The following is a 72,089-nucleotide window of genomic DNA, read 5'->3' on the forward strand; positions in this document are numbered from 1 at the left end:
GTCCCTTTAGATGTGACTTTATACTCTTTACATAAATAAAAAAATCTCAGGGTGGTAGTTGTTTTAAGTCTTGCAACCCTCAGTCGCGCAAAGCATTTGCAGTCACCACTGAACATGCGAAACATTTGGAGCATTGGATATGCGACCAGTTGTCACTACGGAACCTCTCAGAGGATCACCATTACCTGAGCAGTGGTTCCGTTCATAGCAGCCTTGGACCCAATAAGAACCGAAATGAATATCAGGGCGAAATTAGGAGTTGTAATAGCTGGTTCTCCCATACAGAGCCTAGCTCGAGAACAACAAAGGCAGGTCAAAGATTCCTAGCTTACTCAAAGCAAATAATTTTAAAATTAATTATATACTTTATACCTTCATATAATATATGCATATTGTATCGTATGACACCATCTACATACTTGTACATATTTGTTTAATCAGGATAATACTTATCCTTGGTGCTTTAAATTTTATTATTAATCTGCGAATAATGATTATTACAAACAAAAATCATAAAAAAATATAGTTTGATAACTACATACTAAGCTGAAATAAATAAAATTAAAAATTGAAACTTTGATACAGAATTTTACATGCATATTATGAATACTAAAAGAATTTTATTTTAGTGTTGCAAACACTGCCTTATATTCAATTAGTTCATAATATACCGAAATATTTTCTAAATAAACCTATAATTTGTTTTAGTAACATGATAATAGTTACCCACTTTAGTACTGTTATCTATCCGATTAAGGTAATTTTTTATGGCAATAGATACATTAGGAAACAGGAAACGTAAATAACTTCGTTGGTAGATAATTAAAATAAAAACTGTCTTAACTAGCTATACCTAATAACTATTGGATAATACTTGACAAAAAGTGCAAAATTACAACATCTCATAAAAAACACCAACCATAATTATTACTTTAGTCAGCATACACTAAAGCTGGCACTTTAACCAATCTACCACCAACTAGATGATTAATCCTTTGCAGGGTTTTGGTCAATTAAAACTACGCTGTACTACAAGTTTTTGCGTGAATTTGAGGTACAGTTAATAGGTTTTGAAGTTTGTTACTGCAAAGTAGTGCGTTTTTCATGAAATACTTGGAAATATTTATTTCCTGCTCAGATTAATTAGTTTCAGTTGAACGCCTTGGTTGCCAAATTAATTAAATTATTATAAGGACAAAGAAATAAATTTCATTCTATGCATTGTTCCTGAGAATTTATCACAAAATATTTATAATGATATAAATAACTCAGTGAATGAACTGTTAGTAAACTGAGAGAATAACTAAACAGAAGCGTAAACAAAAAACAAAAAGAAAAACTAATTCCTTAGTGATGTTCAATACTCTTCAATTTCGTTTAAATTGTCCAGCCTTCAACAATTTAGATACTTTCTATGAATTACAATAAGATAATCATATTCTTAATTTGATTAAGTAAATATAAGTAATCATAATATTTATGTTCGTAATTATTTAAAGTGTTACAAAATCACTTCAGTTTTCTCCAGACGCACAACAGACCGGCAGAAAATATTTGTACATGCCTGTTATCGAATATAATCTTGCATATTAAGGTGAAAGGAAAGTTGTGTCTACAATGAAGAGGTTTTGTTTTTCATGTCATTGAGCTAAAGAGTACATAGTACAGATTGTTCCAAGTTTAATCTATTAAAAATCAAAAAACTAGCGATACTTCTATAAACTGTCTATACAGGGTGATTCAGAACTTATCCAAAAAAAAAATTCTGGATGTACAGGGGACCCTTACAAATACAATTTTGTAAAGAAAAAATCAAAAAGGTCAGTTCGAAATTGATTTAAAAATACACTTCTGCACGGCACTGGAAACTGGTCCACTGTAAAACCTGACCTCGCAAAATGCGACCGGTATGGCGGCGTGATAAAAACGGACACAAACTTTCGCAAGGAAAGAAATATGTAAATATAATTTTATCGCACCTATTTTATATCGGCAAATTCAAATGCTTTTGCCTTTATTAATTATTAATAAAATTAATTTGTGTTTTTAAATAATGAAATCATTTGACATACCCGATGCTGCAACAGCAATTGTTCAAAATTTTGGGTTCGTCTTACTTACTTTCTACGAACTAACACAAATAATGTCTTGCTTCACCATAACACAATTACTTCACCGTAATACAAATGTTGTCTTGCTTCACCATAAATTAAAACGATATCCATCAACTCTGAGTTGCTATACACGCAAGCCATTTTTGACACTAACTACTAAAAAACTGATGTAAATAACACAGATAACAGGTAAAAACTAGCGCAACGACGGATTTCAGTATTAGGAGTCACATGGCTCTCCACGCGTATTGCGAATGACGCTAGAGACTACAGTTGTCCAGCTATGTAGTGGTTTAATGAGCTATAACTTCAATAATTTTTTTCTCAGAAACTATAAGGATTTTACAATTTTTTTTTTTACAATATTGACTCCATTTCTCATGCCGCATCTATTCCCAAATTTTTTTGGATAAGTTGTGAATCACCCTGTATAAACTTATTTCGAAATTCCAACCGTTACGGAGATACAGGGTGTCAAGTACCTACTCAAAAAAATTTTGTTTACTGTAAATATCCTCTGAAATAATAGAGGCATTTGAACTAAAATTGTGGTGTAATTTAGGTCAAGAATTGTATATAATTCTTGATATTAGGTCAAGTTTTTATGCTATACTGTAATATCAAGACTCTTGCGCAACTAGTGGCGGAAAAGCTCGGAAAATTCAGTGGAGTAGAAATTTACTCCTTACTACTTCTTTTTTTAAAATTTTACGCCGGTGTTTTTTTTATGTCTAACATTGTATTTGTAGATAAGAACACTTTTAGAATTATTTATTTTTTATTCAATTGTTTAGTCAATTTAGTTAAGGTAAAGAAATGAAACTCAAAAATTACCTACTTGCTTTTAGAATAAAATGGAGGAGAATTTTTTTCTTTGAAATTCAATTGGAAATCAAATAAACTTATCGAGTTACAAAATTTACTCAACTGTATTATTACAGATGACATTTAACATCCTGTTATCTCGAAAACGGTTGAGATTTTGAAATGAATTTATTAAGCAAAATACAATTAGAATTAGATATAATATACAGGGTGTCCCACCACGAAATTCATAGATGGTTGTCTGGTTAACCGCCCGAAGGATTTTTTTGAAGTTGTGGTGGAGTGATACGGGCCGTGGAGAATACCAAGTTAAAATACTTTCGAGGTCATCGTCGATGACAGTCGTCATGTTGATTGTTACTTACCTGTCACGGACAACCTAAAATGTGTGAAACAAATGGAAACATCATTTTAGGAAAAATGAAATGTTTATTCGTAAATAAAATGAAAACGAGTGGGTTTAGGTATAGGGAAACTTCAATAAAGTTACACTCAATTTTAGTGCAGAATGCGAATATATTAAAAAAATTGGGGGTTTTCATTTAAAAATTTCGAGTTTTCCACATTTTCTGAACTTCATATTTGATCATATTTTTTGACCGCCTTGTAGAAAAACTGGAAAATGTTCTTGTCAAATCCGATAAATTATATCTTCCTCTACAAAATGTCTAATTCGCACCAAAAAATAAACCTGTGTTTCCGGGAAAACTTTTGTCTGGCAGTCTGTATCTGTCAATTTTTGCCTAAAAATCAAAATATCTTGGAAACGGTCAATCCAAAGTATGGAGTGTTCTTTCTAAAAATGTAATAATATTCAGGGAGTTCAATTTAAAATAAGAAAGCTGGGATCGACTTCCGGTATAATAGGAAATACGATAACCTTGAAAATATTTTAACTTAGTAGGCCACACGGCTTATACTTTGCTGCAAAAATATTAGAAAAATTGTCGATGTAAATAAGGAAAAGTAAAGAGCTCACGAGCGAACTTTATGGAACTCCAATGTCTTATTTCTAACATAGTTGATTTAACATAATTATTCACCTATAGCTTATTGAAATTTGTTAATTAAATAAGGTGACGAAAAACATACAGTTTGTACTGAGAAACCATTAAAATGTAATTTATTTAATATCTTCAAGAACTTCATATTTTTTGTAGACTGATATCTCTTTGAAAGGCTTACATTATTATATTATTAACATTTATACTTTCTTTCCAAGGTCATCGATCAATAGAAAATATTTTAGTTTTTATACAACTTTTTATGGAATTAATTAATATTAAAATATGGAATCTCCTCTGTTACTTAGGTATACTTGTATTTTGCAAATTATCACTTTTTGTTTACGTTTTATTAAAACATACTGAGAATAAAAATATTCTACATTTTTTATATTACAATGTTTATTTAAATATATCTAATTTTATATTTGTCAAAGTAAAAAATATTGGCCAGAACAAACTTATGAACGGATTTAATGAACTGACCAGATGAGGACAAATAAATGTAGAAATGTTACACAAAAAAAACTACAAAAAAAATTTATGACTAGAAATAGTGTACAAATAGAAATTAAAATTTAATATATTAATTAAACAACTAGAAAATATGTTTGTGTTTGTTAACTTAATTAAATCGAATTAGATACGTGTCAAATTATAAAATTCAAATTGTTTTAATGACATGTTTAAAAGGACTACAAGAACATAAATTATATTGTATTTGCCTGGCAAATATAATATGTCCCATTACAGTTATTGCAATGTATTTTATACACAAAGTTTGTTTTATTTTCTTTACGAATTAATGGTTTTATATTTGTAAAATATTTTTCTGTTAAATAATGTTTCCCAAAATATCATTTTTTCCAGACTTTCATTATTTTTGTTATTCTGTATTTTTTCTTTAATAATAGGGGCAATAAATTGGTGTTAAATAATAATTGTTACCATTAAGAAAATGTTTCATCTTTTAAATATTTATTACTCTTTTTTTGGGATTAATATTAAATTATTAATATTACTTTCTTTAAAATTAGAGAATGAAGAACCTTTTGTACAAATATTTTCTGTCTAAAAGGTTTAAATATTAAAAAAATTAAAAGTTTGAGTTTTTATATTAAATATTCAGAATTAAATTTTTAAATTATTAAGCTTTTTGTTCTAAGGATTAATGATACGTAATTCCCTTAGCAGCTCTGTTGGCAGGACTGTATTGCATTGTGCCAAATTTAATATTCTTTGTAAAACGGAGGAAAATTCTCAGAATAGATGTTTGTTTTGCGAAAGTAGAACGTTTAAAGAAATTTGTTGTTCTTATACTTAAGTTTTTCAAAATGTGTTAAAATCTATCATAGTAAATTTCTTTATTTTTCTTAATTTTAAACTCGTATTACTTAAAACAATATAATGATGTAATAATCATATAGATGGCGCTGAAATAAGGGATAATATTAGACATTATGCGTCTTTTGTCTTTGGTTTTCAAGGTAGATGGCGTTATTATTGTAACTGAATTTTTTCAATATCTTCAGAAGTAAATAACATTATATTAAAATTTTGAAAGCGTATGTTATATGACCTCTCATAACCAATGCCCAACAAACAATACAAAATGTTTACTGCTTTCTATTTAATAAAAATAATCTTAAAAACTAGGAATATATAATTCTTTTTTATTTTTTAATATTCTGTTATCGCTACAATTTTTATAAGTTGTTCTGAATCACCTTGTATAGTACTTTTATTTATAATAATTTTAATGCAATAAAGTCAAAAACCTGCACCAGCAAAATCATGTTATATTTGGGAATTTCACCAACGTATTCATAGTTCACATGAATTCATAAATATGCATAAGGAAAGTGAAATATCGTACAAAAACGACAGTATAAATATTTTCTGAGAAATGGGATATCTAGATTAATTTATGAAGTTGTGAATTATTTTTCGAACAGCGTTATTAGCTATAATTTATTGTTCTAATTGAATATGACTTTAAATCAAAACCGGACTTAATAAAATCGAGACATTTTAAACGAAAGTAGAGAAAACAGACTGTACCTGCAATATCAAATCGAGACAATATTTACTGACTAATCAACAGCAGGTTATAAGAAAGTTTTCAGATGAGTTTAAGTAATTAAGGTATATTCTCCTATATGAGATAGAACCATTAAATTTCTGAACAATTGGAAAATCTGATTACTTTTGTTCAGTTATATACATAAATTCAATTCAAATTTTCACATTATGTGATAAATTTCGTATTTGTTTTTAAAAAATTATGTAGGCAAAATTGTCTAAAATATATAAATATGTAGTTGCAATGTTAGGATTTGGATTTGTAGGTAATAAAAAGCGACACTCCAAAAGAAATGAGTAGATGTGGCGGATGTTGTCCATGTTGCTATAAATTCGAAAACGAGCAAGAAACAACTGGCAGCTGAATCTGGTTTTGGGCGAAACAAAATTCGCAAAATTTTGAAACATCATAATTTCCAACCAATAAAAATTCACCTCGCACAGGAACCTCATGAAGATGACTTTGACCACCGCCTATAATTTTGTGACATAATAAGAACGAGCTATTAACAACATTGATTTTATTTTTATTATCTGCTTCTCAAATGAGTGTTCTTTTTCTGTTATTGACACTGTCAATCGTCATAATTATCGTTATTGGTCCCATTCTAACCCAATGTTATTTTATAACGCTAATTTCTAATTTGGCCAAAGCTTTTGAAACTATAATCCACTCCTCTATATACAATCATGTAAGTAATATCATTAGCCCATGTCAACATGGGTTTTATGAAGGGCAGATCTACCAATACTGACCTACTCTCAATAACACAATATATATCAGAAACCCTTGATAATCAAGGTCAAGTAGATGTCATTTATAATGATATGATGAAAGCCTTTGATCGTCTGCACCATAAGATTCTTATAGACAAACTTGATCACGTAGGTGTTTCTGGTAAGTTGTGTCAACTATTTAAGTCTTACCCTCACGGCAGACTTCAATTTGTACAATGTCAAGGATTTAGCTCATCTCAATTTATAGCACTATCTGGGGTTCCTCAGGGATCAATCTTGGGTCCTTTGTTATTTAACATTTATATAAACGATATATCTTCCTGTCTCGATGTTAAGTACCTACTATATGCTGATGACATGAAAATCTACCGGTCAGTATCTAACGTTGATCATGGTGAACTGTTGCAGAATAATTTAGAACGAATTAATGACTGGTGCAAGTTGAATCATCTCAATTTAAACATTAAAAAATGCAACGTTCTGTCATTTTCTCGCAAGCAGAGCACATTGGTCTTTCCTTATAACTTGGATGGCATCCTTCTTTCAAGACCCCTAACATTCAGTGATCTAGGAGTTACCTTTGATCCTAGACTCTCATTTACCGCTCATATAAGTGCAATCGTTACGAAAGCCAGCAAGAATATGGGTTTTATTATACGCAATTCGAGAGAATTCCAATCGGTGGATGCATTACTTTGCCTGTACTATGCTTTTGTTCGCTCCAAACTGGAATACTGTTCTTCTGTTTGGTATCCTAAATATGGCAATCAGAAGTATATGATTGAATATGTACAGAGAAAGTTCTTGAAACACGTATATTTTAAGCTGCATGGATTTTATCCACCTATAGGTTATCCCCATGATATGTTATTGGCAGAGTACAAAGTTAACAGCCTAGATTCCCGTAGACTCTGTATTGCTATAATTATATTGTTTAAGATCGTTAATAATTTGATGGACTGTCCTGAAATCCTGAACAGACTAGAATTCAATGTACCTCGCTTGAACTCTCGGCATCGTGACACCTTTAGATTGCCTTTTCCGAAAACGCATATGTTATCATCATCTCCATTGTATCGGATGTGCATGAGTTATACGTCGCTCCAAGGTTCAATAGACTTGTTTTTTTCATCTGTTTCCAAAATCAAGACTATAATATTGGGATCTTAGTATTCCTTTTTCTTGTTTTAATTTGTGCTATTTATGTGTTTTAAATCTTTTACTTAACTTAACTTGTTTAGTTTGTCCATTTGCTTGCTTTTTACGATTGTTTTTGTTTTATTATCTTAACTTTATATATGTAAATACTATGTGTGTAATTAGCCTGCCCAGTAATTGGTATTTAGCTGTTGGGCAGATGTATCTTAAAATAAATAAAATAAATAAATAAATAAATAAATAAATAAGAGTCATACACAACATCCAGGCAATCTCACCGGGGAGATGTACCTGGATTTGTTGGAGAACAACATTTATCCAGCGTCGACAAACATTATCGTAAATAATGAGAATTAACTCGAAGACCAGTTGATATTCCAACAGTATGTAGTTCCCCCACACCAGGCCTTGCCTGTTGAGCAGTATCTTGATCGTATGTTTGCGAATCAGTGGATTAGGAGAAGAGGTGTCATAGAATGGCCAGCACAAACACCGGATTTATCTGCTTTGGCCTTTTTCTTGGGGGTTACTTAAAGTCCAAAATTTATTTCACTCCACTTTCACTACTCTTTAAGATCTACGCCAACGCATTGTCAACGAATGCCGCCAAGTTACTCCAGAAATGTTACAAAATGTGCGTGCACGCTTTTTACAAAACTTATGTTACTAATGGAGGCTGGAGATCATCAATTTGAACACTTAATTGTGTAAAAATTTGCAAATAAATTTGTAAAAAGTAGATTTTTTATTAACAATCTGTACCTCCTAAATTAATCGGTCAAACTCAAAAAATAAAACACGGTTGTGTAGAGAATTAGGATACCTTTCAAACGATGTATCACTTAACCCTCCTTTCCTAAAATTTTTGGGTGGCGTTACCCCCCTCCCTAAGGGGGTAGAGTCTATAACAAGAAGTTTATGTGAAAAGATGTCCCCCTACGATCAAAAACCGACCTGTCTCGGCATTTTTCAGAAAAATAATTTCCCTAAGAGTTAAAAAGTCTATTTCGTTTTCGCTGGGACACCCTGTATGTTTCTCTTTATTCGCTTCACTTTATATTCCCTTTTCGCGGCTCGTGCTTAAAGTACGATGGTTTTCGCTAGTTACAGAATTACCTTGCACCTCCTTAACCTTAGCTGGGCATCTATGACCTGCCCTTGTTGTTCTCGGACTAGACTTTATGGAGGCGAATTCGCCATCAGAACCCCTAGGCCCGCACTGGCATTCATTTTGATTATTGTCGGTTCTAAAGCTAGACGGCCGGAACCGCTCCTCAGGCCTTTGTGACTGCACTCAGCCGGGACAAAGCAAGTGCAAAGTCAGCACTGCAGATGCCGGCAGCAAAGAACGAAAACATTTAGAAGCATTGGATGCGACCAGTGACACAAGCCATTACGGAACGTCCCAGAGGATCACCATTGTCAGAAGAGTGGTTCCATCTACAAGAACCGAAATGAACATTAGGGCTGGCCTAAGGCTTCTGCTAGCGCGTCCGCCCCCACAGAACCTAGCCCGAGAACAAGAAAGCCAGATCAAAAATTCATAGGCTAAGAAAGTATAAGATAATTCTGTAATTGGAGTCGAAGAACATAGCCCCACTTTGTTTTTTATATAGTGCCAGTTATTTTAACCACTTATTTTTTTATGGGCGCTAAGACTTCACAGACGCCATTACTTCTCATCGAAAATGTTGTTCAGAAATGAGTTCGTAAAACTGTATTTTATGAAGTATTTATGTACAATCCTCTGTTATATATAAAACAGTATAGTGCAATATGTAGCAAAAAAGTAACTCATTTTGGTGCTATATTGGATGTTAAAAAGTTATTATTTTTAAAAAGATTTTAGAAAAACATATTATTAGAAAATGTACCAATGCATTCCTGATAGTTCTTGCTTAATTTTCAAATATTTCAAGTATTTCCAGAGAGCCAACGAATAATTTGTTTAAATAAATACAATGCATACACTAGTAATGAAAAATTAACTATAAGTACTGCGTATATTTTTTTCTTTCATTGGTTATGTGCTAAACGTACATATAAAGATTAATTTTATGGAAGATATATTTTACGACAAACACCTGTCTATGGCCACTTAATCAATTTTGAAAATATGGAATATGGCTGCCATGGGAGGGATGTGTGAAGATGTTATAAATATATCTTCAGATTCACCCGGTTGCAGTTTGTGAAAGTAGTTGTGTCGGTTGCGTGAATGTTTTGTAGAAGGAACTTGAACTTGAAATAATGTGGATGCGCCAGGTTGGTGAAATTTATTATTTACGTTTTACGTTCACATAATTCAGCACGGTCTTAGTTCTAAAAGTATTTCAATTCAAAAATCATTTATTTTCTTTGAGACAGAACAATAGTAGAAATGTTATTACTGAAAGAGAAAATAAATATCAGTATGTAGGTACTTTCAAGACATTCGTAGTTTCCTTTAATAAGCTAATATTAAGTATTCTTATCTATGGTATATACAAAAATGAGGTAGTAATTTTTAATACCCAATTAATTAATTTGTTTTTATTTTAAGTTGTTAATAATAGGCGGTACATTTCACGGTATACAGTGTCAAAGATTTAATAACCACTTTTCTTTTTAATTTCATAAGAAATGCTGATGCGATTTTTTTCAAATCTACCATGCCTATAATTTCGAGAGTGGACATAGTAATTTTCTTTTCCCATTTTTTCCTAAGCTTCTTCAAATTTGGCAAAATATTATAAGTCTTACAGAAATGTATGTTACTAGAATGTGCCGGTTTCGACATCTACTTACATCATTACTTTTTGCAGTTGCCACCCCTTCGTAGATCGAGGTATCAACTGTAATACATCGTTTAAAAGCTCTTTTGATACTGACTGAATTCGTAAAGAAAAATAAAAAAATCATTATGCGAAAAAGGAATATTTTTTTTTTAATTTTTACATTTAAAATTGTTTATATAAGATGCTCAAATTGTGCACCCAGTTGTTCTTGGAAAACATGGAGCCGTCTACGAAACAACTTCACATTTGCAAAAACCTCTGGAGTTAAATTGCGACATTTGTTTACAATACGTTGTCTCAAATCTTCAAGATTTTCGGATTGACTTGCAAAAACCACTGATTTGAGATGTTCCCAGAGAAAAAAGTCATTTGGACTCAAATCAGGAGACCAAGCTGGCCGTTCTATAGCCCCACGCCTACTTATCCTGGAAAATTCTGATCCAAATAAGCCCGAATTCGTCGCTCAAAATGGAGTGGAGCTTCATCTTGTTGGAACGCCACAAGATTTTCATCCAGCTGATCATCATTCTCCAGAATTTCTGTGATCATGGCATCAATATGATCTTCCAACAAACGTAAATAGCTGGCTCCAGTCAAAGTGGCATCTAAAAATAATGGACCAACTATTTGATTACCTAACACTCCTGCCCAGACGTTCAGTTTTTCTGGATACTGAGTGTGCGAGTCCCTAACACAATGAGGGTTTTTACCCGACCAATAACGAATATTATGTCTATTCATTGTACTATTGAGAAAAAACGGACACTCATCACTGAAGCAGATATTGTAAAGTATATTTCGGTTTTCTGTAATTCTGTTAGACATGATATAACAAAATTCTATTCTTTGATCCGGATCATCCTCNCATAGTAATTTTCTTTTCCCATTTTTTCCTAAGCTTCTTCAAATTTGGCAAAATATTATAAGTCTTACAGAAATGTATGTTACTAGAATGTGCCGTTTTCGGGATAAGTGATAAAATAAATGTAGGTATACCATGTTTATGACTTTCCTCAATGTGTTTTGCAATTTGGAATAAACCAAATCATTTCATTATCTTTGAACACCCTGTTCTTCAAAAACGAAGTGTTTCCGGACACATATTTATAGCAACTTTTTTGTTAATTGTCACGTTATTGAAGTGTTAAATCATTTTAATTACATCTTGTACAAAAAAACTAAAATATTACATACTGAACGCACAGGGGGGGGGTATCAGGATACAATCGTACCATTATACAGAGTGTTCCATGTAAAATTTTCCACCTGAACATTTCGTTCAATATGAAGTTTTGAAAAAATTTCAAAAACACGTCGATTTTTAATTTGAGGAAGACATCGACTTAAATCACTACTTATTTTGCAGTTGCCACCCCTTCCTGGATCGAGGCATCAACTTTGAAATTTCAAATGGCACTACAGGGCGTGTGATACATCGTTTGAAAGCTCTTTTGATACTAACTTTGAATCCGTAAATAAACAAATCACTATGCCTTTTTAAGAAAAAAAAAAGAAATTAAATTTTTGGAATTTTGTATTTTTACGTTTAAAATTGTTTATAATAGATACTCAAATTATGCATCCAGTTGTTCTTGGCAAGTATGGAGCCTGCAACTCCTTACATTTGCAAAAACTTATGGAGTTAAATTCCGACATTCGTTTACAATGCGTTGTCTTAAATCTTCAAGATTTTCGGATTGACTTGCAAAAAATCACTGATTTGAGATGTACCCAGAGAAAAAAGTCGTTTGGACTCAAATCGGGAGACCAAGCTGGCCGTTCTATAGCCCCACGCCTACCTATCCATTGTCCTGGAAAATTCTTATCCAAATAAGCTCGAACTCATCGCTCAAAATGGAGTGGAGTTCCATCTTGTTGGAACGTCACAAGATTTTCATCCAGCTGATCATCATTCTCCAGAATTTCTGTGATCATGGGTATCAATATGATCTTCCAACAAACGTAAATAGCTGGCTCCAGTCAATGTGGCATCTAAAAAGAATGAACCAACTATGTGATTACCTAACACTTCTGCCTAGACGTTCAGCTTTTCTGGATACTGAGTGTGCGATTCCCTAACACAATGAGGGTTTTCACCCGACCAATAACGAATATTATGCCTATTCACTGTACCATTGAGAAAAAACGTACACTCATCACTGAAGCAGATATTGTAAAGTATATTTCGGTTTTCTGTAATTCTGTTAGACATGATATAACAAAATTCTATTCTTCGATCCGGATCATCCTCGTTCAAACAATGCACAAGATGTATTTTATACGGATGCAATTTATGTTTGTGCAAAATTCAATGAACGTTGGACTTAGGGATCCCTGTGGTACGTTCTAATATCGCACGGATTGGTGTGGATTCATTGTCAGTTCGCCTAAAATACCTACTTCCATTAATTCGTTAGGACGATTGGTTTTCTTCAGATTTGCTAAAAATCCAGTTTCTCGAAATTTCTTAACAATCTGGTTCAGATATGTGTCACTTGTTTGGCGATCAGGAAGCAACTCATTGAAAATTCGAGCAGTTTCTCTACATTCATTTTGTTTTCCATAAAGAAAAATTATTTCAAATATTTCGGCTAACGAATAAACCATAATGAAAAATTGATAAATTTAAAAGTTACACTTTGATTGTAAGCAGAATATGAGATTTGATACAATTGAAAATGGTTTCAACAATAACACATTTCCGATAAAATTATATCAAACAAAAAAGTAAAATGGAATGGAATGCAGTGAAATTCACAAAAAATTATGAACTTCAACCTTCTTTACGTTTCGTTCATCATTGTTTTTATCATATGAAACCTTTTTGCAGTTTAATAATTAATGTTTTGATGAAAATCTTTTCAGTGGTTAACACATGCTATAAATTAAAATAAAATAATTTTAAATGTAAAAAATTTAATTTCAATGTTTTTGTCTTGAAAACGAATAACGATTTTTTTATTTTTTACGGATTCAAAACCAGTATCAAAAGTGCTTTCAAAAGAAGTATCATACCACCCTGTAGGGCCATTTGAAATTGCAAACTGCAAAATAAGTAATGATGTCCCCCTCAAATTAAAAATCTTGGAGTAGACGATCCAATTTGTAAAGAATGTGTTGTTTTTTATTAAGTTTAATAATTTCATGCAGCTGTGGCTTAAGCAAATTCGGCGAAAAATATATTTTTTACTTATTAACCAATCTACCATATCTGTTTTTTTTTTTTGAGGTGCAGGTAGGTGCTTTTTGTACTTGTACTGTACATTACTAAGTAAGCTCTCTGTAAGCCCCTTCTCATAATTTTGCGAGTTCATGTCGTCATGGTAGTCTCCAGATTTAGTCCTAAATTTAAAAATCAACAGACAGTTACGGATAAAACCCATTTCACCGGCGTGAACAATAACTAATCGCTTTTAGATATGGTTGATAGCAAACCGTTACTGGTATTGTCTGTCCAAGTATTGGAACTAGTTTGGTCAGCGTGAATGTAAGTTTCACCTAAAAAGAGACAATAATTGGTGTACCTTGGCTCCTATAATACCTAATTTTGTCCAGATAGTACATCCTTATAGCGCGAATATCAGTCTTTTCTGTTAGCACCTGACGATTATTCTTAGTTTTCCTCCACCTGAATCCAAGTTTTTTAATAATGGTGTACAGGGAGGTACGTTTTCCCGAAAACTTCTATTCCGTATTTAAATTTTCTTGAAATTATGTCAGAGTAACTCAATATCATTCCGTTTTGTGACAATTATGTCATGTTTCTAATATCCATTTGCACTTATTATGGTATGTTGGTTGTTATGCATATTTTCTCGCGTTTTTTAGGAAAACTAAATTTTACTTCACTATCACCATTGTTTAGATCTTGTAAATCAACATTTTCACTTAAGATTCTCCCTGTAGTGAAAAGGCACTCATTTAGCAGCCACAACACGGCTTTTTAATTGTATTTTAATTTCATTTGGAAATATTCTCTTAAAATAATTATTACGTTACGTTACGTTAAATACGATACTCTTCAATTGGGAATTAAATTCCTTTCTTTTATTTGTCACCTCCATTGATTTATTTTAATAAGAAATTACAATGAAAATACACAGGACCATAAACTTACGAAGAAACACGCCTTCATAACTGCAAAACACTGTAAGCTGCTACGGTGAACGCTACGCCGTCGATGTCTTTCTACCTCGGCTGTTGAATGCGGTTAATTCCAAGAAAGTGACGCTGGGGTTTTCTTGGAAGTCTATATCAACAAATATCGTACGAACTGTATTTTGTTACATTATTTGTTGATAAGCTTGAGCAAATTTATTTTGTCCACGAGTTTCAGATGGTAATTTGCTCATATATTTAAATATATAATATAAAACCTTCTTTAAATACCTATACTTACCAGACTTAAAGAAAATTTTTGCACAGGAGGTAGCTGTCCTATTCCTAAGGTCTTCTCACTTTGTCACTCTTACTGCGGACTCGCTTCTTGATCTCAAAATAATAATTCGGCCACATGTATTAATAAAATTTGGAAGCAAGTTTTACCGGTACAATTAAATAATTTTATAATTTATTTTATTTTAAAATGCCAAGAAAACCGAAAGAAAACCAATAGAACCTTGCAAACTACGTCTGCTTAGGATAGTTTACAAAATTTGTAAGGTAGTAGTAGCAAATTTTTCGGGAGTTTGCCATGTATCTTCAATCTACCGCGACGAAACAAAGAGAATCCTTTGATGAAAACAGTTACCATGAAACAAATACTCGGTACGAGAATATTTTGAAAATTACCAGAATTAGAACAGGCCAGTTAAATATTTGAATATATGATTTGGGAAGATAACCATATCTCAGCAAGGTGTCTTACATACTCGTAACGTTCTAAAATGATTTTATACTTTCCTCGAACACTCTGAAGCCTTAATGATCATAAAATAAAAAGTATTCATTAAATTGTGTTTTGAATATATTTGTATACACTTTGTTTTTTGCTTATTTTATTAAAACGTCAATTTGCTTCAATGACTTTCCACTGAATTCGAACAAATTCAGTATAATAATTAATGTTTATATATGACACCGATACCTAATGTTGATAAAATCTTAAAAGATTGAAATATCAAATAGAATTTTACTGCAAACTTCTACGTTTGCTTTTTTATAAATTGCTACAGTACGTAACAATAAATCTAATCCAATAATCAAAAATGTTTTAGAGTCACTAAACTTAAGAGGAAGCATTCTAGTGTTTATCGTTTGACTTTGAGAAATGTTTATTTTGCAAAATAAACCAATTGACATATTTCTTACCTAAAATTAAGTCAAAAAATTTATTTTAAGCAAAATGTATCATGTTTAATCAATATTTTATTGTAAGAATTAATAGATACCTATGTTATGTATTGGTGTAGGTACACATAGTCTGTAGATACATAATAATAATAAATGTCTTTATTTCCATAAAAATATGTGTAACAGGTACATTCAAATTAGGATTTTATCTAACATGAACCCCAATAGAGAATTTTATGCAGCGGCCATCAAGTTCTATATTGACAAAATTCTATAATTTTTATACGGTGTGCGATTTCTTTCCGAAAAAAAGCAAAGAATGTACATCAAACAGACAAAATCCTTAAGATTTTTCTGTAATATAGAGCACACATTACATAGGAACGCCCTATTGTATTCAGTTCAATAGAACAGAGAAAAATAAATTGGTCATCCACACCGCTTCATGGTTAATAAGTATATTAATGTCAATCAGGAATAGACAAATAGGGAACAACCATATAAATTTCTACAGAAAGGACAGTTACATTGATGGTTTGCTACTTGCAATTCAAGACCAGGTCCTAGCCACAAATGCCTATAAAAAACATATTTTAGGAAACAATATAATCACAAATGCTGAATGTAGAAAGTGCCATTTATTTTCAGAAACACACGAAAAAACAAATAATGTCGGGATGCAAACTATTAGCAAGTGTTGAGTTTACAAATACAATACAATACAATAGCATTACAATATTTCCTGTAAGTATAAAGAAGCAGATCCGTATTATACATACACACCACAAACAATATTGGGGAAGAAATATTATAAATTATATTGGGACCTGACTATACGCTCTGACAAAATTATCGCACATAATAGACCTGATATTACATTTCAGGATAAAACGGAAAATATCGCTTACATAATTGATATAGTGGTACCATCTGACTAAAATATAATTAAAAAATAGTCACTTGAAAGAAAAATATCAAGAAATAGATTACTTCAGTTTCAGGTATCACCCTTCATTCGTTCAATAATTCAAAATTCAAAAATGGTTTATTCTTATAAAAGACATATAACAATGTATAAGGGAAGTCAAACATTAAAGCTAAAACAAACAGCACATATGTATATACATAAATATTCACACACATATATAAACCAATAATATATATAAATACATACACACATAAATGCATAAATTAAAACAATGTAAATATAATAATACAGCAGACATTTATTTCAAGAAATTTGCGATACTGTAAAGACACTGTTCAGTCAAACAAAATTTAAGATCGTATTTAATTTTTTTTCATTATAAATAGCTTTTATGTGACTTGGGAACTGATAAAAAATGTTGGCTACAATACGACTTGGAGCATTACAGGTAATATTTACTCTGGAGGAAGGAAGATGCAAGTCATCCCTAGTCCTAGTATTTTTATTATGGATATCAGAATTGGTAAACAATGAACAGGCAGATCTCATAAATATATAGGTCATACAAGGTACGAAGTTTAAATTTTCTACAAATATTTACACATGAATGTGTGCTAGAGACATCAGCAATGCAAGGCAGTATTGTTTTCTGGGCTACAAAAACGTCTCGTGAAAGAGTAGAATCACCCCAGAAAAGAATGCCATATCTTAGTCGACTTTCAACTTGTGCATAATATAATTTAACTAAATGATCACGGTCGAGTACACGTTTAATAGAGTAAAAAAAGATAACAAAAAGAAGCCAGTTTATATGAAAAGAATTCACAATGTGCTTTCCAGCTTAAACATGAGTCCCCTAAAAACTTACAACTGGAATTATTTTGTACAAGAAATTCAGTGTTATCATTAACAATCAGTTTGAAACTATCAATGTGTTTTTGTGTTGTATGGAATCTATTGAATTGTATTTTGTCAGAGTTAAAATAAAATGATATAAACAATTAAACCAATTAATTAATTTCGAAATAATGAGTTCACATTTTTACTTTATATTAATGCATGATTTATCAGATACTAACAGAGACGTATCATCGGCGTAAAGAGTAAAGTGAGCTTCATCACTGAGGCTAGTAATTAACATATAATAGAAAAAGTATAGGGCTCAAAACCGAGCGTTGAGGCTCTTCCGTATTTATATCCACAGTATTTGACTTGTACGTATGTATCGTGTTCTCACTCTGAGGATTATTATTAATACTCACTATTGACTTACACGTTTCAGAAATGATATCACCCAATTCAGAGACTTAACCATTATCCCGTTATTATATAAAATACACATTAATTTGTCATGATCGACACAGTCGAAGGCCCTGCTGAGATCACAGAAAATACCAACAGGGCACTCACCATCATTTGAAATAAACTGAATCAGCTGATTAATAAAACTGTGAATCGCTGTAGTAGTAGACTTGTTGCAGCGAAAGCCGCAAAACATGACAAACATTGCTAAGATCTAAAAAATAATAAAACTTAATTTTGGACGCATATTTAAAAAATCTGAAAGTTATTTTTTCTTAAGATGTTTTAAAGTACTTGTAAACAAACAAACATTTTTCTATGCCTTGGTACTTAGGACTTATTGTTGAAGGAACTTTTTAGAGCATGTCATTTGTTAATAGCTCATTGTTTATTAAATAATTACTTCGTATGTTCACGCTTATACGTTTTGTTATACGTAATGTTCTTAATCATGATAACAGTTGAATTGTATTACTTTTACTTCACCCAGTTTTCACTTTTCAGATGTTAAATCACTTAAGTAGTCAATTCTTTGTTAAGATTTGTTGAACAAGTTTCCTCTGATTTAAAATAATAGCACAGTTATTATGAAACAAAGAAAATGTATATAATTATAATACTTGATCTAATTAATTCATTTGAAGTATCATGGTTAATGTTTAACGAGTTTTTCTATTAATAGGTTCACCTTGAAAAGGTTAGGAATCATATCAATTAAACTAATATTATCTAGAACCAACAAAAATCTATCCATTTAAAGGATTTAATTCATTTGATTTCTACCTACATAAAAACAGAAAAAATAAATAATTTTACCTAATAGATTAATGATTGTAGGATTGTTTGCAACATAAGGACAGCTTTTTTGCACCACTATGTTTTGGAACTAAAATATTTACTGTTCAAAAGTTATACAGAACTTTCATAAATGATTGCAAGTCACCTAACCAGTAATTTTTTTGAAACAGTAATTTTATTCACGATGGTAAATACATTTCGCTAAAATTGAAATAATATGATCAACACAACACAATTCTGTTTCATCGGTTGTGATTGGTGTAATTTTTCACGAGATTCTATTCAACCAATCACATACAAACACTTTAGTTTAAATGTCCCAAATTTTTACATTGATATATCTGTTCCCTCAAAACTATTTTTATCACAAAGAGAGTATTATCCCACAAATTCAAACAAACATCCACAATGTTTTTGTGTCAACTCTTTCAAACATTTTAAGCAAAACTATTTCACTAAAAAAATTAACATTTTTCAGGTGTTATGGTTCCTTACAATAGCAACATTTTCTGATTGTTATCCACTAACGATACATAAATATGCCCCAGCTCACGATGAATACGTAAGTATTGTTATGTGTTTAAAGTTATAAATGAGTTGAATGAATGAAAGTTTTTAAAAAAGTATTGATAAAGTCTCATTAGCTGTTTAGTAAGGTAATATTTAATATTCTCTCGATTTCAAAAGGAAAAAGACATACAATAAGTAATAAACATCGTTTAATGAACGATATAATAGTTTGTATTTTATATTATATTACTAACTAAAAGCCATAATTTTCTTTAGATGGTTATTTAATCATCCATAATACAGTCTAACAAGTTTATGTCATATAAATGTTTTTTGTATATTATACACTGTATTCTATATAACAGAATATTACTTACACTTTCTCATCAAAGAAAATGTTATAAAAAAAATAATTTAATGGTATAATAAACAATTCAGAAAGTTAACACATGCCATTATGAAAAGAGAAATTCTTATCCTGATGTCTCTTGAAATTTGTCGAGATTTTGTTAAAAATTATTGCCATATGTCAGACGGATGAGAAATTTTATTTATAAAGGTCCCATAGCGTCACTTTTTTTCACATAAACTGTACTGTGAAATCTGGCACACGATGTCCCCTAATATGTAACCACCTGTATTATCAATCAGTGCGAACTTCTCCACACTTTTTAAATTAATTATGAAATGTGAAACAGTGATTTCAAGTACAATTTATTTTTGTTAGACAAAAATTGTGTAGTCTGAAAAATTAGATGATGATAAAAACAATTCTCTGGAATTGAGATTTGGCGATCCCGGTGGTCATTCCTTTTTTAAATTAAATAAATATATGTCAGAAGCAAATTTACTTTTTAAACTTTTCCGTCCAAATTCCAAACTATCCATCTGATACCTTTCTTTTACACGGCGTAATCTAACGAAGAAAAGTTACCTGCCTACTAGTTTAGTCAACTTGAACTAGCACGCTGAAAGATACTATCTATGTATATCTGAACATTGATTTACTGGGAGCCGTATTTTTGGAAAAAATGAACGGCCCACTGCTGGTAGGTAATTGAAATTATTGTTGGCAGGCAAACTAATAGCCGGTCGCATATATTTTAGATACATACGTGCGAAAGTTATTGATTTCTTAGACGAGAAAGTAGCTGCAGCTAGTCAGGCAAGTTGTACCGCACCTAACGTCCCGTTTTGATAGTTTTTTTTAATGTTTGTTGGCAGAAAAGATAATGATATAATAACCTAGATATATTTATCTGCTTTAAGTGGCAATTTTTTGCATTCTATCAGAAAATACTTAATTAACATTATTGACCTAATACCGAATATTATGAGATATACTTTTAGTTAATTAAAAGTTTTCAAAACTTATAGAAAATATGTACAAATAATGACTGAGTAAATTTCTCATATGTCCTTTCTTAATATATGCAAATATAATACATTATACAATAATATGTATCAAAAAGATGAATAAGTTGTAGAAAACTTTTACTTTAATGGGGAAAAAAACATTACATACTGGATTTTGTTAGTTTTCTATAATTTTCTCAGCATCAGAAGGAACAAAATTTTTTATTTGAAATTCCGAACTCTTTCCTATACCTGTCGGACTGCTCCGAAATGACCATCTGCATCACGTGGATACATGCAGTAAGGGTACAGCCTAATGACTTACTTTTTGATTCCTAACTTTTCTAATACTCCACACATGTCGTTAATACTAACATATGTCGTTAGAGGGAATTTGTGTTCAATTACAAGCATTTTCAAACGAAAGTACATTGGTATAGTGCATATCTTAAAAATTTAAAGACTTTTTTCCAATAATTTTCATTCTATTCACTCCTTTCGACCATATCTTTAAAATAACATTTCCAGGATTACTCGATATTAACACTGACAAAGGATTGCCCTTTTTTTGTCAAAAATTTAACTTTTTATTTCAAATGCTCGCCGATCACAAATTATTGTTTTCAAAATCCCCTAAGCAAATCTCTAGTCATGTAGATGAATAGAATTATTTTATTTTTCCCATATTCAAATTTGCGTCAGTTATACTGCGTACCGCAGAGTGGCTTAAATTAAACATGTCTCGCGATAATGGCTCCATTTTGTATTATTTAAGAATGCATTTTCTTTGAACTTTTAAAGACATAGTTAATAACATCCTTGAATATTATTATCCTCTTGCTTTTCCTTCCATTAAAAAACAATCCCAAAAGAATGCTTTATTTTAGCATTTTAACACACAATTTTGGACCCTAAAACATAATCATAATATACTTAATTAGGGCTGTTAGTAATTGAATAATGTTTCATGTTCAGTAATTTCCAATACCTCTTAGATTTTTAAACTGAAAGAGAAACTTAATAAATCAAACTTATAAAAAAATATTCATCAATGTAAATGGATGAAATTTGAACTAGGGTGACCACCCACCCAAAAACAATTTTACAGGACTCTCGTGGTCCTTAGTGAGCCACATTGTATATATTAGAATGAAATAATAACTTTTATTTTCTCTTTGGTTCCTTTATGTGACTACTGCCTGCTTATTTTTTATTTTAACTGAGTAATTTTGATTATAAAGTATTGCACCAATTATTGCCATACTAAACAATTTTGTGTACTTCTCAAAAAATCTAGCTTTATGTTAGCACGAACAATAATTAGCTCAATTAATTAATCACAACAACTCAAAATTCCCTTTTAACAACTTGTTTTAAGAGAACAAAGATGACAAGAAAAACTAATTACACTGACATTAGTTAAAAATGGTATCAATTATTGCTAAAATTGGCATAATCGTATTTACATTGTGTAAACTGTGAAGCAAATAGATAATATTTATAGATCACTATAATTAGAAGATAGAGATATTTCTTTGATATCATAAGAAAATTTTTATTCATTACTATTTTTAGATGGAACGTTATGTGACTGTCCTGATACACTTCCTATGTAATGAAATCGAAACAGTAATGAAAAATGTTTATAAATCAGTGACTTTAGACCGTCCATGACTTACTTTAATCTTTCTGATGGCAAACCATCAACTTCTTCTTCCTATAAGTTATTTTATTATAAAACTATATTATTATTATTTACTATACTTCATCCTATCAGAGATAGCGAAGCTAGTAAAATCAATAGGATTATTATAGGATATGATAGCTAGAGTTAGATATGAGGGGTGTATTTCCGAAATTATTTGAATATTTAATTCTGAATTACTCTAGAAAATTGATGATGTAGGTATGTAATTAGGACGGTTAGGTTATCAGTCCTTATAGTTATATTAGTATCAAATTCTTCCATTTCTGATTTATTGCCAACAGATCTATTGGCATTAATATTTTATTAAATATGTTTTTTATTGAGTATAGAGAGTGTAATGTATGGAATTGGAAAATTCAAGCCACTAGCTATTAAAAATGGTGATCTGCCAATAGATGTTTAATGTACCTATTTATTTTATACATATTTTAAAATTGATCTTATTGTATTGGTATTAGACAGTCTCAATGCCAAACATTTTTTAATGTACGACAAATAATTCACGGAGTTATTCCAGTTTAAAATGTAAAAATTTTAAAATACCATTTTCTGAATCGGAAAGTACTGTTTTCCTATTATTAATATGGTTTATACTCAAACAAGCAGTTTTCTGCGATACGCTCCAAAAAATACCGATAATAAATACAATATAAAAACAGTAAACTTGTTGGCACATTGGCACATTTTAAATTTATGTAGACAACAAATTGTTCAATAAATATTACAAAATCGTGGAATATAATAAAAATGAGACATTGTTTAATCTAGGTATTACAAATGTACACTTCATGTACAATTTCAAAAATCTATAAATAGATTACCCATAAAGTTAATTTCATTTTAACTTGATGTTTTCCAGAAATTTCCGATTTATTTGACTGTTTTACATACATAGGTAATTTGGTGCAGTGACATATTAACTGAAATTTTAATCTTTGACGTTGACAGCTCGAAAATATTGACCAAACTGTAGATACTCTACTAATTTTCAATTTATCCGAAAAATATGATAAAAATGAAACATTTTCTTGATATTCGATAATTTTCTTGCACCGATTACAGGCATTTTGGAGAGCATGTGTAATGAAACTTTTGTGATCCACGATATTAACCTGTGTTTTCAAAATCTGATAATGAATCTGATAAATCTATTTAAGTCGATAATAATAATAATTAATAACATGAAATGTGAAGTAAAAATTATCAAAACTTATTTATATATAAATAACAAAATTAAAACTTGCTATTGAAATTTTATGAAAATATAGTTAAAAATGTATTTGTTTTTTATACAGGGCAAGTCAGAAAGAATGGGTCAACAATAAGCTGGAGATACTAGACACCAAAATATTATGTTTGAGCTCATCATGCCTTATACGAATATCGCTGGTTTAAGAAATACAGTGTTTAAGGTTTAAATTTTATTTTGAAATTTCTCAATAATTGGGAAAGTTTTAATAGCATGACTCTGAAAATTGGTACTATTGGGTTTTTTGATGTGAGAATTATGAATTTGAAGCTCATTTTGACGTTGCTCCGAGAGGGCGCTAGTTTCGCCGTATTATTTAGGTAAATCAAAACATATATTTTTTTATCTGTTGACCTATGCTTAAGAAAAGTTAAAAATCTAAAAGAACGTTCAATTCTACATAAAAAATATACTCTTGTTTAGGTCGCCTAACTTTATCGGTTTCTAAGTTATTTGCATTTAAAAGTATCAATGTATGTATTTTGTGGTGATTTTTTATTCTCAATTATTGATAATAGTAATAATAACAAACCTTAAATAAAATGCTGGAAGTGTCCACCACCTACCTCAATACATTTTACTATACACTCTCTTAAATGTCTGAATATTAAACAAAATGTCCCTATTATTTTTAAATGCATTCGCGGCTACTTGTATTTTCTGCCGCAACTTCTGAACAGAATTAATTTCTTACCGATACACCATATCCTTCAAGTTTGACCATACTGAGAAGTCCAGAGGGTTTAAGTCTGGACTTCTCGGTGGCCAACAAAATTTACTTCTACGGCCCATCCACCGATGAGAAAAATGTTCATTTAAATACTGGCGTACTGGCAAGGCAAAATGTGGTGGCGCACCGTCGTGCATAAACCACATACTCTCTCTTGAAGCGAGTGGTACATCATCTAGAAGCTCGTTTAAATTATGTTGAAGAAAATTTAAATAATAAGGTCCAGTTAGATTGGGTGATAATTCAAAAGGTCCTATGAAAAAAACATAAATTAAACCCCAACAAATATTCACCTTAAACTCACGTTGAAAATGTTTTTCTTTTACAGCATGCGGATTTTCGGAATCTCACAAATTCTTCCATTGAAAACTCCCCGTCTATTAAATGTCGTCTCATCGGTAAATAGAATCCTATTGAGGAAATCTGGGTTTTCCATTTGCATATTTTGTACAAACTGGGCAAATTGTAGGCGAGCTGGTAAATCTTGAGGCAATAACTGCTGAACCGGAGTATAATGATATGGATGGAGCATTTCTTTTTTCAAAATTCTACAAATGGACGATTGGCTTACCCCCGTTGCCGCACTTAACCGACGAGTACTCATACCGGAATTTTCCGGAACACGAATTAAAATTTCCTCTTCTTCATCTACTGTGATCGATTTTGGAGTACCATGAGTTTTTGGTCGAAAAGATCCAGATTCGTCTAAGCGGTTGTAAAGATATCTAAATAGTTTATAATTAGGTTGCAATCTATTTGGGTACATGTGTACATCTTCGGGCTGCCGCATGTCCATTAAAATTAGTTTGGGCAAAAACACAAATCATATCACGCATCTCACTGTTTGAAAAATTATTATGTCGTGGCATTTTTTGAGCACTAGCTAACAATTTTGCACGAATAATAAATCATACGCATGCAAAATACGCTAATATTTATTGATATGAAAATTTGACACAAGCCTACTTAGAAAAGAAATAGCAATATTAACGCCTGAAAGAAAATCACCAGAAAATACATTGAAACTTTTAAATGCAAATAACTCAGAAAACGATAAAGTTAGGTGACCTAAATGAAAGTACACTTCTTATGTAGAATTGAACGTTCTTTTAGATTTTTAACTTTTCTTAAGTACAGGTTAACAGATAAAAATATGTTTTGATTTACCTAAATAATACGGCGAAACTAACGTCCCCTCTAGGAGCAACGTCAAAATAAGCTTCAAATTCATAATTCTCACACCAAAAAACCCAATAGTACCAATTTTCAGAGTCATGCTATTAAAACTTTCCCAATTATTGAGAAATTTCAAAATAAAATTTAAACTTTAAACACCCTGTATTTCTTAAACCAGCGATATTCGTATAAGGCATGTTGAGCTCAAACATAATATTTTGGTGTCTAGTATCTCCAGTTTACTGTTGACCCATTCTTTCTGACTCACCCTGTATAAATTTGTACCTATCTACCAAAATACGTAAAACAACAGTAGACAAAAGAATGACAGTTACCGCAATATTCAATGCTTTTGTTAATTATTCCAGATATAATAAATTAAAATATTGTCTACGGACAGTCAAATTTTTTTTTTATAGATAAGGGCAATTTTTCCTGAAATTTATTTAATTAATTAAATTGTAAAACATTAAATATTCGTGAAACTAAAGCGTTTTAATTTTCAGAAACCGACTGACTACAGCTTTAGCTACGGAGTGAAAGACCTTCACACTGGTGACATCAAACATCAATGGGAGAAGAAGGAAGGAGACAAAGTAAAAGGTCAATATTCGGTAGTTGAGCCAGATGGTTCCGTGAGGACGGTATACTACTCTGCAGATGATAAGTCCGGCTTCAATGCTGTTGTAAAGCATAGCGGTCCATTTCATCATCCAGCAGCAGATTTCAGTAAAAAACCCTCTAGCCATAATGAGATATTACTGAAACACAACAGTGAAACACAATATGAAACAGAGGAAGCAAAAGAACCTGAATATGAGTACGTTTATCCAAAGCAATACGCTGAAGAATATGAGCAGGCAGATAACACGGAATACGGACAAACAGATAACACTGCAGGTGATATAACATATGGTACTCAGCAAGAAGAAGAGCACGATTCGGTGAGTGGAAAACCAAATTATGTTTATGTGCCACAAGAAGAACTAGCTGAAGAATCACAACGGTCCACAGTTAGGTCAACATTCAAACACCAACATGTATATGGAAGTGAACAAGACGTTATGAGGCCACAGGTTAATGTTAAAGGGGAATATGAGAATGCAAAGTCCGTACCACAGTTACCAGTTGATATAAATTTTATAAAAAAGAACCCTTTAGAACAAGTTATTCCAGTTGATGTAAGTGTGGTCAATCCAATAGAAGTAGACCTAAGCGGTAAAAATACCGAAAAAAATAAATATGAATCTAGGTATCAGCCTCAAAGATTTTCAAATCACAAATATCCCAGCAAAGAAACTCAACCATCATATGAACTGACTCAGCAGGAGCTGAACAAATATTTAGAGAATTATTACAAATCCAATAAAGAAAATGAACCAGTGATGGAAAGTGGTTTCCATCCCTTAAGGTCTACTACAAAGACTACAGTGAATCAATCAGCCACTCCACAGACCTACAAGTCGAATAAGAAGCCTGCCACCACTCCTGGTTTGAAACATTATTCCACCAACAAATTTGCTCAGAATATTAATAGTTACTCCTTAAGGGGGTCAAAGTTTCATCAGTTTAATACACAAAAGGCACCTCCAAGACCGCCTTATCAGTATGTTTATCCCCTTTACCAAGATTCGAGGGGGGAGAGGCATAAGCCTGAGGTTTCGAGGTTGTACAGATCAGCACCAATAAATAATGGCTATGTTAGATATGCCAAGCACATTAATTTTGGGCAATAAATATTTTAATGACCTCAAATGAGAATATTAGAGATTTTAGAAAATGTGAGATCGGTTTACAGACATATTTTATATTTTTAATTCTTAAAAAAGTAATGAGAAGCATGTCTTATTTAAGCAATGATCATATGCACCTAAATACAGGTTGTTGCAAAACATGTGTCAGAAAACATTGGCGGTTTAAAATATGCTTTCAAAATACTAATTTTCCCAGAGTAGTAAAAATTGAAGGCAACAGAATGCAATCCTAAAATCAAAAGGAGCTTATAAAGATAATATGTGTACAAAATTTGAGTTCTGTATCTCAAACGGTTTCTGAAATATCGTCAAAAACTGAAAAAATTATATTTTCTTTGACACCCTATATCTCGAAAACGGTGCGTTTGCGGACCCACGTTAATAAAAACTTTTTTTCTTAGAATGTTCTTACCAATATATTTTTTGGAACACCCTGTATATAGTAAAATTTAACAATTTAATCTGAGATATTTGTCTAATTACCACTACTTATATCATTTATCATTTTTTATTGTCTTACTACAATCAACGATTTTTATAATAAATAGATTGTTGGATATGATTTTGACATAATTTAAAATTGTAAAAGTAAATAATTTTATTATTGATAAATTGATCTATTTAAAATTGACTCGTTAACTCCTAATTTTATAAAATATGTTTTATAAATTATATTTTCACTGTTCGACATTATTTTTGAAATATAATATTATGTAATATTCTGTATTTTATAGGATGTAGTCTAAGTATTATTTATTTTTATCATATAAAACAGAAATATTTGTACAATGAGGAACTGTCTATTTTAAGTTAATAAAACCAAATATGGAGTGCAATATTATTTTAGTATTTAATTTTTTTATATAAAATAATTAATATCAGACTATTAGATGTTTTAATAAAATATATACCATTTACATTCATATTTTATTAAAACTATGAACAGGACAATATTAAATACATGTAAAATTTTTCTGTATCTTGCATATAAAATCTATAAATTATTTATATTTTATGAATCGTACTAGACCAGACTAGACTAACGCAGTATAATCTTAATTTACTGAGATTCAAGAAAAGGAAACAGTGTATTTATAATACTTATTATATGATTTAATACAATTTAGAACATTGGGCCAATTTGCAGGGGGACCGCAGAAAAGGTTTTTGAGTTTTGAAATAAACCGAGAACTATATGAAAAAGGATACAAATTAGTTTTAAAATTTGCTTCAAATAGACCAATATTCTTAATTCTAAATAAAATAGAGAAATCTAAACCATATAAAGTATGGTAAATTTTTTGTATGTATGTAAAAACATTTGAAGGATTAATCTAAAATTCTTACATTTCGCTTAATGAATCATTTTCGACGTTTTTACGACGGTCCAGTACTAAAAAAAAATACAAAAAAAATAATAATTAATTGAGTTAATTAAAAAATACACATTTCTAATATATAGCTTTGAACATTTTCAAAATTTCATTACCATCTCTTGATGATAATTATAACATAATCTCTAGATTTATGTAGAGCAACTTGGAGAAATGAAACATCTGTCATGGAACCGTTTACCAATTATCTAGGATTAAAATCGTAGCATACCATTTAATAACGTAAAAGAATTAATTAGACTGGTCTAGTAGTCTGGTATATTGATAAATGGATAAGAGCTCCTAAAGACAGTCAGTTATATAATATCTACGTAAACGCCCTTCCATGGGAGAGACAAAACAATCACGCTAGAGTAATTCAATAGTCGGGTAACCGTGTAGTTACTTATTCATTGATATTTTATTTACTAACGTATAGCGTTAAGGCCAGTTTATTTAAATGTGTGTCCTATTATGTCTCCCAGAATTAAATTAAATACTCTGTTATCCTAGAAAATCATTAATAAAATAGGTACAGGGCGTCTTAAACTCGGTAGTATGGGCCTACTGTGAGGATGCAAAAAATTTAAATAAAATTAGGGACACGTGGTGTTAAATGGGATGAAGGAAGCTGCATTTTCAATCGAAAGTATTATCTTTGGAATTTGACAGAAGCGACTAATATCCAAATTTTTTTCCTGCTAAAAGGCTCTCTTTTTTCTAATAAGCTTTTATTAGAGAAATTTTTCTGTATTACTTACCGTTTAAAAGTTATAAGCAATATCGTCCTAAAGAGTCTCAAAAAAATACCACCTAAAAATCATATTAGCGGTGTAAGGATCAAGTTGTTATGGAAAATAATTGAAGCCAAACATATAACTTTTGTGCTTACAAATGTTTTCTCATTCAGAAAAGTTGATATGAGTTGCTAATTTACGGCTAGACAAAAAAATTCAAGAAAAGCTGTAGAATTATATCGAGAAAGGTATCCAGAGCGCCTCATTCCTGATCATAGAACCTTTACAAGATTGGAGGCGACCTTGCGACAAAATGAAGAAGCATTTTCTGTTCGGAAAAATGTTAATACAGATAGACTGTTACAGTATTTCCAACAAAATTCCCGAAATTCTATACGGCAGGCTAGCCGGGAATTGAATTTGGATAAATCAGCTGTTCATCGAATTTTAAAGACAAATAAGTACCATGACTACAAAATTCACAATTTGGAGTATGTGCCTGAACGTCGCATTGAAAACAGGTTAATTTTATAGCTCAAATTGTCGTAAATGTATAAACTGTTGATTAGAATCATTTTTGGCACGTTCTTTGGACGGACGAAAGTCGGTTTGTCAGTAAAGGTTTGCCAAACAGGCGCAACGAACACTACTGGTCCATTGAAAATCCCCACATTGTAAATCCAGTCCAGAACCAAGGCTATTTTAGAGTAAATGTATGGTGCGGCATCATCGTTGTCATTTAATTGGATCTTATTTTTATAAACATTTATATTGAACAGCGTGAGTTACCTACAGGAAGAACTTCCTGCACTTCTGGAGAAAGTACCTTCGCAGCTAAGAAGAAAGCTATGGTTTCAGCAGCAATATTTAGGTAACACTTTCCGGGAAAAATGGATTGAGCTTAATGGACCTATTTAGTGGTCCGGTACGTCACCAGATCTAACACCCCTCGATTTTTTAAGGGTAGTTTTAAAAAAATAAGGTTTACAAAACGGTTAAACGGCGAAATGTTAATAAACGCAGCTTACAAAGAAGTCAGACGAAGATTGGATATGTGGTATTGAAATGAGACGAGGATATGTAGAGAATAAATTGTAATATGAATGAATATGAAAGCGTTTGCCTCATGTTTTAAGTTTAGTTACTGCTATCATCGCCTTTTGTTTTAACTGTATTAAAGAATTATCTAGTTTAATCCATTTATTTATTCTTAATGACACTTATTCACCTTAAACAACGAATATTCAATTATTTTCCAACGACTACTTGATCCTTCCACCACTAATGTGATTTTTAGGTGGTATTTCTTTTGAGACTCTTTAGGACGATATTGCTTATGACTTTTAAACGGGAAGTAATACAGACAAATTTCTAATAAAAGTTTACAGGAAAAAAATGTGGGTATGTTTGTCGTTTCTGTCAAATCACAAAAATAATACATTCGATTAAAAATGGAGTTTACCCATTTAATACCACATGTCCCAAATTTTAATTAAATTTTCCCACAGTAGGCCCATACCATCGAGTTTGAGGCACCCTGTACATATGAACTGTGAGATTTTGAATGAGACCCTAATTTCTGCGAGATTGGTGATAAAATAGCTTTTTAAATGAGATAATCTTAACAAAACAATGAGGGTACTGATGTCCCAGGAATTAATTGGGAATGAATGTTTCTAGAAAAAATAGATAAGTGGACTTATGGTAGACATCTCTTAATTGTAATTTTATTTAAATCTCTCCATCTTAACAATACTTTTGAAACTAGTCACCCAGTACAGTTTATTCGAAAAATGGTAAGAGTGTAGAGTCTTTTTACTGATAGCAAATACTTCTCACACCGATAAACTTTTATAGTAAAACATGTAAACATCTAATTTCTAAGTGACAAAATAGAAAATAATACACTTGACAGTTTATTTATGTATAACTTGTAGAAGTAAATCATTTTTCCGTTGTCCTTTGATTATAATTTTAGAACATAATTTTCATGTCTTTGCATATTGATATAAATATTTTTTGAAATAAAAGATGTAGATATAATCGCACTATACTAAAGCAAAACGGAATCAAAAGTATACAGAACATTGTCAACAACAACATTGTTAACGTTCCAACAAAAAGTTTAACATTTAATAGTAGTCATTAGTAAACTATAAAATTATTAAAAAAACAAATGGAATAACGGTAACAGTTTTTTTTGCACTTAGTGTATGTTTAATAATAGTTACTACTGTACTAAATATATATCCAAATATGTAACCATAGCTTTCCAGTCATCATTTGCCTATTACATATTTATTTTCTGTGTTGTTGATTTAAGAAGTTGCAGATTTAATAAAGCTTTGTATATAGGATTTTCCAAAGTCAGCGTTCAATAATTTAACAGCGGATTCTGGAATTAAAAATAATAGAAAAAGTTTATCAATGTATATCAATATCAATCAAAAGTGTATCAATATAGGCAAAATATCATCACTTAAGGGCCTTAAAGATGAGTCTCTGAAAGTTACTTATCATCATTTACAAATGCCACATGACACAATTTATTCTAATTGAATGACAGTAAATCATAAAAAACGTGACCATTACGAAATATTGTAAGAAAATATATCTAATAGTCAAGGAAAACAAATAATAAGCCTAAAAGCTAGAAAAACATGAACTTCCCAAAATTGAAGAAAGAAGCAATAAAACAAGACAATGTCCTATGAAGATGGTAACGAAATTGCTTTTCATTCTTCAATTTTTTTTGTTTGACTATTTCCCTAAAAACTTGTTACTTATCGATTGTAAAATACTTTTTTCTTTTCAAATAGTATTGTTAGTAACAACCACTTTTAAAAGTTTTTACATTTCTTGCCAAATAAAGTGTTTATCAATTGTTCTGAAAGCATATTTTTTTAAATTAATTGTATACCAAAACGACGCAACCATCGAAATAGTACAAGAGGGTGATTTTGTTGTAATACTGTCTATTATTTTAAAATTTTGTCTCAAAATCTTAACTAAATATGGAAGTCTTGGAAAAATATTTATCTGAGACATCCTCAGTTTGAAACGCTTCTGACTAATATCTAGAAATTAAATATTAACCACTGAATCCACAATATAACAATATTAATCAGGCCCAAAATTCCATTGTTCAGAAACTCTCCTTCAAATAGCCATAAGAACAAATTGGCACACACATCCTCAGTCAATATCCAGTAAATCATATACATCCCTCTAAATTCATGTTCAAAGCCTTCATAAATATTTACAAGCCTTAGTACCTTGTAAACAAATCCTTGCACACTCCCAACAAATTCGATTTCATTCTCATAGCTGTACATCATATATCCTCATATGTTCTCCTTCACGAATTACACTTTCTTAAAAATAAATCTGAAATCAATACAAGTCTTTAATTTGTCGACTACAATAAATGTAGGACCAGTTTTTTATTCAATCAAAGTGACTGCTATACAGGGAGTTTCATCTAAAAATTGCCAATAGCGTTTTTGGTAAAAATAATACCTTTTTTTTCAAAAATTATTTTAAATTATTCATAAATTTACCCTTGTCCAAAAATGTGTTCCTTTTCGAGAAAATTCGAAATAAGCCTTTATGCACTTCGATAAGATTTCCGAGAATTTGATGAGAAGTATTTTCAAATTTTATATGCAAATTACTGCATTTCTAAATGCCAATAATATCCTTCCGGAAGAACAATCTGGTTTTAGGCGTGGATATACTGTTCAACTGCTCTTTCTGATTTGACAGATGATATTTATACGTCAAGAGATAATAGTAAAGCTATGGTACTGGTCTTGTTGGATTATAGTAAGGCGTTTGACACTCTTAATCATGATATACTCAATTCAATTTTTCATTATTAGGTTTTACAAATCCCGCATAATCGCTAATGTCCTCAATATTTTGTGAAAGAAAGCAGCGAGTATCACTCGATAATAAGTTTTCACAACCTCTTGTCATCCTATCTGGTGTGTAACAAGGAAGTATATTAGGGCCGTTGCTGTATTCTGTCTACACTTTAAATGTTATTAAATCGCTGGTTTATTGTAAATATCATATGTATGCGGATGATACACAACTTTACTATTCTTTTAATCCCTCTGAAGTAGTCCATGCTAACTTTAAGATTAATAATGATTTATGTAACTTAGCATCTGCGTCTAAAAATCATTTGTTAAAAATAAACCCACAAAAAATCTGCTGCCTTGCTTGATGATGATAATATAGAGTTTAAAGATTTGGCAAAAAATTTATTTCTTGTTATTGATTATAATCTTAGATTTAAAGAGCATGTAACTAGTATTCTTGCGAAAGCGTATTCTGTGTTGAAAATGATATATTCGCACAGACACTATCTGAACAGAGATATAAAAAAAATGTTATGTGATTCCCTGATTCTATCCATTTATAATTCCTGTGATAATGCGTATGGTCCGTGCTTGGATAATATCGATTCCAAACGTTTACAAAAATAGCAAAACTCGTGTCTTAGATTTATATTTGGAATCAGACGCGCACAAAGAATTTCACACAAACTAAAGGAATTACATTGGCTCAATATGTACAATAGAAGATACTTGCATCTAACTTGTTTCTGGTACAAGATTTTGAAAATTAAAGCCCCTCCATATTTATACAGGAAAATTAAATTCAGGACTGACGTTCATAATTTAAACATTCCCAGAAAACATATATTAAACATACCTTATCATCGAAAGCAAATTCTTAAACTTTCTTTTAGTTATAATATAGTTTCATGTATTAATAAGCAAAACGTTATTGATCTTTCTCTGTCCTGCAATTTATTTAAAGCAAAATTGCAATCAACTGTTATCTGCACAATGACCCCATATTGTTAAATTATTATTGTTATTATTATAACTTTTTCTTACTTTTCATCCTTTTGTACGAAATTTTCTATTTTATTTTTATTTTTCGCTATTTTTCTATTTTCTTTTTCTTTCCTTTCACCAGCCGTCTGATCTGTAGTATCTCATATTTTAGAATTGTATAGGTTTTAACAGCTCCTGATTTTCCATATCAGTAAGCTGACATATTAACCTTTTATTTCCAAAAATAATGTCTATAAAATGTTATGCCATTGTACTTCAAATTGGAGATGATAATTATTACTATAATTATTATATAGAAAATTTGGGATATAATCCTTTAATGACATATTTAAAGCCTTCTGAAATTACTTACTTATTACATCTGGGAATGGATAGATTTTAGAACCTATGTTATTTTAAAATTTTTCATTATTTTAATAAGGTTTCATGTGCTACCAAAATTAGAAAGCAACCAAGGCATTTTTTATTTTTTGAAGTAAAGATTATTGAGATTAGAAAACTAGTTCAGTGAAAAAGCCACGGAAAATTTTTTCAGATAGGAAATTCTCATTTAGAATTTTGATATGTAAAAATACGTTTTTGGTTGTGCAAATTTATTGTTCTGTAGCTTATTTACTTTTTGACTTATAAACTTTATTGCTTACAATTGTACTTTCTATCCCATATTTCATTTTAAAACAACATTTCAAAAATACTCTATATAATTTTAGTTAGCTGGTGGTATTTTGCTTGAACATCTATTAACTACCATGCACTACTGCATATTTCCCATGCAGCGTTTCAATTATATCATTAATTCCTCTGGAAATAAAACTGTAAAAACTGCTGGAACGATAAAAGGCATTTTCATGGATTTGTGAAACAAAATTTAATTAACCCATATTAATGTACAATTATACACTTTTTGTACAGTTATCTATTTTTTATATTCGTCAAAGATCAGTAGTGACCAAAACTCCTTTCGTTCATTACAAAAACCCCCTATTTCGTCTAATTCTAAATAAGATGTCGAAACAGGATTTGAATAAGCACATTTTACACGTATTTTTTACTTCAGCGGCTACAGAATAAAGCTCATGACATAAAAAATTAAATCAACTACGACATTACTAAGAAGCTTGCCAATTTGAAATGCTCTGGCGTAAAAAATTCTAGGTCATTTGGATACATTCCCGATTTCAACATGTTCTTTTAAAATTTTAGACGGGAATTGGTATCAGTATCAGTCTACCATAAAATTCCTATAAAAGACAAATTTTTAATCAAACGAATCAGTTCAAAGTTTAATTCCAACAGATCAACAATTTAACAATTAGCAATGTTCTCACGGGTGTGTATTAATAATTGTAACTTAAGCTTGAATTTGTGAAAATTTATGGTGTGAAAACAATTTTCTTGTGCGAAAGTATAAAAACGATAGTACATAATTTTTTTCAAAAATATTTTCTAAGTTTGCACAATGCTATTCATATTTTAAAATTATTTCCTAAAATACTTACCTAAGTTGGGTACAATAATCAATATTTGCAATTTCTATAAATATTTAGTAACGCTATTAATGTATAATTCAATCTACATGAACAGAAATTCAAAAAAAGTAATGAGAATAGCAATGCTGTTATTTGAACATTTGAACAATACACGTAAATTTAGAATCTGTTGAATATATTCATTATAGGTATTCCATTTTAGTAAAGTGGTATAGCAAATTGAATAAAAATAGGTAGTACTAAAAATGTACATTTATATTTGTTTCTTTTTACTGTTTTTCAGTTAATATTCAGATTAACAATGACGCTTTCTATTTTAAACTCCAGATTAATTTTTAATAAATATGTCAAACATTTTTTCCTACACTTCTCCTTTAATGTATGTAATTTAATTAATTTGCCGCTACGTATTTTTTTATATTGCAATATTTATTTCAACTGCCTGAATTAAGTAAATTTCTTATTCTATTTTCTTATTAGTATTAGTATTTTCTATTTTCTTATTAGTATTAGTATTTTCTATTTTCTTATTAGTATTAGTACCTTTCTTTGAAATATTACTGACTAATAACTTCATCCAAGCCGTCGACATACGCATTTGTAACATTTGATCTAAGTAGTTCATAATACTCGTAGGTATATATTTACCAAATTTAAATCAAAATGTTTTTTATACAATAGAAACAGGAATATTGGGTAAGAGTATTTTTTTAATTGTGGCTTTTTCCATTTTTATTGTTGTGCCAAATTAAAAAAAAATAAATTAGTAAAAAAAACATAAACTCTTGCTCCAGCCAGTCACGATTTGTTTCTATAAAGCTTTTTTTGAAATCTCAGAACTAGGCAAATATATTATTATATAATACTATCCACGCTAAATGTATATCTTTTGAAAGGTTTTCCATTGTCAAAATGAGGTTTTTTTTTTACTAAATTTAAAATATTTTATATATGAAATTATTACTTCCATTTTAATATAATTAAGTACTAATTGGCAGCTAGTGCTACTTCTCCGACTGTATTATATACTCTAGTTCTCTTGAATTATGTGAATCCATGTTTTTTGAGTGTCACTATTGGTTATTAAATACATTATAAACATAAATAACAACTAGATCTTATATTTCAGATTTTAGTCCTTTCTGCCATTGCGGCACTAGCCTGTGCCGGCCATGGAGCAACTAGCTACTTCAACTATGTAGCTGGATCCCCAACCATTGGCCATGGTCATGGTGGTGGTGGACATGGTGGCGGTGGCCATGGAGGTGGTCATGGGGGTGGATTTGGAGGTGGTCATGGAGGAGGACATGGAGGAGATCACGGTCACTTGACCTTTGTTGCTACTCCAGTTGTCGTAAGTCACGGTCATGGTGGTGGTCATGGCGGCGGACATGGTGGAGATGGTGGACACGGTGGAGGTGGTGGACATGGCGGAGACGGTCATCATGGACACCCCCACTACGAGTACAGTTACGGAGTCAAAGATCCCCACACTGGTGACCACAAATCCCAACACGAGGAACGCGATGGGGATAAAGTAAAGGGATACTACACTGTGTCCGAACCCGATGGTACTCATCGTACTGTTCATTACACTGCCGATAAGCACAACGGATTCCAAGCTGTTGTGGAGAAATCTGGACACGCTGTACATCCCGATCATGGGCATCACACGGCATTCGTTGCTACTCACGTTCATGATGGCCATGGTGGTCATGGGCACGGTCACCATTAAGCTTGACTTGTAAATGAAACATTATTTATTCCTGATATGTACTAATTTAGAAATATAGTGACAGATGTGATCATATTCGTTCTTTCATTTCTATAAGGGGTGGGTCATTTGTTAGTTTATTTTTCAAATTGCCATTAAAAGTACAACGATTCCACGATTATTACTTTAGTGGCAAGAGTTATTTATCATTAAAATTAAAATTCATTTATTAAAAAATTTTATTTAAAAAGCAGTAGCCCATCCTGTTTTGCACTGTTTCTTCTTCTAGATCACAAATAGTTCCATGGAGACTACACAAAAAGCACGAACTCCATGAAAACAAATATCTTGCCAAATTAAAAGGCGCTAATGTTCCATATGCATCGAATTAGTGGAGTGGAGATAAAGAAAGCTACGGTTTGAATTAAAAATCAATCATGACGTTTTTGTGATGTGTTAAAAACTTTAAAATAAATAATGTAGGCTACTTTGAATTAGATAAATGAATCAATAATAATGAAAATAAATCGATGAACATTTGCGACCCTAGCAGTAAAAACTAATTTCTACTATTACATTGACAAGATTTTTCAATTTTCCCGTATGAGTACGTGCTCCTTGTCTGAATAGTTCCATGGATGCTTCTATAACTAAGTCAATTGTTTGTGGATGGTTGAAGTAACAATGATCCTTAACGTTTACCAATAAAACGGTACATTCCCCATACTGGTTTTTGCAGCGTAGAACCCACATTGAAAATAATTTTTCAGCATTTCCCAGTGTTGTTCAAGCTCAACGTGGTCCTTTCTTTGCAGTGGCTATTTGACACTTTATATGTGTCAGTGTCAAGTGCATCATTAGAGCTTATACTACATGGAGGAAGAACCGTGTGTTAAAAAATTTGCCGCTGTAAGAGCAATAGTTTGGGTACTCGTTCTCTCTCTCTTTCTCTCTCTTTCTCTCTCTCTTTCTCTCTCTCTGTCTCTAATCATTGAGAAACGAGTTGCGTTGGCCAATCAATGCTTGAGAGAGAAAGATGATATCCAAAGTATCTCTTTATCTGTCACTCATATACTTACACTATCGCCGTAAATGTGCCTCCTCCATGTAGTATATGCTCTAAGAGTACATCGGTATTATCAGAAGTCGAAATAACATGCACTTCATAAAAGAACAAACAAATTGCGCTCCTTCCGTAATCTTAACTCTTCCCAGTACATTGATTTTCTTAATTCACTTCCAGTATATTAATTTAAAAAATTAATTAGATCTTTCACAATCTGAACTTACTTTTGGCGCCTTAGGAATAAACACGACGAAAAATCTTATGGTTTATAAGTATGTCTAATGAAGAACTTCCACCATTGCAACAACTTAGATTAATTTTTATTTGAACAATTTTTCAGTCGTTTCCTTCAGTATTATGCAAAATGTTCAATTTCTTTAATTTAATGAATTTTTAACATTTCGTAGTCCTAATGATATGAACGTTGAATGTGGTAAATATTTGTATGCATGGAGACAACCAGTTAATAAATTAAAGTACATATTTTTTTCAAAATATATGCCTTGCTATGCTATGCTTCAACTATAACAGATATCTTTATATCATTTTACCTTACAGCTGTAATGAACAAACAAATCTGGAACTGTATATCACTTTATTTCCAAATTTATATCTACATATGAATAAATATTATATGAGCTACAAAGTTTAATGATGATCATGACCGCCATGATGAATTGGAGTAACAATAAATGCTTTATGAGCTGCAGGTTCCGGGTGTAGAAAATAAGCAGAATGACCATGACCATTTCCGCCCCCACCATGTCCCCCTGCTCCTCCTGCCCCACCTCCGCCTCCATGACCACCTCCATCACCACCTCCATCACCACCTCCATGACCGCCTCCGGTACCAGCAGCATGTCCGCCTCCTTGGCCACCTCCATTACCACCTCCATGGCCGCCGGCACTACCATCTCCATGTCCGCCTCCATTACCACCTCCATGACCACCTCCGTTACCACCAGCATGTCCAGTTCCATGACCTCCATGGCCACCTCCATTCCCTCCTCCATGTCCACCTCCACTACCACCTCCATGTCCGCCTCCATTACCACCACTATGACCATCTCCATGATTTTCAACAACAGGGATAGCAACAATGGCTAAATGACCGTGACCTCCACCATGTCCCCCTGCTCCTCCTGCTCCTCCTGCGCCACCGTGACCACCACCATGTCCACCTCCATGACCACCTCCGCCTCCATGGCCGCCGCCGTTGCCTCCATTATGACCACCTCCATGATTTTCAACAACAGGGATAGCAACAATGGCTAAATGACCGTGACCTCCACCAAGTCCCCCTGCTCCTCCTTGACCACCTCCGCCTCCATGGCCGCCTCCGTTACCACCACCATGACCACCTCCGCCTCCATGGCCGCCTCCGTTACCACCGCCATGACCACCTACACCTCCATGGCCGCCTCCATTACTGCCACCATGACCACCTTCATGGCCTCCTCCATTTCCACCATGCCCTCCTGCGCCTCCTGCAGCCCCATGACCACCACCATGGGCGCCTCCACCGCCACCTCCTTGACCACCGCTATGACCACCTCCATGGCCCCCTCCATTTCCACCTCCATGACCACCACCATGACCACCTCCGTTACCACCTCCATCACCACCTCCATGACCACCTCCATGACCACCATGACTTATAACAACAGGAGTGGCAACAAAGGTTAAATGTCCGTGGTCTTCTCCATGTCCACCATGGCCACCACCGCCGCCACCACCACCACCATGGCCGCCACCGCCGCCACCACCGTGGCCACCTCCACCATGACCACCTCCGCCGTCTCCACCATGACCACCTCCGCCGTCACCACCATGACCACCTCCGCCGACACCACCATGACCACCTCCGCCGTCACCACCATGGCCGCCTCCATGACCCCCTCCATCATCGTCTCCATGACCTCCGTAATCTACTAAAACAGGAGTAGCTACAAAGGTTAAATGGCCATGGTCATCTCCGTGTCCACCGTGTCCACCATCGTCCCCTTCATCTCCACGATGCCCACCTCCATGCCCGCCTCCATGATCTACTGGAGTAGCGATAAATGTTAAATGACCGTGATCGTCTTCATCTTCATCGTGTCCCCAACCTCCACAAACTAAAACTGCAATGGCAGACAAGACCACAATCTGAAATATATCCAAGAATTAGAAAATTCTACTTACCGTTGAGGCCTAAAAAGTTACAAATTAAAACATTTAAAAGGATGTAATGCATAAAATTAACTCAAACGAAGAATTTTTTACGTTACATTTTAAAAAATTCAATCGGACAACACTTTTTAAATTCAAATGGGACATCCTTTATTTTTTGCATCTTATAGAAAGTCAAATTCTCTTTTCACCGATATAGGCATTATTGTAAGGATTACAGTTTCGATTTTCTTAGATGTTTGCGATTTTCTTACATTTTCATATTACGTTAAAAATATCATCAAATGTGCATTGAAAGGCAAAGATTCGTATTGTCATTCAGTATTCTACAAGTATAAAGTATTTACTTACTCCACAAGAAAAATGCAAGATAAATGTTCTAATGAAGATATTTTGAATTTATTTTATATCCATGCGACACACTCACCACGAATCAGAATTATTAGCAGCATTTCTACGGCGAGCTACATATAATATCGTTCTTTGTAGAACACTGAAATATCTTTTTTTTTCATAATTAAATTAATGAAATGGGTTGTTTAACATTAACATTTTTTAAATAACGAGGGACTATCTTTACAAATAATAATAATTTCCTTTCCAATGGACAATGAAATGTGAAATAACCAAAGCAATAAATTATAATATTCTTTCTCCTTTCAACTTCATTTCAAAAATCATAAAATTATCTGATAATCATTTATTACTTATTTGAAATTATTTATTAGTGGTATTATTTAACAATTGTCACAACATTAAAAATTAGAGAAACATTCTAAGAAAACCAACCGAAATCATTTTATTAAATATTCTGTTTCAGTTTCAAAATACCAAATCGTAGAAATTCTGCTAATAATTCTGATTCTAGGTGAATGATCCATGGATATAAAATAAATTTAAAATACTTGATACTTGTAGAATATTGAATGATAGAACAGATATTTGTCTTTCAACGCCCATTTGATTATATTTTTAATGTAATATTGTTGAGAATGGAAGAAAACCGCAAATGTCTGAGAAAATCGAAACTGTATCCCCTACAATGTCTCTAAGGGCGAATAGAGAATTTTATTTTCTATAATATGGTGCAAAAAAATATATGGTGTTCTATTTAAGTTTAACATAGGAGTAGCATAATTTTCTGGAAGGTAGTACATATTATGTTCTTTGTGTTTTCCGAAAAGCAAATGAAGGCTTCCAGAACAAAGAAAGATACCTATACGAAATTTATAAAATGTCGATTATCTCGACGAAACGAATTATGTCGAAAACGGTTTCTCGTCCATAATGCAATAATATCTAGGATATTCCATTTAAAATAAGCAAGTAGATGGCGACTTCCGGTATAACCGGAACTGCTATAATAATGGCATTATTTATTTAAAAAGAGCACCCCCAAAAACCCCAGGACCCACATTTTCAAAAATCATATGGAAGTAGTCTCTGAAATATTCAGAAAAAAGAGAGAAATCGGAAAAACACTAAATATAAACGGTGTTCCACTAAAGAAAACAAAAGTTTGGTTTATACAGAAATGCAACAGTCTATTATTTTTTTAATACATTTCTTTGAAATCGCAAGAAAATTGTCTAGAACATTGGTGTATTCCGAAATAGAAAAGCAAACAATATAAGGGGTGCAGAATGTTATGTGAATCACCCCGTATATAGTTGTAAAATTAAATAATTTCATCAAAGATTTCAGTTTCTTGAGAATTTGGTTCTTTATAAATAAAACGACTATTTCTGCATGCAACGAAAACGAAAAATAGTTGCTATTTTACTTATAAAGTTTTATTTATAAGTTCCCATGAAGCCGAAATATTGCAACATATTTTTAGACAATATTTATTTTTGTGTGCTGAAAAGCTCCTTATTTATCTTAAAATTGGATAGAATCATATAAATCATCAACACATATTGATAAGCATAAAGCCGATATTATTTATGCAGTTTATGTTACATCAGCAAATAAACATTGAAATAAATCTTAACTATAAAGAAAATGTGAATATCTTATTTCAGTCTAATAAATAGTGCAGGAAGAATACCCAGTTTATAATTGTTAATTAGTAAAATAAATATACAGGATGTAATGAAGTATATAAAAAATATTTTAGGAACGAAATTCGTATCAAACTTTGTTCTAAACGAGATAGATTGTTAAAGTTTATGAAAAATATGACATTCATTCAAATATTAAATTTATGAAAATGTTTGTTGTAGATGGATGAAATCTGGGTTAGCAATGTACACAATTACGTCATTCAGTGATGGAGATACTGGATGACAGTACACATAAGCTAAATAATTTGAAAATTTTATCAATTAAATTTCATAGAAAAAAGTTCTTTACATTTTATTTCGGAAACCGGCCATTTTTGAAAAAAAAAAAATATTTTTTTAATCTAAAAACCTTGCTGTTGAGTAAATCGACAGTGTATTTTTATTAAAAATGTAATTTTAAATACAATGTAATCATCAAAATTTAAAAAAATCATTGGCGTAGAGGTAATTATTTTTTTAGAGGTACCTAAGTTAAAAAAAATACAATTTCTACGCTTTGATTTTTTTCGACTTTTATGACCTTGTATTTGAAATAGGGTTTGTAATAAAAAATTGCTATATATATCAAATATAATAACTCAAAAATGACTAGTTTTACGAATAAAATTGAAAATAGTTTTTTTTCTAAGAAAAACAATAAAGAATCAATCGCACTTACCAAATTTCTAACATACGGCTAGATCTACTAGTATCTCCGCCACTGACGTGATTATATACAAATTCAGCGAATATTTGTCTTTACTTAACTCAAAAACCCTTCCAAGTTTCATTAGTCGGTATCAAATGTCTTCAGAGATATTTGCCTAAATGTTTTAATTTTCAAAAGCTTAAACACCCCGTATCTCTAAATTTAAACCGTTTAAATATAGGTACTCACATTTTTTCTTTTTTTTAGGTAAAATGGCTCAAAGAATCATCAAATGGGTAGTTTTTACATGTATGAGTTAAATTTTGTATGTGTGTTTGTGGAACCATTCTACAACGAAACAAATTAAAAAATATAAGTACAAATGTTTCTATTTTGATTAAATTAGATTTTTTTGTCTATACAAATAATTCCACTATGCACAGTAAATGACTACGTAACCGTTTATAAAAATAAAAATTTTGTGTATACGAAATGCTGATTCTTATATACGATTTCAAAATATTATATGAACTATTTAAAATTCATTTGTATGGCAATATGAAAATGAAACTCGATATGCGAACCTAAATAAAAATTTAAAAGAAAGTTTTATGTTCTATAGTAGGTACTCATGATTTTTCTCCAAGAAAATCATTTCCAACGCCACATTTTAAAAAGCACACCTTTTTCACTTATTTCAAATTAATTCATAGATATTTATACACACCCGTGAAAACATCTTGTAATTTCTAAATCATTGAGCTCTTGAAACTAAACTAAGAACTAATTTGTATACGTGGAAATTTGTCTTTTATAGAAATTTTATGCTAGACTGATATTGTTATAAATTCCCGTCTAAAGTTTTAAGAGAACATGTCGAAATCGGGAATGTATCCAAATGACCTAGAATTTTTTACCTCAAAGCGTTAAAAATTGTCAAGCTCCTAAACAGAGTCGTAATTAATTTAGTTTTTTTAATACAACGGCAATTCAAATCTTAATTCGATATCTTCGACAGAAAGAAATATATTATTTGTTGCTTTTCATGAATCGAAACTGCAACTTTTAAAAAAATAGGTTTTTAAATATATTGGTCCCTGATACAAAATTTCACACTAAAAAAATCAGTATAGCAAAATTAAAAAATTAGTTTCATGTCTACACAAAGTGAAAGAAAAGAGTTCTATGTCGTTTACTTTTCAGGAATAAAATCAATGACCACACAACGAAGCTTCTAAGCCAAATAAAGTTGGTGGGAATATTTTTTGAAATGAAAAATACACGAAAATGAACACCAGTAGAAATAAGCTAGTGTAATTTCTGTTACTTTGCGTATGAGATGTACTTCTGTTTCTGATGGTCCAATAGTCGGAAAATACAAAACGCTTCAAACATATAGCTCGTTTATTTTTATAAATCTGAATATGTATGTAAAGCACTGCTACAAATATTTTTTAAAATTTATATTATATCTTTTTAAATACGTTTTCCGTTATATCAGTTCATAGTTTTCTAATGTCTTGATATCCTAAAGACCTCTTTATGTAGAAAAATAATATTCAATTAATTTAATTTGTATGTGACCTTCAACATTAATGTTTACTAATTAGTTTCAATTAAATAGATTTGTTACTTTTTTCCAGTGAATTTGCGGAAATATTATGTAACAGCTTTCATTAAAAAAAGTTTGGACAACATAATTTGGTAGATACTGTGTACATTTTAGAGAATTAAATAAAGTGAGGTTAGTTGTTGCTATATATGTATAGTTTCCTTTAATGAAAGTGTCTGAAATTTATTTCTCTGTAAACTTTTTCATTACAAAAAAAATTGGATATTATTAGCGATAGACTCCAATGGACAAAAATAATACCCATTTTAGTCATGGGTGTAATTTGGGCGCTACTACTAAATTATGTACTAACTTCTATATGTAGGCTTTTCTAAGTCTATACAGCACAGTGATTCAGTCATAGTGTCATTAATTGTAACCACGTATTCGGAAGATCAACGACAGAAAACCGAAAAACATTTTTTTTTTGCTCGATCTTTTAAAGAATAAGGAAATTACCCCTGATAACCGGGCGTTCTACTTCGTTATAGAGAACGCACTACGCATGCCAGCGGAGTAAGTACACAGCGATCGGACGTTGTAGCGAAACAGCTGATTTCCTAGTCGCCGTCTCGCCCAGTTTTGCAGTTTCTTTCAAAATCAAATTGCAACGGATCTCAACTTTATTAAGGACGAAGGAGTGAGTGTTTTTTAGCCGTATCTGTCATTTTAAATAAGTAGGTACCATACAACTCTGAAAAGTAATAAGTCACACATACGGTATACGTACAAACTGAATAATTTACTTGAACATGTGTAATACTAAAAACTCATATTTAATTATAAAACAATGAAAACGTTAAGAACATTAAAGTTAGGTTAGTGACAGGAAGGTTAGGTCAAGATTCACTCTCGATGTAGGTCAACGGTCAATAACGGTCCGAAAAGGGGTTTTAATAACGATTTGAAAATATTTTTTTCAGCGTAAACATGCATATTAATTTTTTTAATCACGTATTCATATTCCACTCGTTTTTCCCTATCTTCCCTTAAAATTAATGACATTATGACTGAATCACCCTGTACAGATTCGAACTTTTACTAAATGTTTTATTAAAATAATGAAAATTGTATAAAGTAAACAGGGTGTCCCTGAAAAGGATGGACAACGCTTGACCACAGGTTCCTTGGATGAAAATAAGACTATTTAGCCTAACTTACCTATATCAAAAGTACACGCCTACTGAGATATAGCCTTCTAAATATAGAATAGATAACCTATTTTTTTCAAATAATTTGAAAACTACTTTTCTTAGAAACTTTAAATTTGGTACACTTATTTTTTATATAAGGACAAGGTAAATATAGAATTTGGAGAGAATACATATACAGGATGTTCTATTTCTAGTGCCTGTGCGCCACTGGCTATCCCGTAACTTTTTTGTACGCCAATGACGACAGAATTTATATTTTTAAAAATAAGCACTATTTTAGAAGATTTTTTTGCTCTTACAAAATTTCGATATCGTTTATGGATTTCGAGTAAAATTCGCATTTTTTATACATTAAATATAGGCAAAAATTCCGATTTATAAAAAATAATTTATAACTGCAGCCTCAAAGCAGGGAATAATAATGAAAAAACGTCACATTAAAAAAAATAACTACACATTTTTGGTATTAGTATTATCAATCAATAAAATAAAAATCAACACTAATATTTTAAATAAACAATATCAACTAATAATGTAAGAAAGTCAACATTAACATTTTAAATAAACTGATATTTGTAATCACATTAAAATAATATTACAGTAAATGCTCAAAGTTACTTTCTTGTTCTTAAACGCAAACATTAGTTCTTCGAAAATTAGAAATTATCCAATAATTGTGCATTACCTCTCATAACATTAATTTCATGTTGTATTCTTTCCCATATTCGTTTTCTGTATTTACTGAAAAGTTATTTTAAACTGTGGTCCTCAACGCTCCCCAAATGAAATAATTACATGGGTTTAGATCCGGGGATCAAGGTGGCCATTTTAAAGGGGCATTATTTCCTCTACCTATCCACCTGTCAGACCTTTAATAACCTGTAATACCTACCTGTACCCTATAATACCTGTAACCTGTAATAACTGGTCGTTTAATACTCTATTTAAGAAACTATTTGAAATCCAACCTCTGCCACTAAACGCCTTTTATTTATTTGAGGAATTTCTTCGACCTTTTCCAAAATTTGTTCCTCCAGCTGAATAATTCCGGCCGTACATTATCCACGATTTAATGTTACAGGTAAAAAACGTCCAGTTTCCCGAAGGCGTCTCTCCGCATTAGCAAATGTTTTGTGATTTGGAGTTCTTTGATTAGGAAATCTTTCAGCATATGTTCGAACAGTAGCACAACAATTTCCTTCACAATAACCCAAAACTACTAACATATCAGTTTGTTCAGCAAAAGTATAAATTGCAATAAAAACAAAGTAAGTTAAAATTAAATCACAGCTAACTTGACACAGAACCTTTTAATTATTGTTATGAATTTGTTTCTCTGTTATATGGCACCTTGTACTAGAATGTTCTATTTATCTTAAACTGATTTTATATTATTTAATGTGTAAATAATGCCAATTTTACTCGAAATCCATAAACGATATCAAAATTTTGTAAGAGGCAAAAAATCTTCTAAAATAGTGCTTATTTTTTAAAATATAAATTCTGTCGTCATTGGCGTACATTCTATATTTACATTGCCCTTATATAAAAAATATGTGTACCAAATTTGAAGGTTTCTAAGAAAACAGTTTTCAAATTATTTGAAAAAAGCTAGGTTATCTGTTCTATATTTAGAAGGCTATATCTCAGTTGGCGTGCACTTTTGAATATAGGTAAGTTAGGCTAAATAGTCTTGTTTTCATCCAAGGAACCTGTGGTCAAGCGTTGTCCATCCTTTTTAGGGACACTCTGTATAATGTAATAACTTGTACAATTTGGGAATATTTTTTTTTATTGTTAGGCTCAACCAATTAAAAGGTCTGTGAACTGAAAAGTTAGAGGAATATTTATGTACGAGTCTCTCAATCTGGGATGCGCCAGTCTAAAAATTAGATAATATATTTATAATTCAAAAAACTTAATTCTCTTTAATAAGAGACTCTACCTTTAAAGGAAAATTTTTCCTGGTATTGTTATTTTCACAATTGTTGATAACAATGTGATGCTAACTATCAATTTCTGCTATGAAATAATTAACACGTTCGCTACCAAGCTTCTCATATATGAGCCACAACAATTTTTCAGGTAGACCGCCGTCTCATATATGAGCCAGCAATCCTGTGTAAGTAAATATCCATTTGAAGTGCAACGGTCTGAAACGGCGGAGTACGATTTTAACACGGTCTATAGAAATGCCCGTCTCATATATGGGACACATGGTCTGTGTGTAACTTGCGTTACTGGAGATATATTGTCATCAACAAGTGTCGTTTTGTATTTTGTTTTTTTATAAGACTATGGTAGTCTTAGATCTTTTGAAAGTAGAGATAAGTACGTGCCATTACTTCACCCACAAATAAAATGCCAAAAGAAAAGAACCATTACCCTAAGAAAACTGAGAAGAAGATTTGCTCTTCAAAAAAAAAGATAAGTCAAAAAAAAAGAGAAGTCAAACTTTTTTTGTCTGTGAAGATTGTAATGACAAAAATGGACACACTGTTGGACTATGTGTAGACCCCTGCTTCAAGGAATACCATGAAGGCTAACTCTACTTTCCTTCTGAAATATTATCTTTTCATTTTTCTTTTTTTTTACAGAGAAATTCTAAGTGGCCATTCCTTATTTATGTAATGCGTTGGAAATATATTGTTTAGTTTTTTTTTTACTTTGTTTAGCTCTAAAAGTGCTGAAAACAAATACTTCAGTCAAAATTGTTGCACTCTTTTAGGTCTCATATATGAGCCACTGGTCCATTTAGCAATTGTTTCCATTATAGACCAGTGTCACATATGTGAGCCGGATCAAAATTTCCCAAAGGAACCCTATTATAATATTTTATACATATACATATTAATAAAAACTTCAATTTTAGTTAAATTCATGTAAAAATCTATGCTTGGTCTCTGAGGTTGAAATTCAAATATTTCCTTGATAGCCAACGTGTTAAATGTATTGGATTTCTCAGTTGCTCTACTACTAAATGTGCTTATACATTCCTATTCAATTAAATTTTTATATAACAATGGATACAATCTACTATAACATAATAAATTTAAAAACAGCAGTTTATATTCTATTACCTTCTGAAGAGACGACCCTGTAGAAGCACTTTTGCAGTGTCAAATAAAATAGACACCTGACGCCTATTCATCTTTTAAATTTAAAAGTATAATTATTACTTCTCTACACAATATAGATATTTATTTTAAATTAGATAGAAAGATTAAATGTACAAATACAACCTTTATTTTAAGATTAATACAAGTCAGAAATAAATAATAGATTATTTACAAATCAAGCTTAATGGTGACCGTGACCATGACCGCCATGAACTGGTTTGGCAACGAATGCTGTATGATGACCATGATCGGGATGTACAGCGTGTCCAGATTTCTCCACAACAGCTTGGAATCCGTTGTGTTTATCAGCGGTGTAATGCACAGTACGATGGGTACCATCAGGTTCAGATACAGTGTAGTATCCCTTCACTTTATCCCCATCGCGTTCCTCATGTTGGGATTTGTGGTCACCAGTATGGGGATCTTTTACTCCATAGCTATACTCGTAGTGAGGGTGTCCATGATGATCGTCTCCACCTTGTCCACCATCTCCGCCATGACCACCTCCATGACCTACGGCGACTGGAGTAGCGACAAAGGTTAAATGACCATGATCATCTCCCCCATGTCCTCCTCCGTGACCGCCACCATGTCCGTCCCCATGACCACCTCCGGATCCACCACCATGACCATGACTTACAACAACTGGAGTGGCAACAAAAGTTAAATGACCGTGATCATCTCCTCCATGTCCTCCACCATGACCACCTCCATGTCCACCCCCATGACCACCCCCATGACCACCACCACCTCCACCGTGACCATGACCAATAGTTGGAGAACCAGCTACATAGTTGAAATAGCTAGTCGCTCCATGACCAGCGCAAGCTATTGTTGCAATGGCAGAAAGGACCACAATCTGAAATGTACGAGCAAGTTTAGAAAAATATATTCACAGTCAAGATTTCGAATTTGCTAGTGACAAGAATCAAAATTTCTTGATGCCAAATTTGTTTACCTTAATATATTTAGCGCAAATTTAATTATGAATCCTAAACACGTTGTGCTAAGAAAAATATTCATGTATATTGCTAGGAAATATAAGTATTAAGATGAATTTTTAAGATGCTTATTATAAAACCTTCTTCATTAATTCAAAGAAAATGTTTACAATACAATAACAAAATAAAATAGCACTTAATTAATTAACTTATTATAGAGATGTAAATAATAATGTGGAAAAATAACGATCACATGTTTTTAAGTATTTCATGAATCACATTTTAAAATAAAAACACAATTTTCACTTATTCCAAAATAGGTACTTAATTAAACGTTAATACACACCCCTGAAAACATTTTGGAGTTACTATTGTGAGGAACTGTTGAAACCAAAATTTGAACTGATTTGTCTGGGTAAAAATTAGACTTTTATAGGAATTTTACGGTAGACTGATATTGATATCAGTTCCTGTCTAAAATTTTGAGAGTAATGTCGAAATTAGGAATGTATAGAAATGACCTAGAATTTTTTACGCCAAAGCATTGAAAATTGATAAGCTTCTTAGTAATGTAGTTGATTTAGTTTTTTAATGTTGTTTAACCACATTGATTATAAAAGTTCTTTCTCAACATACTGGGCATGTACGAATAAATTATTAGTTTTGTCTTACATGACGGATTTTATATTTTAGAAACTGTTTTTTGATAATAATTGACAGGAAAAAAATATTTGAAATTTGACCTCCCTAAGAACAGAAGGGATGATTTTCTTTTTATTTTATTTCATGAATCCTGTCAGTAAATATTGTTTTACATTGCGAATTTCTTCATGAATTAGAACGTGTTTCAGTATTTGTCAATTCCTTCATGAAATTCAGAAGCACCAAGAATTATATAGTGAGGTTAAATTATTTTTCACATGTTTACTCTAGCAAATTGTTCAAGATGTATGTGTGTTAATATTCTATTTCTTTTTTACTGTGTCTTGATTGGAAAGTTTTTTTTTTGGTTCAAAGGGCTTCAGGATGTTTAGAATAGTGTAAAATCAAACCCGTTGTGAATAAATTGATGAAATACTTGAATGAAGTGCTTGAATTTAATCACGGATAATCTGTATAGGCATTCTTCATGAATTTTACTAAATGATAAAAACAATTTTTGAAACACAATAGTTATTAGGTGTAGCAACTTAGTAGATAAGTACAAATATTTTTAGTGGTTTGACTTAGAAAAATATTCCAAAGATTTGTGGAAGATGATATTGATTTAACAGATTATCTGAAAGCATGTACTTATTTGGACAATTTTTTCCTTTTTTGTCACGCTGTAAATTAAGATAATAGTAAGTAAACGAGAATGAGTCAGGGATTGTTTTTCTTTTAACGGAATAGGGTGAAAGATATGGAGAAAACAATGACTGAACACTATCTACGCATAGGCTGCCTGACTGGGTGACTTAGGTGGACAATTATTATTATTTTAAAACAGATTAAGCTTCTACGTGTATAATCTTAACTGCACAATTGAACAACTCAACAACAAAATAGCGCCCTGATAAACTTGGCTTGTGGAGGAAAGAAGTGGGTAAAGGCATCATTTAGCAAGTTTTTGTTATCTAATTCATATTCAGAAACTATACATCATAGTTAGATAATATGCGCTTACTTTTTTTAACAAATTTTCCCTCAAAATAATTAACAAAAACGGAGCTCGGGAAGACGCACGAAAGTCATGTTGTGACATCATACCACCCGTTGGCGACTAGCCCACATACGAGTCTATTCTGTAACGCTTTTGGTGAAATTTTAACGTCAAGGCCACACAATTTTAACCTCCCATTGTTTAACCTCATGCTGTATTCTGTAAAAATTTTAATGGGTTTATTTTAACCAAATATGTTAAAATTTAGCGGGACCAAAATAGATGCTGTTAAAATTTAATCTGGCTTGACAAATGGTATAATTGATTTCTATTATTTATAAACGTTATAACGTTATTTATAACGTTATTAAATCTTTTCAAGCTTTATTTGCAACAACAATTTGAAGTGGCTGCAATTTGTTGTAAAATATTGTTGACTTTCAAAAGTCAGCAATTAGCTGGATCTGTTTTTTGTCGTGTTTATTTTTTTTATCACCCATAACTCGACTAAATCACAAGCATTTATAAATTCTTTATTTGTACTAATCCACCAATCGAAGTTATATTATCACAAATTGACGTATTTTACCCATAAAAAAATCTAAATATTTCTATGCTTTAACCTTACTGCTAACTACAATAACAGTGAAAAATTAACATACGGCTAATAAAATAATTTTAACTGGGCCGTTAAAAAAACATACAGAATATCAGTTCGAGTTATTATTTTTAGCGGTAAGGTTAAAATGAATATCTTAACGGGATGGTTAATTTTAACCTATAAGCTACAGAATACAGCTGATACTGGGCTAGGTCGTACATCATATGACTTCTCTAGCAATGAAAGCAGACAAAAACAAACAAATTTAAAATATCAAACCTTACTTTCTCACTTCGAATTTTGATAACCAAAAAATGTGCTATTTATTTTTTGTATTTAAATTTACTCCAGGTGAAACACGTGACTAAAGTTTTTTCTTTATATAAAAAATTATTAGATACATTTATTACTTACATAAATAATATTTAAAGTAAGTAAACAAATGGCCGAAACAAATACCAAGCTCAAGAGACCAACTCATGTGTGATGTATAAACTTTTGCCGTTCTTGTACTAGTTTATCTTACAATTCAGTTTCTATTAACCCCACAGATTCCGTATTATACCGTATATATCAGAAAAAAAGAAAAATATACCGGGTGGGGTATTTATCTTGAGACAAAATAAAATCTCGGTTGGACTCGATTATTTCGAAAAAAGTTTTAATAAAAAATTTTAGGGTACCGAGGGCGTCATTGAAAGATCCATATTATGACTTCCGGCCTAGACCAGAAGTGGCGTTTTTAGATTTTTTTTTAATGGAAACACCATTTTTTACCACGGATTTCGACTGAAAGACGAAAAAAAATACTTATTTATTTTGGCCATAAAATGGCCATAAAAACAAAAAAAAAAACACGAGACAACGAAATACCTTGTTGGGATCACTTAAAAGAAAATGTGTAAGCAGGATATTAAAACATTATAAATATCACCCCTACCACATTTTATTGTACCAAGAACTTCATGGTGATGATTTTTAGAACCGAGTTATGTTTTGCCAATAGGCACGTCAACAAATACAATTAGATCCTAATTTCTTTTCCCACTAAAGTACTATTTTCAGACGAGTCCTCTTTTACAAACCACGGCACGGCTAATAGGCATAACATGCACTACTGGAGTATTTAAAATCCACATTGGTTATGTGAAGTTGAGCATCAGTGTCTATGGTCCGTGAACGTTTGGAGTGGAATAGTTGCTGACAAGACTGCGGGTTCATACATCATTGAATGGAGAAACATATCGTAATTTTTCGGAAAACCAACTTGCGCTTTTGCTTGAGGACGTAGCTTTAGATGTAAGACAACAAACGTGGTTTCAACACGATGAATGTCTATTGCATTACTTCCGAGTTGTTCGTGAAGTTTTGGATAGCGAATTCAATAGACATTGGATCGGTAGTCTAGGTCCAGTAAATTGGCCAGTAAGATCGCCAGACCTTACGTCTCCAAACTTTTATTTATGGGATTACGTAAAGAGCGAACTTTACAAAGAAATGCCAACATCTCGTGAAAGCATGATGCAACCAATCCGAAATGCCTGTGCCAAAATATCACCTGATGTGCTCTGCAGTTGAGTACAATCTTTTCAAGTTCGGATCACTAAGTGCATTGAAGCTGACGGTCGCCAATTCGAGCACTTATTGAAATAAGTTTATTTCAAACAGGTAAGTAAGACCACCATACCAAATTGTGCGAGGGAATTTCCATTTAAAAAAATCAAATTCCGGTCTAAAAACACCACTTCGGGACTAGACCGGAAGTCGTAATATAGACCTTCCAATAGTGCCCTACAATTTTTGTCTGAAACTTTTTTCGGAATAATCGAGTCCAACCGAGATATTATTTTATCTCAAGATATACCCACCCGGTATATTAAAAAAGTTATATATTCACAAATCACTATAAAACCCTTTTTCACAATATGCCTTGAAGTTTCGATAGATTTTGTCATAACAAAAATATTTAACGCATCAAAAGCATTATGTCGTTCGAGATTGATTCCTATCGAAACTTAATATAATAGTTAGTCACTATACTTCGCAGTTCATCAGTTTACGTCGTAATTCTATTGTGATTTCTTTGTAACCCTCCTGTTTGTTTGTGTAATGTGGCATTAAATGGTCCTAGCAATAGGTTCATGGTCAATGTGGATATTATAATCTTTTCTTGTATTAATTAGTTTTTTTTCTTCACTGTCAAACTCTAAGGAATTCCCCTACTTTTTTAGATGTTATTCTTTGACTGTCTTTAATGATATCTTTCAATCAGTAAATACTTTAATTCGTTTCAATGTCCGTTAATGCTCCTGATGTGACTGAAACCTTTTTATTTCATGGTTTGGAAATTAGTCCTGGTTCCTGGTTCAGAATTTGTATACAAGGTGAATGCTGGAAACTTTGAGGGCAAGATACATCTCTTATAAAAATAGGTCTGCAACGGCCTCGCTTTGGAGATACAGGGAGTTGAAGTTATAAAAAAAATTAATTTTTTGTCTATATCTTCAGGATGTATTAACCGATTTCAATAAAATTTGGTACAAATAATATATGATAGTAGGCCTTGCATTCTCTAAAATATGACCTCTAAAGGTTCAACAAGTGGTGTACAACTAGACAGGCATCATCGCCTTTTTTATAAAAAAAATCTATGCCACTGCATTTTCTACAAGTTATTGTAACGTATTTTTATATTCTAATGAATAAAGTACATAAAAAAGTATCTTTAAATTTTTCGCTAAGATTCGCCACTATTAAGTTATTCATACCAATACAATCCCATTGTGCCAGACACTTTTAACCATAATATTACAAGAATATTTATATTTATGCTTAAGAGTAAGTGCAATCAGTAAGCACATCAACAAAATTATTTACAATCATTTCCATATTTACAAGATTTATATTTTATTCAAGTGCATATTTAGCTCATCAATAGGAATAAGTTTTACCTAATGCATTTCTTGGGAAACTCATTTTTTATCTTCATTAAAATAGCAACAACAAAGCCTCTATGAATTAAATACATAAGTAGTGAATGTGAATTAATAAAGTGGGTATTCATTATTTGAAAATTTTCTTCTAGTTTAAATATGTTAAATATTAACACTAATTAGTACAAATTGTGTGCTTCCCTTTGTTTATTATTAACTCAAATAAGAGTTTCAACTCATTATTCAATGGTAGATAACAAAACTTTTAAATTTAAAAAACATCATGTTATCTTTAAGACCAAGTATTGATGAGTTAAATACGTAGTTAAAATTTTGATACCTACTTACTTCTATATACATTAGGGTGGCCCAAAAAAAAAAACGAATATATTTTTTTCTATTGTGAAAATGTTAGTTTATCATGTTTTAAGAGCCCCCTCAAAAAATTAGCTCAAAAAATTTTTTAGAGACCACTCAAGGGTTTAAAAAATTTCCAAAATCGTAAAAAATTTTTTTTCTCGTTATTTTATCATTTTCTAGGTTGAAAAAACTGTCGATTCTGAAAATTTCAAATCGATATTTTAATTTCTAAAGGTCACTCATAATTATTTTAACTTTCAAAGGAGCGTAGGTACTTACCTATGTTTTCGAGCGACTTATCAAAATAAATATCAACGATAACTAACATTTTTTTATTGAATTTGATGAACAAAAGAATAGAAATAAATCACGAGACACATAAATTTTAAAAAATTAAAAAATTATAAACATTTGATACAGGCGGTAGTAAATTTTGCATCGAGAAATTTTTTAAGTGTCTCGTGATTTATTTCTATTCTTTTGTTCCTCAAATTCAATAAAAAAAATTATTAGGTCGTTGATATTTAGTCGCTCGAAAACATTTTTTAATGTTAAAATAATTATGAGTGACTTAGAAATTAAAATATCGGTTTGAAATATTCACAATCGAGATTTTTTTTCAACCTAGAAAATAATAAAAAATTAAAAAAAAATCAATTTTTGACGATTTTGGTTTTTTAAAAATCTTGAACGACCTTTAAAAAATTTTTTTTGAACTAATTTTTTGAGGGGGCTCTTAAAACATGATAAACTAACATATTTTCACAAGAGAAACTATAGTATAACAACCCCGGGTTCGATCGAAAAAAAAATAAACGTAATTGTGGCCAAAAATATGTGATTGTCATAAGGAATACCAAAGTTGTATACATCTATTTTTAATTGACCGGAAGGCGCTGGATACTAACTTTAAAGAGGGGAAGTATGGTTTAATTTTATAAAAACAAAAGCGGAGTAAATACACCTAACTTTATTATTTACGTACAACAGTCTTCAAATTAGACATGTGACAAATAAAAAGGACAACAAAAACATTAACAACCATTTAACATAAAATGAGAGTGCCAGGCTCACCTGGAGCTCCTGCGGGGAAAGAGCATGACAGAGAAACCCACGATCGTTGCTCTAACTACCCAAATATAAATGCAAAACAACCGCTAACAAAAGGCATAAATTAAGATCCTTTGCTAATGATAAATAACACCCGACTTATTTAATTTCTCACTCAAATTAGATATACACACTTCCAAGTAAAACTGAAGAGGTTTGTTGTTAGTTAGCTGGCAGGGCCGGAAGGTACTGGAGTCCAATACGGGAGGCAATCCAGTTATAGTTGAGATTTCGGAATATATGTTTTAGCAATTATTTTTTGGTGTTTAATTATTCTTTTTTTTCAGATTCGTTCCTCACGGGCGAAAATGTTAGTAAATTCAACAAGGCTCTTATATGCGTATGACATAAAGTGAGCACAAGAAATGCTTTATTACTTGTTTTTCGAACAATGTAATCATGACAAAACAAGTTAAACTTGAAACAAAGGAGTTGTTATTGCAATATCTGGGCAGTCACGACAATATATATATTTTAACATGTAATAAATAATGAGCAATCGTTAATATAATTGTTACAATTTTACTTTAGAAAAATATATGCCCTTGAACATAAAGCAATGGAGGCTAAACGTACAGAGAAGAATTGTTATCATTAAACATCTGCTAAACATCTGCTTCTTTCCAGAATTCCCCACCTAAGCGTTTGTTTTTGCGCTTCCTTCTACCAACTGTCAATATTACGTTTTCATTATTATACAACACCCATGTAACAGGTGACGTCGAAGTTGATACGATAAGTATGGTTTTGCACAACACGAAAAAAAAAATATTCGTTTTTTTTTTGGACCACCCTAAATTATACATAGACTTTTCCAAAATAAAGTGCTAAACGATAAATAGTTAAAATTTGACATGATGGAATTTATTAAAGAACGTTAAGTCAAGACTTTGGTACATTTTGGAAAACGAAACCGATGCTTTATATATACAAGAAGAAAATTATATGACGACCTGCTTTATTTAAATACTTACATTTGATTTATTTACCAAGTTTCTGAGAAATGTAAAATGAGCTTGTTTATTAATTACGCAGTTGTACTTAAAAATAGTTTTGATCATTTAAAAAAAAAATAAAAAAAATTTATTCTTGGAAATAGGTTTGCAGCTATGCTATGATGTAACTATTCCGTTATTCCAGCACTTTCTGATGTTTGAATATTGTCTGGAGTTACTTATTTCCGTTTTATTTTTAATTTATTGGGTAATTTGTCATCAGTGAAAAAAAATATATGAATCAATCAAGGTTTAATTTTATGAAAATAGTTTTATCTAATCAAAAATTGATAACAACAAATAAAACATACAAAATACACACCAATATCGCACACTTCAATAAGTAGTTGAGATTTCGAAAATCGAAAAATCATTGTCTGCCCTGAAAACGAAAACAGATTGTTTATCGTGCGCGAAATATACAGTAATGTGTATTTTGTATTTCTTACTTTTGTGCTTATTTCACTGTGAGTGTTTCTGCCAGGCAAAACTATTTTCATAAAAAATAACCTTTGATTCTTTTGGACGTAAGGGTTATTCGATTAATTTTTAATTTTTCATTTCTGATGTTTGTCGATCAAAGTAATATGTAATGAATATGTCTTGATCTAAGAAATGAATTTACTAATACATATAACTGTTCAAGATAATACGTTGCATTTGTAATTTTTTTAGTCCATTTCAATCTTCTGTCTCTAAATAAAAACAGTAATTTGTAAATGTGTGCCATTTATTTCTACAAATACAAATACAAATTATCAGGAACAAAAATATAATATTTACAAGTCAAGCTCAATGGTGACCATGCCCATGACCTCCATGGCTGTCATGGACGTGGGTAGCAACGAATGCTGTGTGGTGTCCATGATCGGGATGTACAGCGTGTCCAGATTTCTCCACAACAGCTTGGAATCCGTTGTGCTTATCGGCAGTGTAATGAACAGTACGATGAGTACCATCGGGTTCGGACACAGTGTAGTATCCCTTTACTTTATCCCCATCGCGTTCCTCGTGTTGGGATTTGTGGTCACCAGTATGGGGATCTTTTACTCCATAACTGTAGTCGTAGTGGGGGTGTCCATGATGATCATCTCCACCATGTCCGCCGTGTCCACCGTCTCCACCATGACCGCCACCATGTCCGCCACCATGGCCGCCACCGTCACCACCACCATGACCGCCACCATGGCCGTGACCAATAGTTGGGGAACCAGCTACATAGTTGAAGTAACTAGTTGCTCCATGACCAGCGCAAACTAGTGTTACGATGGCAGAAAGAACCACAATCTGGAAAATATGACCAAGCTTAGAAAAATTGATAGGATGATACATATTAGCATTAATTTAGTCAGATATCAGAAACACTCTAAATTAATAATAAATCAGTTATGATGATAAAATGAATGGTAGAATTATCTACTAGTCTTTGTTAAAAAACAACTAAATATATTCATTAAAATTCATGTTTGTTTAAAACCAATAATAAATTATCTGTTTAGTAAATATTTCTTAATTAATTAAGATTATGCAAGAAAATGTGTAGTTCGTATAGTAGTTTAAGCTACAGTTATTTTTGAAGACATATTACTATTATAAAAATTTGTGAATGGCTAAATAATGATTAATTCTAAATAATAAGAAAGATTCCTTCTGTAAGCTCAATGGGGAAAACATTCATATAATCACTGCTTAAGAAAAACATGTGGAATTAATTAATAATACAAAAATATATAATTATTTATAAAAGGAAATGGTAAAAATTATTACTGTTTAAAACTTATTAGGATTATATAAGAGCAATGTTTATTTTTCATAAATGTTTAAATCGCTATATATTTCTCTACGGGTATTTGTCTAGTTAACTAAATAGTTTTAATAAGATCTAACAATTTAGATTACATTTTGTATTTCTTTTACTTTGAATAAGAAAAATGTTCATCATATACTAGAGTGAATTAAAAAATATACCAAGATTATTATAACAAAGAAAATATTTATTTATTCTCCTAGGCACTGTTATTTTTGGAAAATGCTGACTTTAGTTTAAATATCTTTTATTTCTATATTTTTTAACATGATTTTATACAATTTAATGAAATTAATTAACCACCTAATAAGTGAAATGCTAATATTAATAACTTTGAAAGAGAAGCATGTTAATTTTTTTTCTCACGAGAAAATTATTTCCGGCATAACACTTTTCTACATAAAACACTATTTTCACTATTATATCTAACTAAGTTATAATTAATTTATTAATACATACCCGTGAGAACATTGCGCAATTAGTTAATTGTTGAGTTCTTAAGACTAAATTTTGAACTGATTTGTCTGGGTAAAAATTTGTCTTTTATAGGAATTTTATGGTAGACTGATGTTGGCGCTTATTCCTGTCTAAAATGTTAAGAAAATATGTTGAAATTAGGAATGTATCTGAATGACCTAGAATTTTTTACGCCAACTTGGAAATTGATAAGTACCTTTATTTTAACTGATTTAGTTTTTTAATAAATATAATTTAAATTGTGGTTAATCAAATCCTTTTACATTTATTTTAGCAGTTAATCTAGACAAGTTAATTATAGAAAATTGTTGTAATTAACTCCACTAATTACTTTAATAATTTTAAGATACTGTATAAACTACGGTAGATATTAAGTTTAATAAAAAAAAAAGTATATTTAAATCCCTCAGTGCTATATCTTCGATACGTAGTTGGAATTTATATTTTCATTTTGCAAGTTAATATTGAAATTGTATACCTACTAGGTTAATCATTCATACCATCATTTTAAAGTAAGGGAATTAAACATTTTTTTTTATTTTGTGGTACCTAGTGGAAATATTATTTAGCAATCTGTATCATAAAATGATTTGTTATACATCCCATGCAAGTTTCTATTTTTACGAAAAGGTAACTAAAGGAAAGCTTAAGCTGCAATCTTATTTTGAAATATACAGTGTGAGTCATTAATAATTATACACAGCCTAATGGCAGATTGTTAACGTCAAAATATAGTGGTTGAGCCGAACTTGCCTTAGTCAATTGTTGCTCATTTTCGTTCTACAGGGTGTTAAAGTTGAAAAAATATTTTTGATTTTTTTCTATAAGTATTTTATGTATGTCCAACGGTGCGGTAAATTTCTATTAATATATTCTCTTACTTCATGGGTATAATGTGCTGTCAATTTATTATGTCAATGCCTACTACTTTGGAAAAAATAATTTTTAAATTTAATTCCCATTGATTTTCAAAAACTTAAAATGTCTGTATTTCGAAAACGGTTGAGTTTATCGATTAACAAGTATATATTTTTATTTAGAATTCAACGTAGTGCAACAATTTCTAGTTAAAAAATAGAAAATTGTAAATTAGAAAAAGTTAGGCATATTTGTACATTGATAGGACAGTATAACTAGCGCCTCCCTAGACGTGACCCCAACACTGTTTGCATATTCGTATTTGCCACCTCAAAAAACGTGAAACTACAAACTTTCAAAACAATCGGTCCATATATACTTAAAATATAGTAAAAAATCGAAAATATTTTTTCAACTTTAACTCCCTGTAGAACGAAAAGCAGCAACGATTGATTGAGGTATGTTTGACTCAATCACTATACAGGGTGATTCACAACTTATCCAAAAAAATTTGGGGATAGATGCGGCATGAGAAATGGAGTCAATATTGTAAAAAAATTTGTTGCAAAATCCTTATAGTTTCCAAGAAAAAAATTATTGAAGTTGTAGTGCTTTTAACCATTACATAGCTGGACAACTGTAGTCTCTAGTGTCATTCGTAATACGCGTGGAGAGCCACGTGGCCTCAGCGACTCCGAATACTGAAATCCTATGTTTATAATAGTTTTTTAGTAGTTAGTGTCAAAAATGGCTTGCGTGTATAGCAACTCGGAGTTGTTGGATATTGTTTTAGTTTATGGTGAAGCAAGAACACAATGGTATTATGGTGAAGTATTTATGTTATGGTGAAACAAGACAGAATTTGTGTTAGTTCGTAGAAACTGAGTAAGACGGACCCAAATTTGTTTACACGTCGGTGGACAAAATTTTGAACCGTTATTGTAACATCAGGTATGTCAACTTATTTTATTATTTAAAACCACAAATGAATTTTATTAATTAATAATAACAATAGCGGCAAAAATCAGTTGAATTTGCTGATATAAAATAGGTGCTATAAAATTCTATTTATTCTTTTCCTTGCGAAATTCTTTCAAGTTTTTGCCCGTTTTTATCACTGCAGCCTTGACGGTAGCATTGTGCCAGGTCAGGTTTTACAGCGGACCAGTTTCCAGTGCCGTGCAGAAGTGTATTTTTAAATCATTTTCGAACTGCCCTTTTGATTTTTTCTTTACAAAATTGTATTTGTAAGAGTCCCCCGTACATCCAGAATTTTTTTTTGGATACGTTCTGAATCACCCTGTATTTTGACGTTAACAATCTGCCATTAGGCTGTGTACCATTATTAATAACTCACCTTGTATATTTTGCATTTCTATGCCCATTTTTATACACATTTTAAATTATATCTTTATTAGGGTGGCCCAAAAACGATTTTTTTTTCTTGTCTCTTGTGAAAATATGTTAGTTTATCACGTTTTAAGAGCCCCTTCAAAAAATCAACTCTAAAAAAATTTTTTAGAGGTCGCTCACGATTAAAAATTTCCAAAATCGTCGAAAATAGAATTTATTTTTTAAATTTTTTTTCGTTATTTTATCATCAAAAAATTCAATTTTTGACGATTTTGGAAATTTGAAAACATCTTGAGCGACCTCTAAAAAATTTGAGCAGATTTTTTTGACGGGGCTTTTCAGACATGATAAACTAACATATTTTCACAAGAGACAAAAAAAAATTTCGATATTTTTATATATATAAATTTACCTGCAAAAATGTAAGAAGTCCCTATTTTGCCATGCGATTTGGTATAAGTATACCCGTTTAAGAGTATGCTAAGTACAGGGGTGTATACAGAAAATTTTAGCAGACTTTATTTTAGAAAAAGACTATAAAAGTAACATTTTGTGAACACGAGATCTCTTCAGAAAATAACTGAACATTTTTAATTACGTGCTAATGGATATAGTTAGTTGGCAGCATTGCGTTGCACATAACCTCCTCTGTAACCACTAATTCTTGGATATCTCATTTAGTTTTCGTGATATCCTTATTTCAGTCAAACGTGTTTAAGTGTTATTGATGATTTTTGAACGATACAATGTAAAATTTTGCGAGAACCTGGGATAAACTTACGGAAACGTTTCAACTTTTGAAACAAGCTTACGGAAATGATGCTATGGGTCGTACGCAATGAGATGAATGGTTTTCCATTTTCTCCGATTTAAACGTGGTCGTCAGTAAATTGAGATGATCCTCCACGAGGGAGGCCTTCTACTTAAACTGATGACAAGCAGTCTTGGATAGCTTCATTTGAAATGGTGTTTAAAGTTTGTGACTAATTTGCTTTGATGCCATCAATAGTCTGAAAACGGCGTCCTTTCAGCACTGATATTAATTTGGGAAATAAGAAAAAATCACAAGGGACCAAGTCCGATGGATAAGGAAGGTGAGAGACGATAGTAATCTGATTTTTGGCACGAAGCTGACGAACTACTATTATTACGAACGACAAAGCTGAGCATGCAGGCGCATTGCCATGGTGTAGGAACTATAAGTTGTCTCGCTACAGCTCTGGTCGCCTTGACAGTACACATGTTTCACTTTTTCAACTCGAGGCAAGATTTCAAAATGCACAATTCCATTAATGTCGAAAAGAAGAGTGAGTATCACTTTGACATTGGATCGAGACTGACGTACTTTCTTGGGGCATGGAGATTATTTGCCAATCCATTGTGATGAATGAATTTTGTCTCAATGTTGTGCCCCAGCTTTCGTCTCCTATTATAATTCCTTGAATGAAGGTTTGATCGACATTGAATTGTTCAAGAAGTTGGCGACAAACGTCGACACAATTTTCTTTGAGTTGTTCGGTCATCAAACGAGGAACAAATTTTGTTGCAACTCGATGCATGTTCAATTTTTCAATCAAAATTTTCTGGCTTGACCCAATTATGATGCTAACCTCTCCTGCAATGTCTCTGACGATAAATCAGCAATTTACTTGCACCATATCTCTGACTTTCTGTAAGTAGGTGTCATCAGCTGAAGTGGAAGGCCTTCCTGGTCGAGGTTGATCTTCAACTGACTGGCGACCACATTTAAATCGAGAAAAGCATTCGTACCATTGCGCACGACCCAGGGAATCATCTCAGTAAGGTTGTTTCAAAAGTAGATACGTTTCCTTGAAGTTGTCCCCAGATTCACGCAAAATTTTACGTTGCATCGTTGTTCTAGAAAATCGCTTATTTCAAAAATCGTCACTAACACTTAAACACGTTGTACTCAAATAATAATATCACGAAAACTAAATGAGATATCAACAATCCTAGAATATGTGGTTACAGAGGAGGTTATGCGCAATGCAGTATTGTCAACTGCATATTACTAAATATCTCTATTAGCGCGTAATTAAAAAAATTCGGTTATTTTCTGAACACACAACCTTTTCATGGAATACACAGTAGATTTAACCGAAAATATTATAGACATATTTAACCTTAAACAATCAATTTTTTAAAAGGTTGCTAATGGTGCTGATTGCACTCTAATTGCTTTTGGTATGAGGCATAATTTAACGAAATATAGTTATTTGTTTCACCAGATGCCTACAGTAAAAATATGCGCGGTGCATAAATTTGTTTTCTAGATCAATGACCAGTTTACAGAAACGCTATTTGTAAATTTTTAAGAAAACTGTAGAGAATTATTAATAGTTGTAGTTTAGAGGATGTTAATAGATGGCAGCAAAACACTGCTATTCAGTTGAAGTTCACAAATTCACAGAGAGAGTGTTTCAGATTTTAAAACACGAGAAAGTGTTCTACTACCCACTAGCCTAAAAAGCTTATTATTCATTATGACCTTGTAGAAATGCAGATATAAAAGCTGGAGCATTTTTACACAGTTCACTGACTCTGCATTGTATACAAGGACGTTGAACAAGCGTTTTAGTTGCGTGGATGTTACGCAACACGTCGAATTATGTACAAGGAAATAATTATTATCATACGAATATCATATTGTACGAAATTGCTTCGCTAAATTCAAGGAAACTGTAACCGTTCCAGTTCGTAAACAGTTTTTTAAAGCTAAATAGATTAGATGTAGGAAACCTAAGCGGGTATTAATTACTACTATGTTGTCATAATTGTTCCTGTTGGTAATAGTCGTGAAATGGAAACGAAGAACTACATTGTTTTTATCACACAAAAGGTAGGTAGGTATCTTGTTTTGGCGTAGTTTGTTTAATACTATCGGCTTTATTTGTGATATATTTTACAAACAAATTTATAATTTTACAAATAGGCCATATGTAAAGTTACTATGTTTTATGACACTTTAAAATAAAGTACTATACAACAAACAACTGTACTTTATTTGCTCATGACAAGGCCCGCCTAATTTTTCAGAGTAATAAATTAAAATTACTTTTAGTTTCGCTGAAAAGTTAAGTCAAATTTCAGCTAATAAGTGTTTTGTTTTATCATCTGTGGTTAAGACAGTCTGGACAAAATCTTTATTATAATTCTTAACTAGCCTAGTATAATAGTAAACATGAAATTACTATATACTATTCGTATATTTCTTATAACTTTGTAGTAGGTAGGGGATATCTTCTATATATTGGCTTATTTAAAACTGCATTTCTGTATATTTGAATAGAAGTTCCATTTTTTAACAAGTATGACTTTTTCCTCAAAATGAGAAATAAAAAAGTTATACCCTATTTGTTGGAAATTAGGGCTAATAAATAAAATTAGAGACGTCTGTTCAGCTCAGCGTTTATTGAAGAAGTTCTTTTTAGATGGGCTTATGATACATATTTCTAGTTATCAATATACCTTTTTGAGAAAAGCATGGACTAAGCTCGGTCTTAATAATAATAAACAGAAAGATAAGTAAACATACAAAGTAAACATACTTAGATCGGTCCTATGAGTGAATTTTTGGTGCTGTATATTTCTCTGTAACGTTCAAATACCAGTTAGCGATAGAGGCACAAGAAAATTAATAAATTAAGTAAATATGATCACCACTGTATACGCGACTCTTAACACTTTGTGGGAATTAAAGGCAGTAACTCTGGTTGCATATCGAAATAGATTTTATTTAGTTGAAAATTTTTGCATACAGAAAAATAAACGTACATCATGTAAAAATATGGGCAAATATTTATAAGTATTAATTCATGGCTTCCTATATTTCCGTAGTCTCCCTTAGACTCCTTAAATCCCTGAAAAAGGCAAAGATGAGATATCTAGTGATAGTTAACAAATATTACGTTAAATAATTAAAACAGTAATCGTCTTTTAGTTCTTTGTGCATAATTTTATTAATGCAGAGTATCTGGTTGTTATTTATTTAAAAAATATTATTGTTAAAAATGGAAGGCATGTAGAACGTTGGCTGGATAGAATACAAAAAATGTTAAGGCTTTTTGCGCGAGTTCGGCAAGCGTATGCGGGAGATAGATAGCGATTAGCGTGCGGAATTTCCGACGAATATTACACACATTAGGTTGTGTTGTGTTAAGAGGGGAATAAAGATATTTTCTGAAAACAGACCTTCACCCAAGCATAGTCTTTTCAAAAACTACACTATTTTCTGAGAAAATTATATGTGGTCTATATAGATAAGGTATTGAGCTAGGAGTTGACATATTTTTTATCGCAAAATAATTTGTATTATTGAAGTTATGGATAAATAAAGTATAATAACAAATTGAAATTTTATGTCATAGATCTTTATTATAATTTTACATCTCCTTNTTTACTTTATTTGACCCTGTTATGTGTTATAATGTTTAGTACGTAGATTTTACTGTTTTATTATTTTAATTATTTTATATTGTAAATCGACTCTCTTACGTGGTTCTGTACGCGATACTTTGGTTCTCCTTTTGTTTTTATTTTGTTAATCTGCCTGTTTGTTTTCTTTTCTTTTCCTCAATTCTGACTTGTGTAAATACTTTTGTATGATTAACACCAATAAACAATGTCTAATGTCTAATGTCTAACCATTGAAATTTTATGGCTTGTAGAAAACTGTAAAACATATTTTAATTTTTGACTTCGTCTCGTCGTGACTGAATATATTTCTCAGTCACAAAATGCTCTCATATTTGAAAAATAAAATAAATTGCGGAACTAAGGAAATACGTATAGGTCTAGGTTTGTCAAATAGATCGTCATAGTATGTTACCATATCAGTAAGAAATACCCACTTAAAGTAATAAATAAATAATAAATACAGCCCTGCCATACCTAGGTTTGTTTCCTGAAAAAGACGTTATCTTGGAAAAGCATAATGAACAGTAGATAATTGTGCCGGGGCACAATAAAGAGATGCCGACTTTTAGTTTTTATACGGTTTCAACTATCTTCGTAATCACCATACCTAGGTATATTGTTTTCTGAAAAAGAAATTATTTTTTTGGAAAAGCAATAATGAATATTAAATAATGTTTGAAATTCTATGCTTTTCTGTGTGGTTTTTTGTTTGACACCTGATGTGCGGGGGTTGATTTAATTATTTTTTTTTCGTTCAGATGCGGCTAAATTTTCAATAAAATTGATGTTAATAGTATTATATAATTATCTTTTATCTAACAAATAATCAAATAAAAATAGAACTAATCTCTTTCTAGTAAATAAAAAAGCAATAATAATAATACATATCTTTATTTATCCATATAAAACTACAGAATTTTTATACATAGTTTTAATGTAAGTAACTGAAAAACTATTGCTTAAAATAGTTAAAATTAGTATTAGTACCATACTAATTACATTAACTTTTCTTGGCAAATATGTAATAGGAATACTATAGTCTTTACAGTTTTTGTACTATCTTCCTCGAATGTTTCAACAAATATACATATAAACTTTGTACCATTAGCTCGAGAATTAAAAGATCACCAGGGCAAAATCTGAAATACTAAAACACAAGTTAATAATAATAATAATATACGATTTTAACTTTTTGGTAGAAAAAAAAATACTGTGAAGTGTGGCTTGTTCCAAGAAATGTTGGTCAAAACTTCCCAATTATCAAGGTTATAAACTGATTAAAATCTTCAATTTGTTGCTAATATTTGGTGGGACATTTAGACTTTAAAGCATCATTAAAAATAGCATTTTATTTGAACTATTAACATTTGCTTCAACATAAGTTACATTAAAAAATAAGGAAAATGAACACCAGTCTTGCTTTTTCGGCCGCTCCTATTTTTTGTTCCATTTTACTTCAAAATAGCATTATGTCATAAAGTTATTGTAGTTCATTAAATAAACCTGTCACTAATATTTGAGCTATTAAATATATAAAATAATTTTCTTCGCCGATTATTTTCTTAGAAGAATTAATTATACGTTATAAGTTTAAAAATAGTACATGTTGTAGTTTCTTATTTATAGTTATTTACAAACTAGTATTTGTTAATTAAATAAGTATTTCTGCAAGTATAATATCTAAAACGTGCTATAAAAAATTGAATTGCAAACTATCACAAGTAATTAAATAATAGCTAAATTTAAGATAATTCAATAACGAATAATTCAGAACCGGATGCTTGTTATTAAAGATTTGCCAATAAACATTGTTCCAGTCGAACGAATAAATTAAGTTTCTTGACCTTTTTTAAGTAGAGTGAATTAAATATTACGAAATTAAACATGGTTTAGTGTCCTTGAAAATGTGTATATTAGTAGGTACAACATTTAAAAAAATCCATATTAATTGTTTTTGGGTGTAGCTTGAGTTATGATTTCCTTCAAAGTGAGGCAATAAATAACGTGATGGTATTTTTATTTTCACCCGAGTTTCAATATTAAAGGAAATTTAATATTTCTTATAATTTAAATTTACTACTTAATAATAAATAAATAGATAAATATATCACGAATCAATTCCTAGCGGTAATAGTATGTTGGTACGGCAGCTGATACGGCTTTCCCATAAACTTCTGGATGAACAGCAGGTCCAGATTTTTCCACTATTGCATTGAAGCCATTATGTTTATCGGCTGTATAATGTACAGTACGTTTCGTACCATCAGGTTCAGTAAGGGTGTAGTAACCCTTCACCACATCTCCATCTCTTTCTTCGTGCTGGGCTTTGTCGTCCCCTGTGTGAGGATCTTTGACTCCATAGCTGAATTCATATTTAGGATGTGCGTAATAGTCTATGTTATGGGAAACAGGTTGATATTCTGGTACAAAGACTGGTGTATTAAACCCATGGGTTAGAATTGGTTCATGGGCGGTGGAATAGGATGTGGAGAACGTAGAACCATAGTCGCCTCCTAAGATACCACTTTGAGCAACCGCTATTACAGTTGAATAAGCAAGAATCTGTAATGCAACAGAATGAGCCTCGGTAGGTAAAAAGAAAAATATTTCTATAATACAAAATATAGGAAGAAGGATACTCAAGAAGAAAGGAGATAGGTATGTATATATAAGTGTGTTTTAATATTGGACCTCCTTCTAAAGAATTTCTGATACAACGAAAATAATTTTATTGGAAATGTAACGTTAAAAAATACGTATATTTACATGTGAGCGATTGGACTAGTGATAAATAATTTGGATCGTTTTTACTATATTTAAACTATAATAATAAAGCCAAGTAACCGCTGTATACGTACGAATAATTTGTTAAGAATTCGTTCGATTTCGTACGAAAGTCTGTGTATTGTAACCGCCGCTTTATGAAATACGGTAATCATAAGACCAAATCATTGTGACTGGGGACAAATTAGATTAATTTTACCTTTCTTACACTTTATCATCGAAACAAAAAATGAAATCATATATATACACCGTAAAAAAATGAACAAATTTTCATTCAAAATCAACACAATTTTTTGTTAAAACAAATCCGCACCCAATTGTGTTAGTAGTGAACTAATAACACCATTCGTTGAGTAATGTTCACTCATCTATTTGTTGACTAAATAAACCTTATTTTAAAACATTGCATTAACTGGATTGTATAGAAAAATTCAATGAAGCCATTATGTACTAGGAGTCCCTTTTTATTAGAATTTCTTCTTCTTTGAAAGTACTAATAAATATAGGGTCTATTGAATTAAGTCAAATTATATATCCATATCTTTTCTAAATAACAATCTAATGCAACAAATTTTGGTGTAGTTAAGTTTTGGAGTCAATGTTATTAGTTACTGACCTTTTGCTAGAGGTCACTAAGTATTATCTGTCCAAATAGCAACTTTTTTGAGACAAATTTTTTACAATGTAAGAAAATGTAAAAATTAAATTTATATAAATATGATACTGTTGTTACATCCGCTGAAAACAGACCGTTTTCGAGATAAACCAAATGACTTCCAATAATTTCAACTAGAGAATATTTTTTATGTAAAATAAATTTTGTATGACACACTAAAGAACATAACATCAAAAATGTTATGTCATAAAACGTTACAGGCAAAAGTCGTAGCTAGCGATGTTTGGTTAAACTAACAACACTAAGGAATTTGGCACCCTCAAAAACTTCATAGGTACACATAGTCTTTCCGAAAAGATGTGGCTAAAATTTATTTAAAAAATCATCTTTATCCTTGGTCCATAGGAAAAGTATATTAATTTGTATGTTCTTATTTATGGTAGGTACACCTTCCTAAAACATTGTGTATAAGGGGCAAATCGTGATCCAACCAGTTTTAATTTTCTTGATTTTTTTGTATTATTTAGTACCCATTTGGAGTAGCTTTCATGAATTTTTTCAAATTTGTGTTGCAACCCCTCAACAAGCATGAGCATTTAAATATTTTTGATAAAAAAAATTTCAAATACATGGAACTTGGCAAAAACTAAAGATACCATGAACTGTTTTTTTCAATTTGTTCGATTTGGTATGTAGTTTTATAAAAAAATATAGGTTGGTACTAAAAATAATACATTTTTTAGTTTTTTTAATTGTTTATGTTTTGATTTTTGGACGAAAAATTGCTTTTTAAAATAAGAGTAGCATTTTTTTTTCAAAAAATTCTCAAAAAAAATGGTCTTTCAATACGCAAATTTATGAGACAATTTCTAGAGTGCGATCTTGGTACAATATTAAAATTTATTACAATCCATACATAACGAGGATGCATTTTAGAAAACAAAAACAAAATTTAATTAAAAAAAAAACAGAATAAAAAATATTTCACTCTATATTATGTCTCATAAAATTGTATTTTGAAATACGATATCCTTGAGAATTTTTCGAAGAAAAAATAGCCATACATTTTTAGTTTAAAAATAAAAAAAATCAAAATATAAAAATGTATTATTTTTATATTTTTTTATTAAACTACATCTCAGAACAAATAAAATGAAAACAGTTTATGATATCTTTAGTTTTTGCCAAGTTGCAGTATTTGAAAAATTTTTACCCAAATATTCAGTAACTTCTTGAGTAGTTGAATTAAAAAATTTTAAAAATTCATCAATGCTGCTCTAAATAGGTACTATGTAAATAATACCAAAAAATTGGGAAAATTAAAAATACTTGGGTCACAACCTCACTGATTTGGAATAGAATGCCTCATAAAGAGTTTTTTAAAAAAATGTAAACAATTCGTTATAACTAAAAGTTAANAGAATGTATTATTTTTATATATTTTTTATAAAACTACATCTCAGAACAAATAAAATGAAAACAGTTTATGATATCTTTAGTTTTTGCCAAGTTGTAGGTATTTGAAAAATTTTTACCCAAATATTCAGTAACTTCTTGAGTAGTTGAAATAAAAATTTTAAAATGTTCATCAATGCTGCTCTAAATAGGTACTATGTAAATAATACCAAAAAATTGGGAAAATTAAAAATGCTTGGGTCACAACCTCACTGAT

General features: G+C 31.2%; 6 protein-coding genes across 6 annotated transcripts in view; 2 read left to right on the top strand and 4 right to left on the bottom strand.

Annotated features, from left to right (window-relative positions):
- The first annotated feature begins 12,552 nt into the window (after positions 1-12,552).
- On the top strand, positions 12,553-27,483 carry LOC111693111. The gene is made up of 4 exons (XM_023457252.1): positions 12,553-12,660; positions 19,497-19,580; positions 26,254-26,965; positions 27,044-27,483. The coding sequence occupies exons 1-4, from the start codon at positions 12,553-12,555 to the stop codon at positions 27,481-27,483; spliced, it is 1,344 nt and encodes a 447-aa protein (XP_023313020.1).
- Positions 27,484-30,515: 3,032 nt separating this feature from the next.
- LOC108903352 (ctenidin-3-like) lies at positions 30,516-37,707 on the top strand. The gene is made up of 2 exons (XM_018705496.1): positions 30,516-30,536; positions 37,102-37,707. The coding sequence occupies exons 1-2, from the start codon at positions 30,516-30,518 to the stop codon at positions 37,705-37,707; spliced, it is 627 nt and encodes a 208-aa protein (XP_018561012.1).
- A 1,693-nt stretch (positions 37,708-39,400) lies between these two features.
- On the bottom strand, positions 39,401-45,592 carry LOC108903353 (glycine-rich cell wall structural protein-like). The gene is made up of 3 exons (XM_018705497.1): positions 45,544-45,592; positions 40,937-40,945; positions 39,401-40,875 (listed from the first exon to the last, which is right to left on the bottom strand). The coding sequence occupies exons 1-3, from the start codon at positions 45,590-45,592 to the stop codon at positions 39,401-39,403; spliced, it is 1,533 nt and encodes a 510-aa protein (XP_018561013.1).
- A 4,092-nt stretch (positions 45,593-49,684) lies between these two features.
- On the bottom strand, positions 49,685-52,297 carry LOC108903354 (adult-specific cuticular protein ACP-20-like). The gene is made up of 3 exons (XM_023457256.1): positions 52,220-52,297; positions 50,212-50,362; positions 49,685-50,016 (listed from the first exon to the last, which is right to left on the bottom strand). Exons 1-3 carry the CDS (start codon positions 52,295-52,297, stop codon positions 49,685-49,687), a joined length of 561 nt encoding a protein of 186 aa, XP_023313024.1.
- Positions 52,298-58,877: 6,580 nt separating this feature from the next.
- LOC111693115 (cuticle protein 19-like) lies at positions 58,878-59,417 on the bottom strand. The gene has a single exon (XM_023457257.1). The coding sequence runs from the start codon at positions 59,415-59,417 to the stop codon at positions 58,878-58,880; it is 540 nt and encodes a 179-aa protein (XP_023313025.1).
- Positions 59,418-69,138: 9,721 nt separating this feature from the next.
- Positions 69,139-72,089, bottom strand: part of LOC108903355 (cuticle protein 19-like) — an 11,323-nt gene continuing 8,372 nt past the window's right edge. Inside the window, exons 2-3 of the mRNA XM_023457258.1 lie at positions 70,676-70,690; positions 69,139-69,449 (exon numbers count right to left, since the gene is read on the bottom strand). Of these exons, the coding sequence (XP_023313026.1) occupies positions 69,139-69,449; positions 70,676-70,690 (326 nt within the window). The remainder of the gene's footprint in view (positions 69,450-70,675; positions 70,691-72,089) is intronic.

The sequence above is a fragment of the Anoplophora glabripennis genome, unplaced genomic scaffold (assembly GCF_000390285.2).
Source record: "Anoplophora glabripennis isolate ALB-LARVAE unplaced genomic scaffold, Agla_2.0 scaffold75, whole genome shotgun sequence".
Classification (NCBI taxonomy): Eukaryota; Metazoa; Arthropoda; class Insecta; order Coleoptera; family Cerambycidae; genus Anoplophora; species Anoplophora glabripennis.

Coding starts and splice junctions, on each gene's coding strand:
- LOC111693111 (XM_023457252.1), top strand. CDS start 12,553: ATGGAGTGGAGTTCCATCTTGTTGGAACGTCACAAGATTTTCATCCAG. Junction 12,661..19,496: donor AATATGATCTTCCAACAAAC/GTAAATAGCTGG, acceptor AACATTTTTCAG/GTGTTATGGTTCCTTACAAT. Junction 19,581..26,253: donor CCCCAGCTCACGATGAATAC/GTAAGTATTGTT, acceptor TTTAATTTTCAG/AAACCGACTGACTACAGCTT.
- LOC108903352 (XM_018705496.1), top strand. CDS start 30,516: ATGGACCTATTTAGTGGTCCG. Junction 30,537..37,101: donor TGGACCTATTTAGTGGTCCG/GTACGTCACCAG, acceptor CTTATATTTCAG/ATTTTAGTCCTTTCTGCCAT.
- LOC108903353 (XM_018705497.1), bottom strand. CDS start 45,592: ATGACTGAATCACTGTGCTGTATAGACTTAGAAAAGCCTACATATAGA.
- LOC108903354 (XM_023457256.1), bottom strand. CDS start 52,297: ATGAGGTTAAACAATGGGAGGTTAAAATTGTGTGGCCTTGACGTTAAA. Junction 50,363..52,219: donor AAGCGTTACAGAATAGACTC/GTATGTGGGCTA, acceptor CGTACATTTCAG/ATTGTGGTCCTTTCTGCCAT. Junction 50,017..50,211: donor TCATGGGGGTGGACATGGAG/GTGGTCATGGTG, acceptor CAGTCGCCGTAG/GTCATGGAGGTGGTCATGGC.
- LOC111693115 (XM_023457257.1), bottom strand. CDS start 59,417: ATGTATCATCCTATCAATTTTTCTAAGCTTGGTCATATTTTCCAGATT.